We start from the raw sequence: 72,089 nt of genomic DNA, 5'->3' as shown, positions 1-72,089 counted from the left end.
TGCATAAATTATACTTTGATGGACTATTAATTAGGACATCATCTTTTCTATAATAACATGTGCTACATGTTACAAAGAAGGACAGGTAAATTATCAACCAAAACCAAAAAGAATCTTAATATTTTACAATCCTATGGAAGCTTTGATCTCTTTTTCGACTATAAATGTTTTATTGAAAAATAATGTGGCTTTTGAAAATGTAGTAAATCAGCATTCTTTCAAAAAGAGTTTTGATGCTTGCTAACTAATACAGAGGACAACCTTCCCTTTCTCTGTGAAATAATCTTAACACCGAACATAGTATAGCTGTTCAATTAATGATTACCAAATGAATGTGTGGATTTGTATAGATATTCTGAAAAACAGAGATCACTAATCAGCTGAATTAGCCAAATTCAACTGGCTGATACATTACATGTGACAAACAATAGTTTCAAAACTGGAGTTAAAAAGAAATTCAGAATCAAGTGTTTGTTTTTTTTTTATTGTAACACTGTAATACATAGCAATATGAGGCCCCTTTCCCCACATGGCACCAAATAGCTGGAGCTGAGGCTAAAGAGACTGGGGGCATGTACTGTTTTTCACAGTCCCCAAAGCTTCCCTTGGTGTGATATTGTCTGCTTTACATATACATGTTAGTTCCCTGGCAGTAGACTTTGTGACTGAGTTAAGTTTTAACGTGTTATTATCTTTGAATAAAAAATATGTCCCTTATCATCAGCAGCCTCCCCAACACTAAAGTGCCTGATAAATGTTGAATCATCTTTCAAAACGTAGCTCAGCTAACACTTTCATCTGAAGACGTCCCTCATACCACTTCCCAAGTATAAATGCCCTGTACTTTGTCCCTTTACATCTTTTTTTACTGTTATAACTTTAGGTTCACTTGGATTGTCTATGAAGTTATGGGCTTTCCAAGACCATACTGTTATCTTCATCTCTGTAATCTCAGTAACTACTATAATACCGGAAGGGTTCTAAGATGTTCCAACTGTTTAGTCAGTGGTTAAATGGCTAACACCTCATAGGTTGGCCTTAAATCCCAAGGCCACTGTCCTGTGGTGCATGACTACTTCACTTCCTCTTGTATTTCAAGTTTCATCTTAGACGTTATTAGTTCCTACAGATTCAATAACCTAACCTTATGAAGAGTGGCAAGGAACCCCTGTTATGTGTTTCATTGCATCCTCTACTTTTCTTACAATATTTTTATCATTATTTTTGCCTAATTCTTTGTTTTCCTCCCCAATGATAGCATTGATTTCCAAATGGAAAAAGGCCATGAAATATTTATCTCTACATCCCTATTGACTAGCACAGTACTTAACACAGGGTAGAGACTCAGCAAATGTTAGTAGAATTTAGTTTAATTAGATTAACATTTGGAGTTAATTTATTTGACTAAATCATGGCTATAACATAATCAAGTCAGATGACTGCTCTTGTTGGTCACAAGAGCTGGATGGATGTTAGAAAACTCCAACAGAAGAGATTAACGAACAGGTATAATTAAATTCAAACAGATGGTCGGTTATAATGCCAAGTCCATTCTTATTCTGATTCCTTTGATAATTGTTATGGTTAGCCTTGACATGGATGTAGTTTGATAGGCAAAATAATCATCATTCACTACGTTCATTTTTATGAAAGCCAAGAAATCAATGAATGTTATGGTTCACCTAGTTTACATGGGTAGTTTTATTTGGCTTGAATAAGTCATTTCACTGGAGGATTTTAAAAGTATTAATTTTCCTAAGTCCTGAATCATTTTTTAAGAAGATGCATGTTTTATTGTAGAAATATAATTTACTTTGTTTTCACCTGGCAACCATCTGACATAGAAAGATTTGGCCTCACATGGTCTTGTCTGTAGGAAGCAGGTACAGTTTTGTGCCTATTGTTGAAATTTCTCCATTGTCTTTCAAGCGATTACAAGTACTATGTACTTTTATTTTTTATAAAGGTAATTTTTATTTTTTTAACAACTTTATTGGAGTATAATTGCTTTACAATGGTGTGTTAGTTTCTGCTGTATAACAAAGTGAATCAGCTATATGTATACATATATCCCCATATCTACTCCCTCTTGTGTCTCCCTCCCACCCTCCCTATCCCACCCCTCTAGGTGAACACAAAGCGCCGAGCTGATCTCCATGTGCTATGCGGCTGCTTTCCAATAGCTATCTATTTTACATTTGGTAGTGTATGTATGTCCATGCCACTCTGTCACTTCATCTCAGCTTCCCCTTCCCCAGCCCTGTGGGCTGAAGGCCATTCTATATGTCTGTGTCTTTATTCCTTCCCTGCCCCTAGATTCTTCAGAACCATTCTTTTTTTTTTTTTACATTCCGTATATATGTGTTAGCATACGGTATTTGTTTTTCTCTTTCTGACTTACTTCATTCTGTATGACAGTGCCTAGGTCCATCCACCTCACTACAAATAACTCAAACTCGTTTCTTTTTATGACTGAGTAATATTCCATTGTATATATGTGCCACATCTTCTTTATCCATTCATCTGTCGATGGACACTTAGGTTGCTTCCATGTCCTGGCTATTGTAAATAGAGCTGCAATGAACATTGTGGTACATGACTCTTTTTAAGTTATGGTTTTCTAAGGGTATATGCCCAGTAGTGAGATTGCTGGGTTGTATGGTAGTTCTATTTTTAGTTTTTTAAGGAACCTCCATATTGTTCTCCATGTGGCTGTATCAATTTACATTCCCACCAACAGTGCAAGAGGGTTCCCTTTTCTCCACACCCTCTCCAGCGTTTATTGTTTGTAGATTTTTTGATGATGACCACTGTGACTTGTGTGACGTGATACCTCACTGTAGTTTTGATTTTCATTTCTCTAATGATTAGTGATGTTGAGCATCCTTTCATGTGCTTGTTGGCAATCTGTATATCTTCTTTGGAGAAATGACTATTTAGATCTTCTGCCCATTTTTGGACTGGGATGTTTGTTTCTTCAATATTGAGCTGCATGAACTACTTGTATATTTTGGAGATTAATCCTTTGTCTGTTGCTTCATTTCCAAATATTTTCTCCCATTCTGAGGGTTTACTTTTCGTCTTGTTTATGGTTTCCTTTGCTGTGCAAATGCTTTTAAGTTTCATTAGGTCCCATTTTTAATTTTTGTTTTTATTTCCATTTCTCTAGGAGGTGGGTCAAAAAGGATCTTGCTGTGATTTATGTCATAGAGTGTTCTCCCTATATTTTCCTCTAAGAGTTTTATAGTGTCTGGCCTTACATTTAGGTCTTTAATCCATTTTGAGTGTATTTTTGTGTATGGTGTTAGAAAGTGTTCTAATTTCATTCTTTTACATGTAGCTGTCCAGTTTTCCCAGCACCACATATTGAAGTGGCTGTCTTCTCTCCATTGTATATTCTTGCATCCTTTATCAAAGATAAGGTTACCATATGTGTGTGGGTTTATCTCTGGGCTTTCTATCCTGTTCCATGGATTTATATTTCTGTTTTTGTGCCAGTACCATACTGTCTTGATTGCTGTAGCTTTGTAAGTATAGCCTAAAGCCAGGCCTGATTCCTCCAGCTCCGTTTTTCTTTCTCAAGATTGCTTTGGCTATTCGGGGTCTTTTGTGTTTCCATATAAATTGTGAAATTTTTTGTTCTAGTGCTGCAAAAAATGCCGTTGGTAGTTTGATAGGGATTGTATTGAATCTGTAGATTGCCTTGGGTAGTATAGTCATTTTCACAATGTTGATTCTTCCAATCCAAGAACACGGTATATCTCTCCATCTGTTTGTATAATCTTTAATTTCTTTCATCAGTGTCTTATAGTTTTCTGCATACAGATATTTTGTCTCCTTAGGTAGGTCTATTCCTAGGTATTTTATTCTTTTGTTGCAATGGTAAATGGGAGTGTTTCCTTAATTTCTCTTTCAGATTTTTCATCATTAATGTTAGGAATGCAAGAGATTTCTGTGCATTAATTGTGTATCCTGCTACTTTACCAAATTCATTGATTTGCTCTAGTAGTTTTCTGGTAGCATCTTTAGGATTCTCTATGTATAGTATCATGTCATCTGCAAACAGTGGCAGTTTTACTTTTTCTTTTCCGATTTGGATTCCTTTTATTTCTTTTTCTTCTCTGATTGCTGTGGCTAAAACTCCCAAAACTATGTTGAATAGTAGTGGTGAGAGTGGGCACCATTGTCTTGTTCCTGATCTTAGTGGAAATGGTTTCAGTTTTTCACCATTGAGAATGATGCTGGCTGTGGGTTTGTCATATATGGCCTTTATTATGTTGAGGTAAGTTCCCTCTATGCCTACTTTCTGGAGAGTGTTTATCATAAATGGGAGTTGAATTTTGTTGAAAGATTTTTCTGCATCTATTGAGATGATCATATGGGTTTTCTCCTTCAACTTTTAATATGGTTTTTCACACTGATTGATTTGTGTATACTGAAGAATCCTTGCATTCCTGGGATAAACCCCACTTGATCATGGTGTATGATCTTTTTAATGTGCTGTTGGATTCTGTTTGCTAGTATTTTGTTGAAGATTTTACATCTATGTTCATCAGTGATATTGGCCTGTAGTTTTCTTTTTTTGTGACATCTTTTTCTGGTTTTGGTATCAGGGTGATGGTGGCTGTGAAGAATGAGTTTGGGAGTGTTCCTCCCTCTGCTATATTTTGGAAGAGTTTGAGAAGGATAGCTGTTAGCTCTTCTCTAAATGTGTGATAGAATTCGCCTGTGAAGCCATCTGGTACTGGGCTTTTGTTTGATGGAAGATTTTTAATCACAGTCTCAATTTCAGTGCTTGTGATTGGTCTGTTTATATTTTCTGTTTCTTCCTGGTTCAGTGTGGGAAGGTTGTGCTTTTCTAAGAATTTGTCCATTTCTTCCAGGTTGTCCATTTTCTTGGCATAGAGTTGCTTGTAGTAATCTCTCATGATCCTTTGTATTTCTGCCGTGTCAGTTGTTACTTCTCCTTTTTCATTTCTAATTCTATTGATTTGAGTCTTCCCCCTTTTTTCTTGATGAGTCAGGCTAATTGTTTATCACTTTTGTTTATCTTCTCAAAGAACCAGCTTTTAGTTTTATTGATCTTTGCTCTTTTTTCTTTGTTTCTATTTAATTTATTTCTGATCTGATCTTTATGATTTCTTTCCTTCTGCTAACTTTTGGGTTTTTTTGTTCTTCTTTCTCTAACTGGTTTAGGTGTAAGGTACGTGGTTTATTTGAGATGTTTCTTGTTTCATGAGGTAGGATTGTATTGCTATAAACTTCCCTCTTAGAACTGCTTTTGCTGCATCCCATAGGTTTTGGGTCGTCGTGTTTTCATTGTCATTTGTTTCTAGGTATTTTTGATTTTCTCTTTGATTTCTTCAGTGATCTCTTGGTTTTTTAGTAGTGTGTTGTTTAGCAACCATGTGTTTTTATTTCTTACAGATTTTTTCCTGTAATTGATATCTAGTCTGATAGCGTTGTGGTCGGAAAAGATATTTGATACGATTTCAATTTTCTTAAATTTACCAAGGCTTGATCTGTGACCCAAGATGTGATCTATCCTGGACAATGTTCCATGAGCATTTGAGAAGAAAGTGTATTCTGTTGTTTTTTGATGGAATGTCCTAGAAATATCAATTAAGTCCATCTTGTTTAATGTATCATTTAATGCTTGTGTTTCCTTATTTATTTGCATTTTGGATGATCTGTCCATTGGTGAAAGTGGGGTGTTAAAGTTCCCTACTATGATTGTGTTACTGTCGATTTCCCCTTTTATGGCTGTTAGCCGTTGCCTTATGTATTGAGGTGCTCCTATGTTGGTAACATAAATGTTTGCAATTGCTATATCTTCTTCTTGGCTTGATCCCTTGATCATTATGTGGTGTCCTTCTTTGTCTCTTGTAATAGTCTTTATTTTAAAGTCTGTCTTATCTGATATGAGAATTGCTACTCCAGCTTTCTTTTATTTCCATTTGCATGGAATATCTTTCTCCGTCCCCTCACTTTCAGTCTGCATGTGTCCCTAGGTCTGAAGTGGGTCTCTTGCAGACAGCAAATATATGGGTCTTGTTTATGTATCCATTCAGCCGGTCTATGTCTTTTGGTTGGAGCATTTCATCCATTTACATTTAAGGTAATTATCAATATGTATGTTCCTATTACCATTTTCTTAATTGTTTTGGGTTTGTTATTGTATGTGTTTTCCTTCTCTTGTGTTTCCTGCCTAGAGAAGTTCCTTTAGCATTTGCTGTAAAGCTGGTTTGGTGATGCTGAATTCTCTTAGCTTTTGCTTGTCTGTAAAGGTTTTAATTTCTCTGTCGAATCTGAATGAGATCCTTGCTGGTAGAGTAATCTTGGTTGTAAGGTTTTTCTGTTTCATCACTTTAAGTATGTCCTGCCACACCCTTCTGGCTTGCAGAGTTTCTGCTGAAAGATCAGCTGTTAACCTTATGGGGATTCTGTTGTATGTTATTTGTTGTTTTTCCCTTGTTGCTTTTAATATTTTTTCTTTGTATTTAATTTTTGATAGTTTGATTAATATGTGTCTTGGTGTGTTTCTCCTTGGATTTATCCTGTATGGGACTCTCTGTGCTTCCTGGACTTGATTATTTCCTTTTCCATATTAGGGAAGTTTTCAACTATAATCTCTTCAAATATTTTCTCAGTCCCTTTCTTTTTCTCTTCATCTTCTGGGACCCCTATAATTTGAATGTTGGTGTGTTTAATGTTGTCCTAGAGGTCTCTGAGACTGTCCTCAATTCTTTTCATCCTTCTTTCTTTATTCTGCTTGTAGTAGTTATTTCCACTATTTTATCTTCCAGGTCACTTATCCGTTCTTTTGCCTCAGTTTCCTGTTATTGAGTCCTTCTAGAGGATTTTTAATTTCATTTATTGTGTTGCCCATCATTGTTTGTTTGCTCTTTAATTCTTCTAGATCCTTGTTAAACTTTTCTTGTATTTTCTCCATTGTATTCCCAAGATTTGGGATCACCTTTACTATCATTACTCTGAATTCTTTTTCAGGTAGACTGCCTATTTCCTCTTCATTTGTTTGGCCTTGTGGGTTTTTCCCTTGCTCCTTCATCTGCTGTGTATTTCTCTGTCTTCTCATTTTCCTTAACTTACTGTGTTTAGGGTCTCCTTTTCACAGGCTGCAGGTTCGTAATTCCTGTTGTTTTGCTGTCTGCCCCCAGTGGCTAAGTTTGGTTTAGTGGGTTGTGTAGGCTTCATGGTGGAGGGGACTGGTGCCTGTGTTCTGGTGAATAAGGCTGAATCTTGTCTTTCTGTTGGCAGGATCGCGTCTGGTAGTGTGTTTTGGGGTGACTGTGAACTTATTTTGATTTTAGGCAGCCTCTCAGCTAATGGGTGAGGTTGTATTCCTGTCTTGCTAGTTTTTTTGGCATAGGGTGTCCAGCACTGTAGCTTGCTGGTCGTTGAGTGGAGCTGGGTTTTAGTGTTGAGATGGAGATCTCTGGGAGAGCTTTCACCATTTGTTATTACATGTTGCTGGGAGTTCTCTGGTGGACCAATGTCCTGAACTCGGCTCTTCCACCTCAGAGGCTCAGGCCTGACACTTGGCTGGAGCACCAAGACCCTGTCAGCCTCATGGATCAGAACAAAAGGGAGAAAAAACAGAAAGAAAATAAATAAATAAAATAAAATAAAGTTATTAAAATAAAAAAATTGTTAAAAATAGAAAAGTAATAAAAAGAAAAGAAACAAAGAATGAAGGATGAGAGCAACCAAACCAAAAACCAAATCCACCAATGATAACAAGTGCTTAAAACTATTTAAAAAAAAAACCAAAAAACAAAAATGAACAGAGAGAACCCTAGGACAAATGGTAAAAGCAAAGCTATACAGACAAAATCAAACAAGGAAGCATACATGTACATACTCACAAAAAGAGAAAAAGGAAAAAAAATATATATATATATAAAAATTTTAAAAAGGAAGAGAGCAACCAAATCAATAAACAAATCTACCAATGATTATAAACTCTAAATTCTAAACTCAGATAAACATAAAACCAGAAACAAATTAGACACAGAAAGCAAACCCCAAGTCTACAGTTCCTCCCAAAGTCCACCACCTCAGATTTGGGATGATTCGTTGTCTATTCAGGTATTCCACAGATGCAGGGTACCTCAAGTTGATTGTGGAGATTTAATCTGCTGCTTCTGAGGCTGCTGGGAGAATTTTCCCTTTCTCTTCTTTGTTCGCACAGCTCCCGGGGTTCAGCTTTGGATTTGGCCCCGCCTCTGCGTGTAGGTTGCCTGAGGGCGTCTGTTCCCCACCCAGACAGGACAGGGTTAAAGGAGCAGCTGATTCGCGGGCTCTGACTCACTCAGGCCAGGGGGAGGGAGGAGTACGGATGTGGGGCGAGCCTGCGGTGGCAGAGGCCGGCGTGACGTTGCACCAGCCTGAGGCACGCCGTGCGTTCTCCGGGGAAGTTGTCCCTGGATCACGGGACCCTGGCAGTGGCGGGCTGCACAGGCTCCCGGGAGGGGAGGTGTGGAGAGTGACCTGTGCTTGCACACAGGCTTCTTGGTGGCGGCAGCAGCAGCCTTAGCGTTTCATGCCCATCTCTGGGGTCCGCGCTGATAGCCACGGCTGGCGCCCATCTCTGGAGCATGTTTAAGCGGCGCTCTGAATCCCCCCTCCTTGTGCACCCTGAAACAATGGTCTCTTGCCTCTTTGGCAGCTCCAGACCTTCTCCCGGACTCCCGCCTGGCCAGCTGTGGTGCTCTAGCCCCCTTCAGGCTGTGTTCACGCCGCCAACCCCAGTCCTCTCCCTGCGATCCGACCGAAGCCTGAGCCTCAGCTCCCAGCCCCCGCCCACCCCGGCGGGGGAGCAGACAAGCCTCTCGGGCTGGTGAGTGCTGGTTGGCACCGATCCTCTGTGCAGGAATCTCTCTGCTTTTCCCTCTGCACCCCTGTTGCTGCACTCTCTTCGGTGGCTCCAATGTTTCCCTGCTGCCCACACCCCGGTCTCTGCCCACGAAGGGGCTTCCTAGTGTGTGGAAACTTTTCCTACGTCACAGCTCCCTCTCAGAGGTGCAGGTCCCGTCCCTATTCTTTTTTCTCTGTTTTTCCTTTTTTCTTTTGCCCTATCCAAGTATGTGGGAGTTTCTTGCCTTTTAGGAAGGCTGAGGTCTTCTGCCAGCGTTCAGTAGGTGTTCTGTAGGAGCTGTTCCACATGTAGATGTATTTTTGATGTATTTGTGGGGAGGAAGGTGATCTCCATGTCTTAGTCTTCCACCATCTTGAAGGTCCCTCTCAGTGTTTTGTACTTTAACTTTGTGCTTATAGAAACATTAAGGAATGTAATAGCTCTGCGGGAGCTTTTAAAAGTATAATGGTCAGACTCTTCCTCTAAAACAATTAAACCAGTCTCCCAGGAGTAGATCAGAAAACAAATCGACTGTGTTAACAATAGAGATGAACAAACTACTATTGTTTCAGTATGTTGACTCTTTTCTATTTATGCTTTATAAATTTTGAGTTGAGGTGCTACTGGCAGCACCAGATACCAGGTGTTTAACAATTCCCCTTTTTGAAAGTGATTCATTTAAAATCATAGTTTAGGATCATACTATTGATGCATCTTCAAAAATCTTCTGAGTAGCCTAGATTCTTATTAGCACTTGGCACTTTTAGGTGCTCCTACTTGAAAATATTTTAAAACAAGGCAATGGTAGGTCATATTGATAACATGAAAAGAAAGTCAAGCATTCCATTTTTTACTGAATAATGTTAGCTTTATTATTATAATAGAATACAGTATGACATAAAATTAAGAGCTTTTGCTAAACTCTGTAAAGCAATACATGCATCTGCCATAAACAACCTCGATTCATGTTAGGTTTTATTGCCACTTCACTGCACTAAGGTGCAATAAACATTCAGTGTCATCTTTAAAAAATTTTTCCTGGGAGTTTACAGGAACTGTCCTCTATAAGAGTGTATCTTTATTTTCAAGGAAGACTTAACTAGTATTACATGGTTTAGCAAAGCACGGTAGAAAAGCTACATAGAATCATTTGTCTTTGATAAGTTGTGCAATCAATTTATACAATAGAATACTGTCCACATATACTAACAAACTAAGAAATGATAGAAATGCAGTCATTGCATAGCAGAAAGCAGACTAATAAGAAATATTCACATCTAATGAGCAAAATACAGACCAAATGTTAGCTATGAGGAGTCTGGAAGATAAAATGCTCTTAATAAACACATTAGATTAACGCCCCAAAATAACAAGATTAACAGCAACACAGAAGTTAGAGCCATATTTTACTTTATTTCTATACATGATATCTACACATGATACCAAAGGATGAAATATCCTTGGTTTAGCCTTTATTGGGCTAGCTCATTGAATTTAGGCAGGACCGTATCAAACAATAAAGCACATTTAAAAAGAAAACCAGAGTTTGTTTAGGAAAACACAAACTGTATTTTCCTGCATCATTGGATAGCAGCTTTTTGAGACAAACATTGCTCAAAACTTGGGTATGGATCCCAACTGTCTTATTTGGTAATTATGATGACAGGTTTATGTCATAGTATTCTAAATGTGGTTAGACCATAACCTGTGGATTCTGGACACTAATTTTAAATATCTCTGAAATTCTGTCAGACAAAAGGAGGCTTCAAAAATACCTTCTGCATAAATATTTATTTCTAAAACATCTGGGAAGTAATGAAACAGACTAGAATTTTCATAGGGAGTATTAATGGACCTCTTGTCATTAAAGCCCTTACGTAGTATGCCTACAAATATATTGCTACAGTATAAATGAAATGTAATATTACTCAATAAAAGCTATTTCCTGTACATTCTTTCATTTATTTTTATATTTAATGCTACATATGGTACAACACTTATTGAAATAGTTGGTATCAGCAAAGATAGCAATAACATACAGTTGATTTTCTAGCTCCCACTAATGCTTTTCCATTTTCTTTCTATATTACAAGAGCCTAAAATAGGGAAATGTGGGATGACTTGAACAGATAGCAACTGATTTACTGCTGTACACTGGACAACAGTTTGAATTACAAGCTTTCTCTCCATAAGTAGATTTTATACCCATATATTGGAACTTCCATCTGATTCCTTCAGGCTGTTCTGGTCTTAAATGCAGGCTCTAAAAGGATTTCCATAGCATTTAGCAACATTCTAACAGCTAAGAGCGGTGAGTCCTACACAATATTTTAAGAACACAACCTTTAAAAAAGTAAAAAAATGTACAATCTCATGCCGTATATTTACATATATAATTTATATATTCTATATTTGTTTACTAGTCATAAATTTCAATCTAAAGCTTTTAATATACTGTTATATAAAATACATTCAACAATTCTAGAGCTTGCAAAATATTTTTGCCCCTCTAAAAACATCTTCAGAATGAAAATCCAGTGATTATTGGATGCATGTGCTATCTGGATATAGACAGGATGGAAAATAAATCTTTTAAAATTGTTCTATTTAAATTTATTATTTCTTTTTTTAGTTTTATTGAGTGTGTATCTGTTAAAATGACTCCTCATTGAGTCTAGTGGTAAAAGCTCAGATGATAGTAAAGCAGCCTATTTAAAGCATTTGTCTCCATTGGATTAAATGTGCTCTACAGTGAGTAACTGCACATTTGCCAATGCAATTTCCATAAATTTTAAAATAGCATTTAACAACAAAATAATGCATTAGGCATTTCTTAAAAGGAGAAAGAATGGGGATCTTTAGCTTTGGAAACAGAATGTTAAAGCTATACATCGGTTTAAAAAACAAAACAGAAATGTAAGAAGCACATTGTAGTTTGTGCAATAAAGACATAGATTTTTTAAAATGCTTCTTCATTAAACATTTATAATTTATTCTTTTAAACACCTTCACATAAAAATATTTTTGACATATACAGTATCTTTTTTTCTAGAATATTTGGAAATATATATCTACAAATGACCCAGAGTTATAGAGTTAAGTTTGATTTTTCTTCTGTTTTCCTCATGTCTTTGGACCTACTTCCCCCACCTTTCCTCTCTCTTCCCTTCTGTCTCCTTCTGTCATGATTTTTCTCTCTTGCTCCCTCTTTCAGAATCCTGTCTCTCAGCTGTATGCTCTGCTCTGGACTGCCAGACAGGGGTCTGTTGTTCTTATATGAATTATGGAAATAAGGAAATCTTCAAATTCTTTAAGACAGAGGCAATAAAGCAGATGGGAATTACTGCGTTGAGAACAGAAAGCAATTCCCAGTGCAGAGGACTGAACAACAGAATGTGAATGACAGGACCTATTGATGTGGGGTAGGGGCTTTTAGCTGAGGCTCTCTGTTTAAATATGTAGCCCAATAGACCAAGTTAAAGATTCCGAATAACAGCGGGAAGGCTATTCTTGACAGTCGGTCAATTTTGCTGACACTGTTAAAGGTTTTCTTCGGTTCTGGTGGTTTTGTTTCCGTCTTGACTTCTTTTGGTTCTATGGTTGCACTTTTAGCAATGGTGGCTAAGCCGGGGTCACCCCTGGCCAAATTAGGTGTGTAGCTGGTTGCTGTCGGAGCATAAGTGTTATTTTTCTTAATGAGAGGATCCTTCATTTTCTTTGGCTGTAGAAGGAAAGAGTAAAAGTATTTTGTTTAGGAAGCACTGTGGGAAGCACGTTTATAAGTTGCTGAGCAAAGTGACCTTTACTTTAGAACTCAAACATGTGCTTTATTTAAAATCTAAGGAATGTAATTTACGACTGTATTTTGAGGAAAAATGAAAAACGCAGATACAAACATCTAGTTATAAGATTGACAAGTGACCTTGCAGGACATTTGTTCCTGTCCAAAATGTCCATAAGACAGTTGGTCCGTAAGACATTTGGTTTACGCCAAGTCCTTGAAATGTGCTCCTATCCAAAATGTCCATGAGCATATCGGGTCCATGCCAAATGGTTTTGGACAGGATCAAATAACAAAGTCCTTTGGTGTGGACCAAACGTCTTATGGATGTTTTGGGCAGGACCAAGTATGACCACGTATCAAGGACTTTTTGGCATGAGCCCAGGTCAGACTAATAGAAATACCATCAGGTTTTTCCCAGCCCAAAATGCTTGGTGGTTGTTTTAGGTCACTAAGTTTTGGGATAGTTTGTTTTGCAGTGAAAAATTGCTGAGCTAATTATTATTTGCTCCTTCTCCCCATGTTTCCAATGGGGAAATGACAAAGCAGGGGTAGTCAGGATATCCTGAATTCAATTCTTGCTCAGAGTTAGCTGCTTATCAACGTTTTCTGTGCAGTAGTTGACAAGTGCAGTATTTCTTAGAGTTTCTGTCATACAGACATTTCTCAGCAATAAAGTGTATCATTGTTTAGAGCTATGTGCTCTGATACAGTTGCCATTAGTAACTTGTGACTATTGAGCACTTGTAATGTGGCTAGTCTAATTTGAGATGTTCTGGAAGTATAAAGTACACATAGGATTTTGAAGGCTTAGTATGAAAAATTTAAAAAAAGTGCAATATTTCTCCTAAATAATGTTTAGAATTATTTACATTTAAAGAGGATATTTTTGATATATTGGCTAAAGTACATTATTAAACTTAATTTCACTGGTTTGTACTTTTTAAATAAGGCTGCCAGAAATATGTTAATTATATATATGGCTCACATTTGTGGCTCACTTATATTCCTGCTGGATAGCACTAGTCTAGAAGAGTGAGCCTTGTTTTTTTGTGCACACTAAATCACCAGTTAAAATTTTTTTAAGTGTAAATGTCTTGGGCACAATCTTGCATTTTGAATCAGAACTCCTAGGGAAGTGAAGCCTGATTATTGACATTGTGAAAAAACTACACAGAGAATGTTCCTGAGCAGCTAAACTTGACCAACCAGCCTCGATATACTCTGGACAATCTGTATTTTTAATATCAAATCAGAATAAAATATTACTTCTAGAAGAGCTGATACTTCTCACTCACAAGGTGCAATTTTAACAGGTTAATTTCTTTATTATCCAACTCCATGACCTATCTGCTACCTTTTCTCCTCTCCAAATCCTTAAGCATATATTCACTGGGACTTAAAAAAAAAAAAGCCCAGATTTTTTTTTCTCCTAGTATTACACCATTAAAAGTAAGGTCACTTAGTCCAAGTATACACCCATTTCATAGTGAAGGCAGATTTGTTTAAGCTTTAGGAGGATTGACAGAAATTTCTGTAATTATTTGTATAAAAATAAAATGAGTAAAATTGATTCTCTCTGAATGTGGTCCAAATGACTACAAGTCAAAAATTTATATGAATTATTTCAACACAAACAGCCAGACTGAACTTGTATTGAGTCCACTGCTTAGAAAATAGCAGATCTAATATTAAAGGATACATTGAAAAGCATATATGTCCTTTAGATAAAATGTATATGCACTCTGATGTTTAAGAGAGGCAATGGGTTCTAATCTAAACAAAATTTGTTGAGTGACAGACACCTTATTAGATAAACTGAAATGAATAATCTGCCACAGGAACAATTCTTGGAGAAGAGTTTGTATTATTGGTAGATTTCGTCTCTCCCACTGCCAATTTATCATAATACCCTAATACTAAGTTTTCTCAACTTAAGTGTTTTCTTTCTTTCTTTCTTTTTGCAGCATCATGTTGAAAAGGATATTTAGAAATATCTGGTTGGTTTCTCAGGAAATAATATAGTTTTTTTCATTTCTGAAAATATTGAGCTCCCCCATATTCATCAAGAAGTTGGTATTTCTTTCAGCAATTAAACATATGAGGATGAATCTTAAGAAGGCTACTATATGCTTGCTTGAAAACATGATGCCCTATGGGGATTTTCTTTTTTTTTTGTTGAAGTTATACCATGTCAGAGATTGAAATTTTACCTCTCCTGAAAACACTCACCTGGTCACAGGAGAAATATGTTATTTATTCTCTCTGAATGTCAAAATGAGACCTGGATCACACTGTGATCAATCTCCTTATTATAAGCTAATCAAACTGGCAAAGCCCTGGGGAAGATTTTTACAGAGACATAGATAAATTATAAAAAATATTCTCTTTCTCATTAGGATGACAGATATAGGCATTATGTATATGCATCTATCTATCTATATATATACATAAAAAATATATATATAGAGAGAGAGATGTAGATATGACCATACCTATATCTATATATGTACACTGAATAACACGGACTGTAGATTGATAGAGATTGAAATATTTTATTTGAGACACAGCACTTGAAAGACTAACATACGGTCAGAAAGAGAGAAATACAAACTCAACTATGAGCTCACCAATGCCTCAACCCAAATTCTATGCTTTCAGATCAAGTTCAATTCATCTAACAAGTCATTGACAGCTGATACTGATGAGCCACAATCAGAAAGACATTGGCCTCTTGCAGCATGGAAAGAAAGGATTAAGATAGAAAAGCAACTTTTCCCAGTGCTTGCATTTCATTTTTCAGTTGCATGTCACCGATGTTTGCATATAATTAATTCTGAAGAACTTTATAATAGAGTATGCCAGTGATTCTAAGATGTGCATTTTTTAAATGTCCACATCTATGACTTTGGGCTATGTCTTACAATTGGTAGTGTCTTATGATCACTCATCTTCAGTTTTGGTGCTCTTTCCTTTGGGACTGCCCTTCTGTTCTAGGACAAATGGAGGCCATCAATGGCTAAGGTAAGTATTAGACAAAACGCTCTCTCCACTCTCTCACCCCTTTCTCCAACTGGTAAATGCAGTCCCTTTTGTCTTGTCTCCTCTTTACTGAACCTGAGCCAAGGCTCTTGATTTGAAAATTCAGAGATTTTTTTATACTGGGCAAGGATGTTTCAAGGCAAGGTGAATTTTGAGGACTGGTTCTGGCCCATTTTGGTTGTGATAGTGCATGTGATACAGAACCTTCTATGCTGTTGCTTGCGTACAAGATCATTGAGGTGTTCAACTGATTCACCTGTGGCTGAAAGGTAAAGCTCAAAGAGCTTTTGCTTGGCAGCATATTTTCTTTCTTATGTATACGTATATTAGTGGTACATCGTATAATCAGCAACACTTTAGATTCTATTAAATGTGGTAGATGTTTCCAACACAAAGGATCCTCTTTTCTAGTATATTTGTGGAGCTATGGGAAAAACATCATTAAATGGATTTCTTTACTACACACCCTCTCAGACTCTTTAATATACTGTGACTTGGTGACAGTATGCAGAATTATTCAAGTGTATTTGACCACAGAACTGTATATTTAGGGACTGACTCAAGACACTAGAATTCTATATTTGCTGTAGAGTGATTCCTCCTAGATTACTTCTAGATGACTTAGAATCTCTTTGTCTCTGACTTTGCCCTTCTTTCCACCATCCCAAGGCTCCCTTGCATTTTGACATATTTTTCCTTCAAACCCCAGAAGTAGAAATATCCTCCCCAGCTGTGCTTTATTTATTTACTTATTTATTTATTTACTTATTTATTTATTTACTTATTTGCTGCACCCTGCAGCATGCAGGACCTTAGTTCCCTGACCAGGGATGGAACCCTCACCACCTGAATTGGAAGGAAGAGTCTTAACCACCGGACCATGGGGGAAGTCCCTCCCAACTATGCTTTAAAATCCACTCTAAAGTAGGTTCTAATTGAGAAGAACAGTGATATTCTTGACTTGATAATTTTCTATAGTGAAGAATTTTTCTGTGAATTCTGTGTGTTACGTTTCTTAAAGCAAACCTCTATTTTGGAAAAAGAAAATGTGTTTCCTACCCTTTAGTGAAAATTAGAGATAATACATTTTGCAAGCTCAATTCAATTGAGCCATTAAAGTAATAACATTTATGACCAAAGTTATTAGGCTTGGAAAACAACCAGAAGACTATAATTTTCAAGTTACAAAAATTATAATGGCATAATTGCTCCTAATGTCAGGTTTGTTAAAACTGTTCTCACATCAATGGGGACCATAGGAAAGCATATTTGAGGAGAGATGTTTACCTTTGTGTTTCTCCTTTATCTCATTTCTTCTACTCTGAACATCTATCCACTGAAACAACCTTTCCTTAGCAATAACAAAATTCTCACAGCACTTAATCATTTGTGACATAAGAAACAAAGAATCCTCTTTACCCTCTCTCTGCATTCTTCATCCATTCCCCCAAGTCCAAACATCCCATCCTATATGTTTAAAAAGACATAATAGTGCTATATCACAGGAAATATTAAAGCATTTACCTTTTCTGGAACCACACTTTTGCCATCCCATGCATAACCTCTTTTGGTGAAATAGTTTACTGTGGCAAACTCAATTAGAGCTGAGAATACAAAGGCGTAGCACACTGCAATAAACCAATCCATAGCAGTTGCATAAGCCACCTTAGGGAGAGAATTTCTGGCACTGATACTCAAAGTTGTCATGGTGAGCACAGTTGTTACTCCTGTAAAGAAAGAAAGTGAATTTGTAGGTTCATACTACAAACTTTCATCGCTGAGGTCAGCCTACTTATGTAAAGGGAAACACAGACAGAGTGTGTTTTCAAGTTCATCCCATTTTGGTTTGGGGTGGATGAGTTTTAATTTAACCCCAGTGTAGTTTGCAGTTCATGGTATGGCAGTATTGATGGAGAGATTTTGGAGGGATAAACTCCTCTGCTGTTGAGAAGCTGTTAGTAAGATAGTGAACTCCTGTAAATAGGCGTCTTGAACATGGTGTCCTGGGTAGGAAAGGAAATAATATTCCTTCACTGTCCCCAACTCTAGGAAAAGGAAAGCAGGTATCTTCACTGTTCTTGATCCATAAGTAATCTCAGGATCCTCAGCTCTGTTTAATATTCTACCTGTGTACTTTGAATATACAATCCAAGAAACCAATAACTTTTTGATAATTCATCATTGATAGATAATTAAATTATTTTAGGATAATATCTTGTTACATTATTAACTCTTTGGCCTTTATACTATATTTTCCTGATTCTTCAAATAGCTGCTCTTTTGAAGATGTTCCTGAAATAAGTTGCGTGTAACTTGCTTGAGGTCACATAGCTCAGAAGTAGCAAAACCAAATTTGAACACATTCATCTGATTCAAATGTCCACAGTCTTACTCTCTCTGCCCTATCTTCCCTATTCTGTGAATCTATCCCTACTGATTAAAATCACCTATATTCAAAGCAATTTTCAAGTCAGTTGCTTTTAGTTTACTTAGATTATTATATGAGTTGGTATGTGAATGATGACATCCATTAATGTTCATTTAACAAATTAATATTATCAACCTACTATATGTAATGCACTAAACTAGTTAGAATACTGTAAGTTCCCTTTTAAGCCATTTGAAAATGTATGAAAAAAAATCACAGTAACCCAGTGGGGGTGGCTTAGGTTGCATGGTGTTGAAAAAATCTTAACCTCTTCCAGTAACTAGTTCCTCACTACTTCTTAGCTCTATAGCCTTGAGTAAGCAAGTTAACTTCTAGGGCCCTCAGTCTCCATAACTGTAAAAGTGATGATTTAAACTTCATTCTCTTGATTGTCTACATCATTGTTGAAATTCTAAGAGAGGAAAAGTTCTGCACATTTACAAGATTATTTGAGGATTAAATATAATAATATGTGAAAGCATTTTAAAGATAAGTAAATTATTGCCACAGAAGATATTGTCATCCCATGTGTCTAAAACTCATACCTATGATTCCCCCTTTTGATTAATTTTAGAGAATCAGCAGGGTTACACAGCTGGTAGGTGGCTAATTTGTCTAAGCTGTTTTAAACCATCCAATATTCCCTAGTTGCCGCGATTATCAAGATAGATGATCTTTGTAAGTCTATTAGAAAGTGATAGGACTAAGAAGAAACACTGAGATTTTTATTAACATATTTTTGATACATGGTCACAGTTGTAGAAAATAGACTTACCATGAACATTGGAGGTGTTGCAGAAAGTTCTGGGGCATTAACCATATTATGTAACCAACAAATGGTTTAAGGAATATTGGCGGGACAATAGCCCCCAAATTTACACATCAATATTAACTTGAGCAAAGAGCAAGGTAATTAAATGTCAGTATTTGGAGAACAGAGCAACCCAGTTTCAAATCCCAGCTCTGTAACTGCTGAGTGATGTTGGGAAAATTGCCTCACAGCTCTGAGCTTCTGGATTTTTTGTAATTATTTCCTTATAAATTAATTTTAATAAGTCTAACTCAGAGGGCTATTGTGAGTATTAAATAAAATAATGTAATAAAGTGTTTAGCACTTAGCCTGATACTTACTAAGGGCAAAGTTAATAACATTTTTTTATTTTTTGGCTGTGTTGGGTCTTCGCTGCTGCGCGCAGGCTTTCTCTAGTTGCGGTGAGTGGGGGCTACTCTTTGTTACAGTGCATGGGCTTCTCATTGAGGTGGCTTCTCTTGTTGTGGAGCATGGGCTCTAGAGTGTGGGCTCAGTAGTTGTGGCTCGTGGGCTCTAGAGTACAGGCTCAGTAGTTGTGGCGCACTGGCTTAGTTGCTCCGTGGCATGTGGGATCTTCCCGGACCAGGGCTCGGACATGTGTTCCCTGCATTGGCAGGCGGATTCTTAACCGCTGTGCCACAAGGGAAGCCCCAAAGTTAATAACTTATTATTGACAGCTTCAGTCCTTTTGGATAAATCCCCACTAAAGTGAATTCCATTTTTTATTTGAATTTTGGTTTATGTGGGCAACCAACTGTTAAAAGTAATTGGGGAATGAGTGTTCTTAAAAAAAATGTATCCATAAATTAAAAACAGTTAAGAATAACATAAAGAGAGGTGTGTGTGTGTGTGTGTGTGTGTGTGTGTTGTCTTACAATTCCTGCTATAGGGAAAGGGAAAAAACCAAAAATATGTTGAGTATCTATTAAGTTTCAAGTATTGAGCCCGACAATTTCCAAATTTTATTTTATTTTTCTCACCTAATCTTTTAAATGGCACTATTTTATTTTAATTGTACTCGCATTTTATAGGCAACTGACACTTAGAAGACTGAAGATTGAACCTAAAACTTGGGTCTATCTGGCAGCAAAATTACATGACCACAGCCTCCAAATGAGAAAGAGCATGGAAGGTCAAGAAGATGATGTTTTAAGACATGAAATGGCTCCAGCTTTGTTGCATTTTGGATGCCATTTAATAAACTGTTATAAGGTACAACTTTTGCTTTATTTTTTCCCTTTGGTATTTTTTCTTTAAATACCCATGACCCTCTCAGGCATTCCCCACAGCTCAGAGGAATGTGCTGAGCGCACACTAGAAGGAATAGAGACGTGTACTAATAAATAAATGTTAGAAGGCTGAAGGTCTCAGAAAATTGTATTTGTGATTTTATTGAACTTAAAACATTAGAAATATATAACTTGATACACAGAAACACTTGCCATGGTTGAGTTTACAGGTATGCAGTTATGTTTACCAAAAGGGCATGAGTCGGCTGAGATAGCAGACTTTTGAAAATGTTAAGAACAAGGTTTTTGACTTATAAAACATTCCAAAGTGCTTTAGGGGATTTCCAAACAGGAAGGGTAGGATTTGTTGGGGACCGAGGCGGGGGAAGTGAGCATTTTAAAAAATCATTTTCACGGGGCTTCCCTGGTGGCGCAGTGGTTGAGAATCTGCCTGCCAATGCAGGGGACACGGGTTCGAGCCCTGGTCTGGGAAGATCTCACATGCCACGGAGCAACTAGGCCCGTGAGCCACAATTACTGAGCCTGCGTGTCTGGAGCCTGTGCTCCACAAGAGAGGCCGCGACAGTGAGAGGCCCGCGCACCGCGATGAAGAGTGGCCCCCACTTGCCACAACTAGAGAAAGCCCTCGCACAGAAACGAAGACCCAACACAGCCATAAATAAATAAATAAATAATAAATAAAAATTTAAAAAAAAATAATAATAAATAAAGTTGATTCTTTAAAAAAAAATCATTTTCACTATAGTGCTGGGCTCATTCTACAAAAATAAACATAAAACATAAAGTCCATGTCTTTTGTTCTCATTTAAAAAAAATTCAAGTGAATAAAGGGCTCAAACTACATACAAATATAGAAGTGAGCATCTGACAAGAGTTCAATCTTCAGTTCTAATAAGTGGCGTAAACACTAGTTAATATTTACAAATTGTGTTAAGGGAAAAAAAGAGTTTTAAATGAACTACTCTTTTGCTCTGCAGGTGGAATCATTCTGGGTCTTGATTTAGCTGTGTTCTTAGGCTAATGTCACAGCAAAGATTTCGTGGTTTCCAACCCAGAAGCACCTTGCTAAGTTCAAAAGAAAAGATGTTTTTCTGGGCCCTTGTAACAGAGTCTTGCTTTTTTTCCTGAGATGACTGATGCCACAGGGCATATTGTGCATATTCTCTGCACAAGAATAATCCTCAGTTTAGATTGTAAGCACCTGAAGTCTTCTGTTTTGTAGTAAAGGGTTTTAAACATAGCATGTGCCTAGTTGATATTTTTGGAATGAACCTTGACAATTGTACCTTTCACCAATTAAATATGTGGTTATAATTTCCAGATGAATTATGTTGCCCACGACAACCCCATTCCATGCCTTGTCATTGCAGCAGGCAGTACATGGGTAGTTGTACCTCATCATCATTAAGCGCACAGGCTCTAGAGCTAAGAGGCTGGGTCTTACTCCAGACTTCTTCACCTCATAGCTTCTGAACTTGGGCAAGTTACTTTATATCTCGCTCCTTAGCTTTCTTGTCTACACCACAGGGATAATATTACAGAGGATTCTTTTAGTGTTAAATAAGATAATATAGGGTTGTTTCATAGAACAAAGCCTGATATAAAAGCATTCAGTAAGTATTCTGCATGATTTTATTGTTATTCAAATTTTAAGCTCCAGAATTTAACATTCATGAAAAGAATGGTTTATGTTAGGGTAACAGCTACATTCCATGCATAGAACATAGTAGGACCTCATAGTAGATTTCAAAGAAAAAGTCAGTGATTGAATGAGTGAATGAATGAATCAATAAGTTTTTGGTGATGAAATCTTGTTTTCATCAGTCTGAAAAGTACACTTAAGACAGTGTACTATGATACAGGCAGGAAATGCCTCTTTATATGAAATACAAACTTCTAAAATTATAAATTAGGGAGTGAGTTTTCCTATTAGTAAAAAGTTATTACCCTTTAAACATTTTTCCATTAGACTGACTTAAAGCATCTAAGGCATTTAAAATATTTTCATAGAAAAAAATATTTGTAACTCTTCAGAAGTGCACACATTGGGTAAAATGAGATATTCCTGTACTGGTATCATGGTCATCAATGAGTTCTTTCTACATAAGGACCACTTGCTTTCATATATGTAAGGAAGTAGTTCTGCTGATACTATATTTTCTCAGATTCTCAAAAAATACACTGACACATGATTCTAAATGTATGATTTAAGTATTAATGTTTTAGAATCATTAGATTCTAAATGATTCTAAATGTATGATTTAAGTATTAATGTTTTAGAATCATTAGATTCTAAATGATTCTAAATGTATGATTTAAGTATTAATGTTTCTATGTGTGCATTTTAATCTATCACATGCATTTTATGCCTGCTTCATTCCATTTTTCTCCTAAAATAGCAAATCAAGTGTTCATTAATCCCATCGATTAACATGCACTAAAACAGCTTGCTATTTTAAAAAAAGAATTTTTTTACAATCATGTCATAACGAGAATGGTAATTCCTTGAACATTCCTACCTATTGTACTAACTTCAGATTTTAATGTATTATTATTTTTTTCATTCTATCTGCAATGTCACAGATATGATACAACTTGCCCGCCAGACCCTTGCATGGGCGTCTTGATTGGCACTTACCAAAGACAGTCCTTGCTGGTACAGACTCTCTGTTGAGCCAGAACGAGACTTGGGAGAGAATAACCGTCATTATGCATGGCAGGTATGTTTGAATAACAAAATAGCCAATCTTTCTCTTCAGGTGGAAATGAGTGGTCATAACAACATATTCTCCTGGAGGGTGAAACAGACAGTAAGGTGAGCAATTTGACCTTGAAAAGAAATTATCTCTGAGTTTTTGCATCAGCAGCAAGAACCTGGAGGTTAGACATAGCCTTTCTCCACGTGACATCTGGAAAGCTTTTATCCAGGGAAGAAAAGAGACATTTAAAAAACACACCATAACACATTACTGTATATAAAATAGATAACTAATAAGAACCTGCTGTACAGCACAGGGAACTCTACTCAATACTCTGTAATGGCCTGTATGGGAAAAGAATCTAAAAAAAAAAATAAAGAGTGGATATATGTATATGTATAACTGATTCACTTTGCTGTACACCTGAAACTAACACAACATTGTAAATCAACTATACGCCAATAAAAGTTTTTAAAAAAACCAAACACCAAAGTGGCACTGAGGATGAGATTGATGTGCCAGAGATCTCATCGATTTTCTTATGTCCTAATCCCGGTACCTGGTACATTTAAGAGACAAATCTGAGCATATATTTACAGATTGGCTTTAATAACCCTGAAGGCAATGTGCGAGATCCTGATGATGTACACCCGTGGATTAGAAGACACCAGATCCCCAGTTTGTCCTCTGCAGAAAAGAGTCAGGCTGTCTAATGGAGGAGCTTTGGTGTCCAAGTCAGGGGAGTGGAATTACAGCTCCTGCACTTTCTTTCGGTAGCTCTCTGACCTTGGATTTGGCTTACCCTGATTATCAAAATGAGAAGAGTGTGATAGAACTCTCAAAATTTGTTTTGAGGAGCACCTTCATCACAATCACCTGGGAAGGTTTCGAAACATGCAGCTCTTCAGGTCCCACCTGTACACACAAACCATTCTTTAAGGTGAGGGCAGAAAAATCCTATTTGTCACTAGCTTTTGAGCTTGTTCCAATTCCTAGACCAGTCTGGGAAATAATGGAGTAGCTAGGAACTCTCCATGGTCTTTATATATGTCAAAGTCTGATTTGATTAGAGGCCCAAAGAAATAAACACACAACCCAAATTGTAGGAGGTGTTTTTTGTTTTTAGTTGATGTTATTTCTTAATTGCAAGCCTTAGAAGTTTTTAGCTTTACTCACTCTGAATACGTACTTAGTTATCTGTGTGTGGGTAGGAGAAAAATAGGTGTATTCTTACTAAGAAAATATTGCTTTCTGTGGTATTCACATTTCTCTATCTTCCTCCTTCCCTTCAACTCCAAACTTTTCTCTCTTCAACCTGTGATTTATGTCTCAGCTCATGGCCATCCAGCTTCAGCCCCTATAATGTGGTTAAAAGTGCTCATGATCTCTTAATATCCATAACTGAACATCTCAGTCTTAAAGGAGATCTCAATCTTCAAGCCCACTGACCACCTTCTTTGTAGCACTAAAAATTAAGCAGTGCTGACTGCCCCTACCATCTCGATAGCACTCTCTAAACTCACATTCTCCTTTTAGCTCTCATTTTCAGTTTCTTTTGCTAACTCACTGGATATTTCAGTCAGAGAGTTATGAGTTCTTCCTGTCTCTTGGGCACTAATATTCATCTTTCTGCAAAGCAAATGTAGAGGTTCCTGGTATAGTTCTGTCTTTAGCTGTCATCTCTATTTTTTTTTTTCTTGACTCTAATAAGGGATTTTCCTTCTCACCCCTGCTCTTAATGTCATTTTTATCCAGATGGCTGCGGGAATCTACATCTCTAAGTGACATTGCTCTCAAAAACCACTGTATTTCCAAATATCTACTAGACATTTCATAGCTACTGATTTTTCATTGATATCACCAACTAAATGTGTTCAAAAGTGATATTACTTAAACTTTTCCATAAAAAATAATGACTAGCATATAGCAGGGCTTCTTTTCCACTTAGCGTCCATTTCTAAATTCATGGCACTCTCATCTGTCTATTCACTCAGGCTATTGATAAAAACCTGGAATTAATCCTTGGATGTTAAGTAGGACTTCCAGAAGAGAGAGAAAGGAATCAGTGATCATCACAATTTTAATTTCACCTGTGCAGTATCTTTCAGTTTATCTCTTATCTCATGGTCATTGCTCTTATCTCCTTTGCAGATTTACAGTGTAAATCTACCATAATCTATGAACTGTCTTGTTTGTCTCCAGTCAGGTCCTAAACTACAATTTTCCCTAAATTTGAGGTCAGAGTGATTGTTTTAAAGCATACGTACATACCTTAAAACACCTTAATGGATTCCCATTATCCACATCAGGGTTTCTCAACCTCAGTACTACTGACATTTCAGAACAGAGAATTGTTTATTGTGGGAGCTGTCTTGTGTAATGTAGGATATTTAGCCACATACCTTGCCTCTTGCCCACTAGATGCCACTAGTAGCCACTCTCCTTTCCCACAATGTGATGATAATCAACAATGTCTCCAGTGTTACATACTAACAAGCAAACTCCCTAACCAGTATTCAACACTCTCCACATCCTAGCTCGGATACGCGTTTCAGTATCACATCTCATGTCTCACCACACATTTTCATATCTCAGTAATCTGATCAACAAAATTCCCTACTTGACCTCTTCTATAGCCGAATATGTTGTTCATATATGGGTTGGGCTCAGTCCGTAGTAGAAGAGGAAGAAATGTACTGTATGGGGAGACTTTATTAGCTTTAGAAGCAAATGAATTTGGGTTCAAAACCCAGATATGCTATTTTCTTGCTGTGTAGCCTTAAACGCTCTTAAACTCTCTGATCCTCAGTTTCCTCATTATAAAATAGTGATAAGTGTATTGTTTGGAGAATAAAGAATAAGGGCTCTAGTTAAGATCATTCTACATAAGAGTTTTAAGATAAATTTTAGTTCCTTTCTCCATTTTTTCCTCTCGTTTCTCCAGTCAGAGTTGGTAGAATTATTGGTAGAAGAAATGACCCCTATACTCTCTATAGTAGGAAATCCTCGATATATTCATTTATGTTTTCATGATAACACCTGCCATTTACTGATCAATATTAAGTAACTTCAAATTTATTTACAGCTTCTGTTTACACTTATAAATATATTGTATACTTTTAATTTTAGTTATTTATGTACTTATACCCCTCCACCAAACTGAAAGCTAATTAAGAAGAGAGATAGTTCTTTGAGTATAGCATGGCTTTACATATCCTAAATATTCAGCACCTGCCTATGGTAAAAAGGGATGAATGAGGCTTAAGAATACTCATTGCAATTAACGTCCACTAGCATCTCTTTTTTGAAAGGTAAATAAAATGTTATCTAATTTTTTTCTATTTTCTGTAGATAAATTGGATAATGTCTCCAAGGTCATCTGAAATACACAAGTGATTCAAATTTGAGAAAAATGCAAAAAAACACATTTTTTCCTGGGACTCTGCTAAAATGTAGCCTTGGGTAGACATAGTCAGGTTACATCTCACCTCCCAGGAGTACACATTATTATTCCTAACCATTCATTCAATTGTAGCCTGCAAAATGTCATCAGCTCAAAGAAAAAATTCCATCTCTCATATAATGCCAGAAAGGTGAGTGTCTATATGTATTCCATTATCATCTTTTGTTGTTCACAATGTGACATTTTAGGAAGATTCTGCAAAGATTATTTTTTTGGAGAAGCTATCATGTGACATTATATTTGTTTTATAAACCACTTCCTCACTAACAAATTAGAAAAAGTAGAGGAAAACTTCAAATCTTTTGACGTCACCTTCCTGAATTAAACAAAATCTAAGAAGTTTTGGTACAAAATGTTGATGGAAGAAATTTTCATATGTTGAGGTATGGGGAAGTCATTCTGGCTTATACATGATTTGGTTGATACTTATTGCTAACCAGAACAGCCTGTCTTGTGGCCTATCAAGCATGCATTGTATGTCTACTTTAACCATTAAAGAAAAGAATGCATTTAAAAATCTAAATGGAATAACTGAGGTTCAGGCATCCAAAATGGATCTGGGTGGCCATTGTGGATGTGGTTTCAGATATATTCCTATATCACTGAGAATTTCAATTTTCTGAACTCTACCAGACTCAAGGACACCTCTAGCCGTTCTCAAAATAATATCTGCTAGCAGCTGCCGGCTGCAACCTTATGGTCTCAAGTTCTCCCCGTGTAACTATGCATCCATTTCGGACCCCAACCAACCCTTGCTTAATAAACATCCTTACTTCTTGCCAGCTACATCTATAATTTCTGACAAACAACTTATGTAATTTTGCAGTTTTTGCCTTTATAAGCCTCCCCCATTTTTGTAGTCTGGCAGAGCACAATTTGAGCACTTCTTGAATCTGTGTCTCCCAGGCTATAGTCCACAGTTTGGCTCAAATAAAACTTTTATGTATTCTTATTATATATTATTTATTGATTATTTCCATCAATAACATTTAAATAAGGAAAGCAAAAGGTGGCAAAATCAGAATCACATTTTAATCGTTTAAAAATGAAAGAAAAACACAACAAAGAAGTCATGTAAATTGGATTGAAAGAGTATCTCTAGACATCAAGTGCTTATGCACTAAGCATGTCAAATTATTTCCCTCTGATTTAACAGTCTAGAAGAATTGTAATTCAAATATCCTTGCACATCATGTAACCCTGAGGGAAGCTTGTAAATTAGATGTGACAATATTTCTTATACATCACAATACAAAATTAAAGAGAGAGAAGAAAAGAAGTAGGAATATAATTTTGTAAAGCAGCATTGAGGGTTTCTTTAGATCTGGCTTCCATCCTTTACTTTCTTAAATGTTGGTTACTTAGAGTAAATTCCTTGCTTAACTTTATCTGACTTCAGTTTTCTCATTTATTCAGTAAAAAGGATAGTGTGCTACTTAACTGTTTCCTGGGATGCTGTGAGGATAGTACGAAATAACAGATATGAAAGTTCTTCTAAAAAAGTCTGAGTCACATACAGATTTACAGTGTAAAAGTAGAAAGGATAGAAATGTATTCTCTAGCTCCATTCATTTCTTTAACAAAATTGTAGTGGATACTGATTCCATGTAAAGCTATCACTTTCCTTTCAAGTATTCTAAACTTTGTGTTTTCTAAGATGCTACCTTTTTCAAAGGAATGAGGAATAAAAAATGTCATTGAGGGAGGGGCTGGTATTTTAATATCTGCTTCAGAGAATACTGAAATAGAAATAAGGAAACAATGGTTATAGTTCTAGGCCACTTAACCCCTCTGGACCTATCTCCTCATCTGAAATATGATTAGGTTGACCAGATGACTATGTAAATCTCCCTCTCCACCTTCCACCCTACAAACCTGTTTTCACATCTTATGGTTATATTATTTCTCTGGAGATCATGTATTAGGCTGCAAAAATAGAAGTCCTGAGGCTCCTTTGGTGAATGTCGATCACCACTGTTGCTCCCTGGTCAGTGAAAACAGTTGCTTTCCTCATTCATTTCAACCCTGCAGAGTCATCCTTAACTCATCCAGAGAAGACTGTTTCTAGGAAAGAGGATCTTATAATTTTCCCTGGTCATCCATTCTAAGAATAAACAATAGTCATTCACAAAGAGACATTCTTATTAGACAAAACTCACCTACGTTTCCTTTGATCACACCTGTCTATTGACTTGGGTAAATATGACGACTTTCCAGTCATCATTGTTGTGTTTTAAAAAAGCATTTTATATTACATTCTTCTTATTTTATAGCCATGATATAATTCTTATACCTAATGCCAAATTTAACAACTTTGCATCTCTGTATAAGTCACATTGTCATGGCCCTTAATTGCAATTATAATTTTTGTGTGGGCTTTCCTTAAAGAATTCCTTAGGAAGCATAATGTGGTATATTAGAATGAGTCAGGGGGCCATGGCTGCGGTCTAGTTTCAAACCGCCCTCCCTCATACTTCAAGAAGAAATGACTTCTTCTTAGGTGTCATCATGTAGCTTTCTTGTACTAACTTCATCATTATTATTAATAGTAATATCTAATATTTATTATATAATTTTTACATGTCAGATACTCTGGTAAGCAGTTTACATGCATTTTTCTCATTTCAATTTCACAGTAACTCATGAAGTAGATCCTCTGATCATCTCCAAGTAGTACAAGAGAAAGGATGAATAGATAAAGGTCACACAGTTAATAAGTGGTAAAACCAGCATTCAAAACCTCACAGTATATCTCCAGGATCCACCCCTTAAGCTTTGTGCTATACCACATTGTTGCATTTTCACATGTCTATCTTGCCTATTACTAGTGTGTCATATGGTTGAGAGCACACACTCTATAGCTAGACTTCCCAAGTTCAAATCCCAGCTCTGCCACTGCCTAGCTGTGTGACCTTGGAAAAATTATTAAACCTCTCTAGGCCTCAATTACGTCCCACCTGTAAAATGGAGATAATGATAATACCTACAACCTCGGACTGTTGTAAGGATTAGAACAACGCAATGCATATTAGCTACTTATATCACTCAACCATGAGCTTCTTGAGTTCAGGAACTATGGGTCCTTCATCTCTCTTCTCCAGGCCCAATCACAGTGTCAAACAGAGTAAATGAGCAAATGGTTGAAGGAATAAGTGAATAAATGAATGGATAACAGAGAGTTGCATCGGATGTGAAAGCTGACTAGACTCATCCTTCTGTGTCCTTGTAACAAGTTTGCTCTGCCAGGTGAATAAGTCCACTTCAAACTAAGTCTCCAACTCATTTTTCCCCCCAAACTGATGGCAGATTCCAATGAAGGGACTGTCCCTCTAATATGTTTGCACTGAGAAAAATCCAGGTATTGGATTGAGCCTCGTATCTTCCCTCCTATGGCACTGAAGTGATCTAGAGGTATTTGACCTGAAAGAGGTCACTGGTAGTGTGTGTGAGTGAGTATCCACACATGTGCTGGTTACATGCAAGTGAGGAAACACCTTCTAACCTTCTAGAAGGTGATCTGAATTGCTTCTCTCCCACAGAGAATTTTAAGGTAGGAGAAGATGCTTTTTATCTAATCATTCTCAATGTGTGTGTACTTTTCTGCCACCATTCCTAGTCTTCTGGCAGAAACAGGGAGATAATAGCACTCAATGTCATTTATCTTAATGTTTTCAAGGCTCTATAGGAGATGTGAAATATGGGATTGAAGACCTTACAAAAGATCTTTGTTTCTTCTCATAGAAATATATCAAGGTGGATTTTTGATGAGCTAAAGGAGACCCAGAGGAAGGGTAGTTCAGGGTTTTAGTGTGGAGGGGAAAACATACATCAAACTGAGCTCCCACATTTGAGAATTTGCTCTTTATTCTCCTCCCCCCTCCCCCCATATCCATTATTGGAATGACAAGGAAAAGATCTTATTTTGTACAGATAAACTTGCAGCTCTAACATGAAATGATGACTTTTAATAAACCCAACTTATGAGGTCCAGCCAGCTTGGTGGTGGTGGGTTGGACCACTCTTTCTCACCTATTGCCCTTTTGGGACTGTATATCTTTTCTGAGTAACAAGAATGTAGGTAGGCTGATTTAGGAAACCAAAAGTGAAAAAGGTCTCCAAGTTCATCAAACTAAGCCACTCATTTTGCAGACATGGGAACTAGAATATAAAGAGGGATACAGTGACACACCAAGGTCACTAGCATTAGAATAGAATGGAAGCACTCCTTCCTCCCAGCAACCATCGTATATATTTGTCCTATTGCATGCATGCTATTGCACTTGAAATACTATTTCCCTGACATCCTCCAACCTCCATTCTAATGATAGTAGGGAGAGAATTTCTTGAGGGAAAGTTCTTTGTCTATTATTCTGAATGTCCTGGGCCTAGAATAGTGATTGCTTGGATCCCAATAAGTACAGATTGACAAAATGAAAGTCAACCCCTGCAGCAATCCTTCCTTGATTACCCAGGCTGGATTCATTTATTTTTTATTCATTAATTCAAAATATTTATTTAGTGCCTCCTGTTTCATCTACTGTAGTAAATCATAGGGATACGGAAGACAGACACGTACTTGCCCTCCCAAAAATGTTAATCACAACACTTACCACCCATTTTGATAACTATAGTTTGTGTTTGTCTTCCTTTAGACTTCAGATTTCATGAGAGCAAGATACGTGTCTTGTCTATCATTGACTGTAGTGCCTACCACAATATCCAGTTTATGATAGCATTCAAGTTTTAAAAAGTAAGCACTGCTCATTTTAGTATCTTTTCCAACATAACTTGGTGAAGAAGAAAAATTTTCGGTATTTTCCACGCTCTGGGATGTTTTCAGGACAATAACAACAGCTACTGCACACCATTTTGAGCATCTGCTGTATAACACTCTGCTTTGTGTTTTATACTATCTCATCTTTAATGCAAAATTACAGACTCGCCATTCTTAGAAGAGAACAGAGTTTCTAATTGGATAAGTGACCTTCCCAAAGTCACCAGGCTTCTAAGTGGCAGGACGAGGACTTGAGCCCACATCTTTCTCACTGCAAAGCCTAAGACATTCCCACTACGCCATGTGCATTTCTAAGGTAGGCAAAGCTGAGAGAAAATCTTCTCCATTTTTCAAAACAAGAAACATAAATATTTCAACTTCTATAGTAGCCATGGATGCTATAAAGTAAGCAAAAGACAGATCCTGTTAAGCAGCGATTATCCAATAATCAGAGTAAGATATATTGACCTATTACTTGAATTTAGAATGGTCAGATTATAATGATCGTGGTACTAATATAAAGTCTGAAATGTAAGGAAGGAATTTTCCTGAGAAAAAGAGCAGTTCTGCCTTTACATATCACTTAATTGTCTTTTTTTTAGGAATTACAAATCAAAGTGAATGAACTAATTTCAAATTTTAAATACAGTCATAAAATTGTTGATCCTTGCTAAGCTTTCAGTAATTGAACATAATTAAAAATATTGGGATTAAGGGAGTACATTTTCCTAATTGTTAGAATCCAAATTTTATTTATAATTATCTGACCCTATGATCACATATCCCTTAGTCACAAAAGGGATACCTGCATAACTTAACTCATCTTATTTCTTGAAACAACTTCAAAAGTTTAAAATTTTAGATCCAGCTGCTTGATAGTATCTGATCTAATTCTGAGTATTTCATTGGTAAAACAGTTACAGTACCAAGAAGGATGGTGGTCCATCTACTTTTAATTCCAGTATGGAGTGATCAGTGTAGATTTTAGCTGTGGAAGATCCCTGGCTAGAGTTACAAATGGATTTGTGGGGAAAAAAAGGCTTTTTGGTATCCTATGTGTAATGATTGCCGCTAGAAATTTACCAAGATTTATTGAATCATGACAATAAATGGGGCCTAGATGATATTAATAGCTAACATTTATTAAGAGTTTTCTATGTGCCAGGAAGTGTGATGATTACTCTTCATGGATTTAGTTCATTCCTTCCAACAACGCTGTGAGGTGACCACAATTAACTGGCAAGCTGGAGGAATAAGGATTTAACCCATATATTCTTCTCCAGAAGTTCACATGTCTAAATACAATGCTACCCTGATCACATGGAACTACTTCTTCATTTTGTAAACAAACAAACAACAACAACAACAAAACCCCCCAGAGACCAAAAGGCATTAAATGTCAAATTCAAGGTCATGGGTCTATAGAGTTTACACTAGCTCCCAGTCCAACTGTTTCCCAGTTTAGTGCAATTTTCACTCTCTCTACTTGTGTCATTGAAGGACTAAACTGAATTTGCACATTCTTACAAAAACTTCTTCTGGTCCTTCTCCCCTATCTAAAGTAACTAAATGGCACTTACCTGTGCTAGACTGAACAATCCCAGAGTCTACTGTTTGTCCAAGAAGATCGTACTGGTTTAGGCGTGACCCATCTTCTGCTACAACCACTGAGCGTGCCGGCTCTCTGGTCCACTCATAAACAACTTCCGCTCTCGTGTAAGCATCTAAAAGGAAAGAATGGAAGATGGTCCATGTGTTTTGCCACTTTGCTTCTCCTCGTTAGTTGGTGTGTTCTATCAGTTTCATATTTTCTAACACATGGTTCCAGAGGTCAGCCTAGGAAAGGAGAGCCCATATCCCTTAGTTTAGGAAAACTGAGACACATTTTCCTGATTCATTCAGTTACCTGTTCACTCATAACAAATGGTATTTAAGCATCTACAAAGGACTAAGTACTTTGCTGAGGATACAGCAGTGAACATAAGAAACACCTGATCTTGTGGAACATGCATTGCAGTAGTGGGGACAAAAGCAGAGAAGCTAATGAATACATAATTCAAGTAGTGTTAAATGCAGTAAAGCCATATACAACAGATATGAGAATAGAGAATGAAGGGGATGGGGCCTATTCTAGGTAAGGGACTCAAAGAGGTTCACTGAGGAAATGATATTTATACAAATACATGACAGAAATGTGAGAGGGAGCCATGTAAGTCTTGGGGAAGAGTACGCTGGATAGATGAGCTAACAAGTTTCTTCCTCCAGGGCAGGTAAAAGCTTGACATATTTAACGAAGAACAAGAAGACCAATGTGGCCAGAATGAAGAGTTGAAATGAGGTTAGAGGCAGTAGCCTGGGTCCAGATTATATCAGGCCAGGGGAAGGTCATGATAAATGTGATAACACTGGAAATTTTACTAAGCATCCTTTTTTTTTTTAACATCTTTATTGGAATATAATTGCTTTACAATGGTGTGTTAGTTTCTGCTTTATAACAAAGTGAATCAGCTATACATATACATATATCCCCATATCTCCTCCCTCTTGCGTTTCCCTCCCACCCTCCCTATCCCACCGCTGTAGGTGGACGAGCTGATCTCCCTGTGCTATGTGGCTGCTTCCCACTAGCTCTCGATTTTACATTTGGTACTGTATATATGTCCATGCCACTCTCTCGCTTCGTCCCAGCTTACCCTTCCCCCTCCCCATGTCCTCAAGTCCATTCTCTACATCTGCGTCTTTATTCCTGTCCTGCCCCTAGGTTCTTCAGAACCATTTTTTTTTTTTTTGATTCCATATATATGTGTTAGCATACGGTATTTGTTGGTTTCTCTTTCTGACTTCACTCTGTATGACAGACTCTAGGTCCATCCACCTCACTACAAATAACTCAATTTCATTTCTTTTTATGACTGAGTAATATTCCATTGTATATATGTGCCACATCTTCTTTATCCATTCATCTGTCGATGGATACTTAGGTTGCTTTGATGTCCTGGCTACTGTAAATAGTGTTGCAAAGAACACTGTGGTACATGACTCTTTTTGAATTATGGTTTTCTCAGGGTATATGCCCAGGAGTGGGATTGCTGGGTCATATGGTAGTTCTATTTTTAGTTTTTTAAGGAACTTCCATACTGTTCTCCATAGTGGCTGTATCAATTTACATTCCCACCAACAGTGCAAGAGGGTTCCCTTTTCTCCACACCCTCTCCAGCATTTATTGTTTGTAGATTTTTAGTTGATGGCCATTCTGACTGTTGTGAGGTGATACCTCCATTTTTAAAGAAAGTGTGATTTTACTTTCTTTTTAATTAATTATCCTTCTCATAGATATTTGCTATCATGATGATGAGGAAGAGGAGGAGGAGGAGTACCATATAGCTCTTTCCACTTCTCAATCATTCTTATTTGTCATGTAACACTTTAACCTAGTCATCCTCCTATAGGAGAGGTTAGGTCATAATCCTGATCTTTAATTCAGGAAGGTTAGAAGAGGAGATGTACAGAGTGAGAGAGACAGAGAAGGAGAAAGAGAAGGAATTCCATAGCTTTTCTGATCTCTAGTCACAGAACACCCACGTCATTTAGGTTGTAATGATGGTACCTATTCTCCTCTGTTTAGATGTAGAGAGAGAAACATGGAAGGGATGTCGCATTAGCAAAAACAGTTTCCAGGGCTTCTGAGTGGGAGATATGATAGCAAAAGTTAGCCCTATGGTGAAAGCTTTACCCCTTGGCCAACTTCTCCATTAGGGACAGTAGGCTCCGTACCTGGGGCCTACAATGCTTTTAGGAGGCACAGACATGTTTCACTTTCTTTTAAAATCAGAAGGAAAAATGAATATAATCCAACTTTTTATTAACATCATCATAAAATATAAAAATTTAAAAGAGGAAATAAAAATTAAAATACATTTTTAATATATATGTTTGGAGGAACGGCCCTCAAAGGCAAACATGCCTGTGGCTCAGAAGTCATAATGAGTCCGTGCTCAACACAACCCTCACCCCATGGTAACCTGGCTTGGGTGCTTTGTCCAAATCTGTATTTGTCCAAGCTACAATACTATGAGATGTAAAATAATGGTGGCCTTTTCACACAAACATCAGGCTGCCTAAAACCAGATGTGAGCCCGTGCCCCTCATTCTCTGAACCACATTCTCTTTAGAGTGACCACTTGTTTCTGGGTGATTGATGCAGAAAAATGTAGCTAGTATTCCCCAGATTTTATGTGGGTATCCTGTCTGCTCCAGCATCATTCCTGAACCAACTTACAGTCAGATAGCTTTTTCAACAAATTTTTTCAGAAGTTTGAGAGAATATACTAGGAATTAATTTAGTGGTTATGGCTTCTTTCAGAAACATGTAAGAGTGACAGTGGATAATTTTAGAGTTTATCGTCATTGCCTTTTTTATTTTATTAATTGTGGTGGTCCTCAATGAAATTTTTTTAACTGCAGTAATCTTTTATTAATTTATTTTCAGCTTTATTGAGGTATAATTAACAAAACTGTAAGATATTTAAAGTGTACAACGTGAGGATTTATTATACATATACATTGTGAAAGGATTTCTCCCATTGACTTAACACAACTCATTGACTTAAAAAAAAACAAACAAAAAAAATTAAGCATTTCAGAATTGTATATAGTGGCATGACTGCATTTGTTAGGAGGGTCTAAAACTTTATTTATTAAAAAAGAAAATCCCTTTGGAGAGGCCAGAGCACACATTTGAAAAGAACCATATCACTTAAAATTTGTAGGTACCTATATTCAGTAAAATGTTTTTCTGGTCATGATAAACCCTTGTTTGTCAAGTGGAAGGGTCTTACCAAAGAGGACATACTGGGTTTATGGTGACCTGGAATCACTGAATGTTAATGTGGAAGAACTTTTAGAGTCACATAGTTTATTTCATTTTACAAGTGGCAAGCTGGGGCACAGGTACATTAAATGACTTGTTTAAGGGTGCATAGTTACTTAGTGGGAAAACCAAGATAAGAACATAGAATGCCATTCATTCTATTCCACTGCTGTTAGTAAGAATTTTCTAGGCAAAGACTCTCTAATATATGCTCAAAAGCCAAGCAAAGATAACTGGTGGTCATGTAACTATTGATGAAACCAATTCTAGATCTTGTGTCATTTCATAACAAATTAGAATTCTTGCCACTTTATCACACTGTCATTAGCAACAGTGCCTGGACCCTATCTTTTATACCTTGTCATTTGTTGCCAATGGGCTGCTAATTTACTTGTAGAGGGAAAAGAAAAATGTGTTACCATCGATTTCTCATTTAATATAATTCAGTGTCTCATTTCTTGCAATTTCTTAGAAACTCCATTGTGTATGAAATCTACTATAAATATGCTATTGTTGTGAAGGTAGAGATTACTCATTGTTTACATCTCTATTTATCCCTTTTTCCTTGTTTATAAGACACTGCTTGATAATCAGTCAGGAAATGATCATTTATTAAATCCTGACTACATCTAGCACTTGCCTAGATCTTATCGTCAGAATATAATCTGAATCTCTTCTTCTAGAATCAAAGCCTTATTTTGTAAATTCCTCAGAAAGCAGTTAAAAGATGTCAGCTGCCTTATGCATACTGTGTTTGAGTTATCTGGCCTTATACAGAGGGTGTTATCCCTAACAAGCAGAAAGTATAACACAGCACTGACAATCAGAATCTAATGGCGAGTGGTAGGGAAAACATCTGCTTTTCCAGGTTTGGTTCTTATCAACATATGGATGAAGTTGCTTCCGTACCTCATAAACATTTATTACACAGTGCTTTACTAAATTATTGCAAAATCATCATGCTTATGTTTTCCTTATTCTCTCTGATACTTTGGCAAGGTGTTTGCTTTAAAAGTTGGGTCAAAGCATTTTTATCTCACTTTTGCCTCAGTTTCTTTATCTCTGAAATACACTAGTTAGGCCACGTTTGAGAAATGACTGTACAATAAATGGACCACTGCTGCGTCTTCCCATGCCACTGGCAGGCAACAGTAATTCGCCATGGTGTTCCCTTCCACTGAGCATGTGCCTTCTGAGCCTGTCCTTCAATATTAAGTCTTTGATGTTGAGGTTTCATTCCCCACAGTCCTTAAACCCTCTTTTCTGAGGCCATCATTTCTGAGGCTTAAACACTGAAGGGGCATTTAAAACCTGATTATTATCATCTTTATCCATTCAATAAATATTTATTGAGTGCCTACATTGTATTAGGCTCTGTGCTAGGAAATGTAGAACAAAATAGATTCTGCTGTCATGGAGTTTACAGTCTCCAGACAATAACAATGTTAACAAAACTAATAATTATTTCTGTGATAAATAGTATAAAATAAATGTGTATTGTGATCAAGAAGACTGATGGGAGCACCTACAATTTTGATAAGGGCTTCAAGGAAGGCCCTCGGAACCGATATTTATGCTGAGATGTAGGGGATAAATAAAACCAGCCACGGGGAATTCCCTGGCGGTCCAGTGGTTAGGACTCGGCACTTTCAGTGCCGAGGGCCAGGGTTCGATCCCTGGTTGGGTAACTAAGATCCCACAAGCTGCGAGGCATGGCCAAAAAAATAAATAAATAAAAATCCTATATTTAAAAAATAAAACCAGCTCTGCTAAGAACCAAGGGGAGAGTAACCCAGGCAGAGAAAAGAGCATGTGCAAAGGCTCTGAGGTGGAAAACAGCTTACATGTTTTTCTTTAAATTTCAGTTTTCTTATATGAGACATTATTTGTTTTCTCCTCACTGTCCATTTTCTTCAGGATGACAATGTGCCTAGTTAAAAATATTTTTCCCCAGCCTCCTTTGCAGTTAGCATTGGTCATGTGACACAGCTTTAATTAATAAGATGTGAGAAGATACCTGTTAGGATTTTAGGGAAAGATTTTACTTTTTTGACACAGGCACTACTCTTTTCTTCTTTTCCCACTATTCCTCTTCATCTTGAAAGCAGAGGCAATGGCTGGAGTTGCAACAAACATTCTGTCATCAGGAAGAACTTCTAAGGACATCTTAAGATAGCATCCTTGTTAAGATGCTGAACTAACCAGCAATTAACCGTCACTTACCTTCATATATCTTATATAAAAATATAAACTCCTCTTTTTTAAGCTATACTCACTGCTTAAAAGTGAGTGAGCTAACTAATATACTAAACATAAAATTAATTGTCTAAAACAAGATATTTTTGAAGCCAAAAGGAGGCACTTTTAGTTATACCAAGATTTTAGGCATGAATCAGTACTGTTTCAGGCAAACTATGATGTATGATATCCCTAACTATAAGATTATTTTGTGGATTAGATGAGCTGATGCATATACAAATATTTAGTACACTGCCTGGCATACAAGTAACACATAATACATAATATTATTGTTAAAAATGGAACTGGTAATCAGAAAAAAAATAATAGTTCATGGTATAGAACATACATTAAATTGGGGAAAAAAAATGGAGAGGAGGGAGTTATCATCAAAGGCCTGTTTAGCTGACATTTTTAAAAGTAGTTTACCCTTGGGTTTCAGTATAGAATGAGATTTATAAATAGAGAAAGTTGTCTTTCCATGACTAGCGCTGCTAGGGACCCGAAGGCCCTTTGCTATTTTCTTTGCTTGCTGTCTTCCTACACTACCACTATTTTTCTTCTGTGAATCATACCTTCACCAAAATAGTTGCTCAGATTGCGTGTCTAGTGAGAACAGAAAGCTGGTTAGGTTAGTCCAGAGGTTGACTCAGTCCTTATACGTAACTCCCCTGCAGGAAACCAGGAATACATTATTCCTTCTCACTTTATGCATGCACAGTAATCAAAAGCAGAAAAGTAGAGGAAGACAAGAGAACCTAACTCTGCTGACCACTGTTCTCTGGGCTCCTCTAACGTGTGTGCCTGCATATTTTCAAGTAGCAGAAACCCTGGAAGTTATCATAAAGGTGATTTCTAAGATAGCTTCAAAAGCATTAATATATACATGAACTTCATGAGATACTCAAATATATCTAGAACTGTTTTAAGACAATAATTACAGTAAATTCTTTTCTAGCATCATCTTTGGGTGTAGGCTTCATTATTAAGAAAACCTAATTATTGTCCTTTGCCACCTACCAATATTTCCATTTGATCAACAAGTCAAATTATTCTTAAGAACAAACAAATGTCAGTAATGATATAAAATAAACACAGTGATCTCCATTTATTGGAAAGAAGATATTATCTATGAGGTATAAGCATTCATACTCCATTTGGTTTTTTATGAATACTACTTGAACAAAATTAGAATTTTTCCACTAAATAGTTAAATCCATTCTTTCTAGTTAAACAGATAGGGAATAACCCCTTCCTAAAAAAAATATTAAAAAGTGAAGTAAAAGATTATTACTTATAGAAAGCACTTGCAGTAAATCACTGTTTAAACTTTCTTGATGTTCTTTATCTGTCTCTTGAACATTCATAACTAACTGGAGGTTTCTTGCTTAAAGACATGCCTCTCATAAAAATAAAAATAAAATAAATTTACTCACAGCTCCCAAATTTTAGTGGGCAGGCATGGGCATCCATAGGGAAATCCTCCAAATGCATTGGACATTCAGCTCTCACCGTCAGCCTTATCGATTAAGGGAAATATGGGATACAGACAAAAGTCCTATAGATTAGATACTTTCTGATAAATACAAGTGGGATGTTATTAACTATAGCAAATATATTAAGAAAGCAGGAGAGACAAACACAAATGGCAATGCTATACCGAGCTGTTAATAATCAAACGATCTAAAAAGAATTATTGGACTTCCCTGGTGGTGCAGTGGTTAAGAATCCACCTGCCAATGCAGGGGATATGGGTTCGAGCCCTGGTCCGGGAAGATTCCACATGCCGCGGAGCAACTAAGCCCGTGCACCACAACTACTGAGCCTGCGCTCTAGAGCCCACGAGCCACACCTACGGAGCCCATGAGCCACAACTACTGAAGCCCGCGCACCTAGAGCCCATGCTCTGCAACAAAGACAAGCCACCACAATGAGAAGCCTCAGCACCACAACGAAGAGTAGACCCCGCTCACCGCGACAAGAGAAAGCCCGTGCGCAGCAACGAAGACCCAATGCAGCCAAAAATAAATAAATAAATTTTTAAAAATAAAATAAAAAATAAAAAGAATTATTTACAACAATGACTGGATTCTATCCATTTTTTGGTCTGTTTTGAGAAAATAGGTGACACCTGATTTCGTATGATGGGCAAGCATTGCCCAAGTTTTCCAAAATAGGCATCATCAACTAATCCACCTACCAGAGCAAATCCTTTGAGAATAAAATGGGATGTAAGCAAATAAATACTTGCAATAATACTAATTCACCCTTGGTTGAGAAGACATGGATAACAAGGAAGAGAGGCAAATTTCTCCATTCCTAAGTGCATCTCTCCCCACCTCCTTCCCTAATATAGCACCAAATGCATAAGACAGCAAAGGAATAGGTGAGGGAGGAACTGTCCTCAGGTTCTGTGAAGCTGACATTCGCTTAAAGTCTCCTTTATAAGTGATTTCACTATATTCCAACCATTTAGTTTTACCTACAAATCTACTGCCTAATTGAAGCCAGGGCTCTGCTGAGCTTCTTTTTAGTCCCTATGTTATGGGAATGGGAATGTGAATTCTATTTATGTTTTAAAAAGGGTAGTCAAGAAAGGAATTCACTGAAATATATTTGATCTCATTTGGTGGAACTATGGAGAATTTACACCCAAATTCCTCACATAATTTTCAGAAAATATATTTACCCATACTAGTAAGTAACTCTAATGTGGCAAGATGGCTTTATAACAAAATCATGAAGTGATTACAATATTAATTAAAGTAAATATGAAATGTGTAAATTAATGATTAAACTCATATACTTAAGTCAAACTATTCAGGGAAGTGGTAACACATTAGCAAAGGTGATGAGAAATGTAGGAGAAGGGGGATATAGGTTAGTTACTGATGAAGAATATTACATATATCAGGAACTATTAACTGATAAACTTTTCAGTATACACAAATCCCTCCTTAGATAATTACCAGCTGGCAGGGAAGGATACTAGATTTAGGCTCAAAAACAAGTGTAGGTTATTTTACAAGGGGAGAATATTTCACATTTCAAATATAAATAAATCCTGCTTAGATGATCTGGAACGTTCTCAACACATCTGTCCACTGATCCTCTGCTTTCTCTCTTTCCTGGATTTTTCATTCTTTCAGTCCTATTACACTTTTACTAGTTGAGTCCAACATCTATCTAAAGTGGCCCTTAAAGCAGTTTTTCTTTCATTTGGGTATAAAAAGCTAGGAATTCTGGCAGCTTTCTCCAAAGTCAAAATATCACTCTACTCCCACTCGAAACACAATCCACCAAGTCTGGGGGTTGCCTTCATTACCTTTTCATAACAAAGGAATAATTGGATGGTCTAAATTACCAAATGCTGGCCAGATCTACAAAAACAACATCCCAACAAGTCATCTGGATATGAAAAAACTGCTCTTCAGAATGAGTCCTACATAATTTTTTTTAATATTTATTTTATTTATTTATTTTATATTTTGGCCGTGTCAGGTCTTAGTTGTGGTACACAGGACCTTCGTTGCGGCACGTGGGATCTTTCGCTGCGGTCCGTGGGCTTCTCTCGTTGCGGCGTGCGGGCTCTGTAGTTTGCGACACACAGGCTCTCTAGCTGAGGTGCGTGAGCTCAGTAGTTGTGGCGCACGGGTTTAGTTGCCCCGCAGCATGTGGGATGTTAGTTCTCCGACCAGGGATCGAACCCATGTCCGCTGCATTGGAAGGCGGATTCTCTACCACTGGACCACCAGGGAAGTCCCAAGTCGTGGATAATTCTTAATTTCTCATAAATTAGGAATATTTTTAAACAACTTTTTTTCTAAAAATATTCAAACCTTTATTCAATTCATGTTTCTTTCATTCATCCATAAATGAATGATTGGTATCCAGATTCTGGGCTTACAGTAATCTCAAAATGGGGGAAATGTTTATGGAGCAAAAATATATATGTAGTCTTCAACTTAAGCAAAATTAAGAATATTTATATTCTCAGTCTAATTAACATCATTGTGAATTAATATACTTCCTCAAAATGTATACTTCCACATGAATATATGTTTAAAAATTTTGAACTTTTTCTATGTTCTGGTTTTTTTCTGCTTTTTACATAGAAACATTTTCAGATATATACCATGAGATAGCTTCTAGAAATTTAATCTAGACCTTACTGGAATGCAGGAATCCACGAGGTTAATAGTAGGGAGAAGTTCTTCTATTGAATTAGAACATATTGGAGATATATATATATATATATATATATATATATATATATATATATATATATATATATATATATATATATTTATATTGCATTACTTATACATTGTAAACATTTTTTTTCATTTTGTCTAATCATTTTACTTAACACTTTAATACTTGCATAATATTTCAGCCAGTTTAGTTTTCATAGTAGAGTAATTATTAAAGTTGAAAAACAGGGAAAACAGGAAACCAGATGCTCTACAATGGCCCATCAGCTTGATGATTGCCTACACATGGAAGAGAAGGTCTAGAAAAATTCACGAATGGAAGCACAGTCATCCTTACCTCATGGTGTACAACAAGGTCCCATCCTCCGTGATCCGTAGGAGCTTGTTGGGCATGGTCATGTTGTGTGCCACTGATTTCTTTCCATTGTGGAAAAAGGTATCCGGAGTCCAGATTTTACTTGCCATTAGGTTATTTAACCGGAGTACCGTCATGGGTCCTTTAAATTTTAACCTTTCATCCTTCCAGCTTTGACGGAAGAATACATCTATTGTATATTCCTAGGTAATTTTGGAAAATGGCAAAGAGTTCACGGTGCTGTATTTTGCAATGCAAATGGCTTACACAGACGATGCATAATTTTTGCAACTTTAGAAGCAAAATTTGACCTAGATGATGTTCCTAGAAGTAAACTTGTGGGGGCCTGTACATAATGGTATCAGGTGAATCGTTGGTTGACATAATCACTTTAAACATATCTAAATGCCTGAATTACTTTTTGGTGAGAAAACTTCTGCTGAGTATCTCCTCAGACATGTGAAAGGAAACTAGCACCCTATTCCCACCACCACCTCCACCACATCAGTACTCGAAGAGATAAAATATATTGCAAGTGAAAACAAAACTCATGTTACAGATTATTACATACAGGAAAATGTTTAAGTTAGGCAATTGTAGTTATAAAAATAAAGCATTTGTGGGGGCCCGCTCACGGTCTCTGAAAACCCCACACCCAGTCCCAAGACATCCATGGTGCTAATGTGGATGTGATAATCCCATCTTCTTTTTGGCTAAGTGAACATTTTTTTCCACAAATAATGTATATAGATTTTCAATTCTACACAGTGAAGAAGATTATGAAAATAAGAAATTGTTTCACTGGTAATTTGCATACTTTCCAAGAAAAAAAGAAAAGAATGCAGAATACGCGGGTGTGTGTGAGTGTGTGTTTGTGAGTATATACATATATATGTGTGTATGAGACACAGGAGAAATGTGTGAAGCTCATCATCATTCACAGCCAGGGAATCTATTTATTTGAATAAGCACAGCATTCCTCATGGCAAGACCCAGAGACAGACATCTGCTAATCTGAAAACAAGCAATGTGATTTACCAGCTCCTAAAATTGAAAGGGGTAATAATATCCATCTTCCTTGCAGGACTTGCTACACTGACACCAAAATTGGAAGTCAGTGGTTTGAAATAAAGATTACCACATTCTCCATTAATCTTAGAATGCTCCAAACTGGAAGGAAGACTAACTTGAAAACATCATGCTCCGTTTTCTTAATCCCCTGAACCCTGATGCATCAGAAAGCTGTTTTTTAAAATCTTTTATACACATCGTCTTTAGCACATGCACAATAGTGTCTGTGTTCAGGCTTTTTGTGCATGAATTTTACTACCTGTCTCTTTCCCAGGGTTAATGCAAGTTTGGGTAAAGACTGAATGAAGATTTTCAAAGCACACATTTGACATTGATGAGCCCTTACTGATCAGGTAACTAAGAATTATTATTGGTTAGTCTGTAATGTACCAGGCGTAGTGGTAAATGCAATTGAGATAGAAACAAAAAAGTGTAACAGGACACCAGTCTATCTTTGCAGGCAAGAGAAGTTACTTTGTTTGTTTTTTCTGTCTGGAAGTGTCAGATGAGAGGCACTGGGATACCTGGCACAGGAATTTACTTAGAAACATTTATTATGCATCTGTTAAATTCGGCAGAGGGAGAAACTGTTTGGACTTGGAAGCTATAGGAAAAACTTGTGGAGGAGTAAAATGGGTTTAGAATAGTATTTTCCATGAGGAGAGAAATGAGGGGAGTGCCTGTGGATTATATCAGGAAAAGATCCAGAGTAGCAGTGCTTGCTAGGGAAGCAGAGCGGATGGGTTTACTCTGGGCTGTGCATGTTCTCTTCTCTGGACAATAGAGAAGCTTCTGAGATAGGGCTATGATAATGATGCTATTTCTGTTACTCAGGAATCAGCGCTCTATAGTTTATCCAACTGAACAACTTTAGCCTGGTCAGCAGTGGAGGCAACAGTCTCTCGTAAACCAAGGTTCCAAGGATGTCTAAACTGACCATATTCCCATGAATCTGAAACATTTGTTCCCTTGTTGCTTGCTCCAAGGAGATTTTTGAATATAAAATAAATGTTACATATAAAATAAACTTAAAATATATTTATCATCAAGTGTTTGACAAGATATATCCCAAAGGCAAAGATTCCAAAAACTTATGTCAAAACTTGCCAAGGTCCTAAGGTTTACAAGTTTATCATATTTACAGCTAGCTTTATTTACCTGTGACAATGGTGGACAATGAAATCCCCAAATTCATTTAAGATGCTCTCTTTTCGAATACTGTCCTAGTTACACAAGCATGCATGTGCACACACACACATACACAAGTACAAGGGGCAAAATTAACTAGATTAGCTTCCATTTCCATGATTTCCTCTGTTAGAAGTGGAAATGAAAACTGATATAATGCAGTTGATCATGATCATCTCTTGCCTAAAAAAGAGTGTATTTGGTCTCCCATATTCTGAGAATGGCCCCTGCAATATTGCCATGGTAGCAGCATGAAGCTCCCAGCAGCTACTTGTATAGTGTGACCTCTCCCCATGGTCGAAATTCATTAGACCAAGATGGGCCAGAGCCCCTTCTTTAGGAAGCTGGAACAAGAAGGAGAGGGTAGAGCCAGAGCATAATGGTTACAAATGTAAATTCTAAGTTTGCTAACTAGAACTGAATCGTCCCTCTGCCAGATGAATGGCCTTAGGTCATTTTCTTATTTTCTCTAATGCCCTAGTTGCTAATTTATAAAGTGGGGATCATGGAAATACTTATTTCACTTCCCTGTTGTGAGAAATGTCAACACAAGTGAACAGCTTACAAGATGTCTAGAGCAGTGGTCTCCAACCTTTTTGGTACCCAGGGACTGGTTTCGTGGAAGACAATTTTTCCACGGACCATGGTGGGTGAGGGGCAGGGGGATAGTTTAGGTGGTAACGCAAGCGATGGTTCAGGCGGGAATGGGAGCTATGGGGAGCGGCAGATGAAGCTTCACTCGCTTGCCCGCTGCTCACCTCCTGCTGTGCGGCCCTGTTCCTAACAGGCCACGGACTGGTATCGGTCCGCAGCCCGGGGGTTGGGGACCCCTAGTCTAGAACACAGAAGTTCTCAGTAAACATTAAAAGTTATTGTCTCCCTTTTTTTTTTTTTTTAATCAACACAAATTTATATTAGATTTCTAGGTAGCTGGGGATGGAAAAAGTGCTATTTCTTTGGAAGGGTGGTAGGACAGAAAACCTGAAGAAAGTGAGAAAGTGGTCATAACTAAGCAAAACAAAAAAAGAAGGCAAAACAGAAGACTCCACGGAAAAGTGCCTGAACAAATAAGATGCTCTGGTGAACACTTTGTTCAGGGTTCAGTGTTCTAGCCCACACCACTTGAGTGAAAATTCTCTCCAAGTTACCCTGTTCAATAGAGTGGGACCCTAGAGAATATGAGCCTTTTTCTGAAGACTGGGACAAAACATCCGTTATATTCCTAAACAAATATTGTACTGAAGCGTTCCCGCTTGCACCATTTATTACCGTCTGTGTGTGCTTTGATTTAACACATTTTAAGCACTATGGAAAACAGGGCTGTATGACTGTGCTGCCTGGATATTTCTGTCAGAACCTAGTGCCCTGGGAATGTGAGGTTTGATTGCCAATTAGTGGTTTTTAAAATAAAGTTAAGGAGTTGTCCTAATTTTGTTTTCTATTCCAGATAAAGTCAAATGCCTTGGGAGCTGTGGAGTCTCTAAGGACGGACAAGGCGAGTTCAAGTTGCTACCTAGCTGGGTCACTTTTCTCCTCTGGAAAATGTGGGTAATAATAACACTAAGCTAAAATGTTGGCAGGAGGATTAGAAGAAATATGATCAATAAAACCCTTAGCACAGTGCCTAACATATTGTAAGCATTCAATAGTTTTGAATGTTGTTATGGTTATTATTATTAATTAGATATTTTATTAGCGCTCAGTTTAAAAACTACATTTCATGTCTTGAAAAATAGCTTTGTCATTCTGCCTTTTAATTTTGATAGCCTCTAAATCATACTGCTCTTTCTTACAGATAATTCCCCAGTAATGTAGTTTAAATGATTAATCGTCTCAAAGTGGTAAGGTACAGTTTCTGCTTGTCACTTAGGAAACCAGCTGCAGACCTATGGCTAATTTGATCCCTTGATAGAACAATTCAAATATTGTCTTGTTCAAGAGTTTTAGGCAAAACAGTATCACTGGTTTAGACTCCGTTCCCTTCTTCCTGCCTGATATTTGATCAAAGGCCGTAAATAAAAAGTAATTCATGATAATCTTAGGGTTAATGGTGTATCCAAAATCCTAGAGTGCATCTTTTGTCTAAGACAAAAGACATCATTGGTTCCTAAGATCATACTTAATCTGAACCAATAACTCAAAGGTATGCCAAATATTTTTAAGAGAAAACTTTTTGATTGCATGTGGCTTTATTTGGGCACTGTCCCTAACAACTTCTATCAAGCATCTACTGTTTGTGAGACATCGTGCCAGGTGCCAGAGATAGAGAGAGAAAAGTTATATATTATTATTATTAGGAGTAATATCATTATCAGTATGTGCTCTTTGTAATGCTTCATCCCCTCTCTTAGTGCTTCTATCTATGAGAAGAGAGCTTCACCAGTGTAAAACTTCCAAAAGTTCTTCTTTATCTCACACTCTTCTATTTGGGGAGGGGAGAGAGGAGGAATAATTTAATTCGACAGGAGAATTTGGAAGGAGAAGTCAGTCTTGCCTATCTCAGCCTCTTCCTCTTGTCTTCTGCATTTTGGATGCTGGCTGTCCATTAGACTCACAAATGCAGCTGTGTTCCTCTATGCTAGAAGTTTTACATGGACAGTCTACACCCGCGCAGAGGGAAGCCAACACTGCCTGCTGATGGGGTGGGTTAATCTGACTGATGTTTACTCTCTGGAAACTCACTTGTCTGCAGATAGAAGCCACCTTTTGCAATACCATCATTATTAGTAATAAAGATGATATTCTCATTTTCCATATCCCTTACACTGCGGCCTTATTTCTCAAAAGGTTCAGGATTCAGGTAAGAAAGAGGGTGTTATTTACTGAGTTTCAGAAGACCTTAATTTTTAAAAGATAATATAGACTCCTAAGCCTTTCACCAAATAAGTAGAAATTCAACACTTACTGTAAAACAGCAATGCACTGTTACTGTGAGTGATGCAAAACAAGAGTGCCTTTATGTTTTTTGGCATCACTTTAGGAAAGTAAGATATTTATGTAAGATAAATAACTTTACAAAGCAGTGTGCAAAAGCTAAATTGTACTTTACAGTCAATAAATGTGATTATAATGCAGAAAGGAAAAGTTAACTTGTTATTGGATTAATTAAAAAAAAAGTTTTCATCAAACATTTGGGTCCTGATTAGGGCTTTTGTGGAAATACAGAATTTAGATGGGTGGAGAATAGAGGAAATTTCCACAGAGAGTGCATGGCATGATAAAGGGTTCAGAGGCAAAATAATAATAGCTACTATTTATTGAGCACCATCAATAGACCATTATTTACATATCTCATTTAAAATTCCTAACAGTCTTACAAGGATAGGTAATTGTAATAATATACCCACTTTAGAGACTTTGAGCCTTACAACCTTAACTGATTTGCCCAAGGTCATGCTGCTGTTAGTGATGAATTTGAATTCAGCCAGCCTGAATCCTAGAGCCAATCCTGCTAACCCCCAGTGTTATGCCTCACAGAAAGTAGTACTAACGTAAATGACTAAATAGTAAATATTGGGAACAAGTGAGGTCTAGTGGTAAATCGTGTATGGATTGTATGGGATTACAGGAAGAGGAGTTTAAATTTGACCTTAAACTTGACTAGGATCTATTAAATGTTCTTGATTAGAAAAGTAGCATGAGAGAATAGGGTGGTGGAAAGACTGAGTTCCAATATGGGAGAATCACAATAGGTCCTCAGACCGCAATCAATTTAGCGAAAATAATTGTATCACACAATATTTCAATAAAGTGGTCTACAGACTGACCACACTGACAAAATGAATTGCCAGAGGAATAAATCCACAATTATGGCTAACTTTTATATTTCTATTTCTTACATAGTAGGAATGGCTGACATTTGTTGAGTGCTCATGATATGCCAATGATTTTTAAGTGCTTTTCATGTATTAATTTGTTTAATACTTGTGATAACCCCATGAAGTATTATTATGATTACTCCCATTTTACATCTGAAGAAACTGAGGCAGAGACATATTAAGCAACTTCCCCAAGGATACACTCTTATAAATGGAGGAGCTGGGATTATAAACCCAGGCATTCTGGTTCAGAGATCTGTCTTCTTACCTAGCACTCTGCTGTCTCTCGTATGCTCCACTGACTCTAATTTATACAGTTGGTGCATTTCATAACCTCTCTTATCCTAAGCCAGCATTTCCCAATGTATGACTCACAGAATGTCAACAAGTATCACTTGAAGGAAAGGGTTTTGGACAAATATGATTGGAACACACTAGATTAAATGCCGTTAAACAGTTTACCTTACCTCAGGACTGGTCAGAGCTTTAACCCTGCCAAGCTGGGTGCCCTGAGAATTTCCACACTTTGGGAAATGCTGGTCTAAACTGATATTTTCTGTAACTTGTATTCTGAATCATCTGAGCTACTATGAAATCAGAAGACTTTAATGTTAAGGTGGTATCAACAAAAAGGCATTTCAAAAATAGTATTTAATTAGTATATCTTCAAAATATCCATAACGATGTATCTTCATGGCCTCTTTATGATTTTCTGCTTATACAGGAGCTTGGCTGTTCTGAGTTCAGAAATATTATACAATATCTGCAGAGCTCTACGGATTTACCAGCTCCCATCAGACAGAAGAGAAATTCATGTTAGTTCATTTGGGTTGGGAAAAGAGAGAACAGGTATGTATTCATTTTATTCTCACTCTTGGTAATAATTTAACGATTGCCTTTTGCAGTGAAGCTGAACCTTTCCCACAGGTGTTATTTCATTCTCTGTCTAATTCTGGTCAAGTATTCATTCAGCTTTTAAACACATTTCTCCTTTTTAACCAAAAATAATTCAGCAATTGCAGTGTTTATGGCTGTTTTATAATAGCTCTGGCTAGCCAGAAACCTAGCATCCTTCAATCAGTATGTCCTCCTAACTAAAATATAAGGTAATTCACAGTACTTGTCTCGCAGAACATAAACCAAGGCAAAGGAATAATTTCAGGGATGGAACAAAAGAAGACTGCAGTGGTTGATAACCATAAATAGGCCTGGTCTGGAAAGTAAATGGGTATTTTCTATTACATAAATATTATATGTATTACATGTTACATATTATGCACACAGAGAGACACAAAGATATAGCCAAGGCATCGCGAGCTGCTTCCTAAATACCTAATCTATATTTTTTCTTTCAAAAGTTAAATTTAGAAAATACCCCAGAAAAACCAAAAATGCAGTCACTTACCATATCATGGTCTGAAACGGGTCCGAAACTGGTGACGAAGATGTCAGTCTTCACTTCAGTTACACGCTCTGATGAAGCAGGAAATTGGGACAGTGAATGTCTATCAACAGCCCTTATTAGATCTCACCACCACAAACTCACACCCAAATGGGAAATTTATAGGCTTTGATTAGCTATTTCTAAAATTAGTCCACTGTGTAGTCCTGATAATTTACTGCTTACACATGAAATTTCACAGTGAATATCTTTCAATGGAAAAACGGAGCCTAAATATGCCACTTTGGGAGACAGATTTTATGGAGAGGTCAGATGATGCTTAATGAATTCTTTAAGAATGGACACACTTTCCTGAATGATACCAAGCCATTTCATATTATAATAAAAATATGTTAGCGTATAGATATGGTTTGAGCTTAAATAGTCTTATACAGCTCTCCAGATGCTCCAGGTACTTCGGCTACTCTTGGGAAATATATAGTGTACTGTAGTGAGCTTTATTAACTGTTTAAGGACTCAAGGGTATGTTTTATAAATGATTGCTTTCTGGCACTAAATCATAACTTAATTATCCAAATTACTCCCTGGGAAAAAAAATCTGACAACCTATATAAGTTTCTTCAGTTTTGAGGATGAGAAGAACATATTACGGTACAGCAAAAGTTCATTTAATAGATTCCATTTCAAGCTCAATGTGATTTTATGTTATTGGTCTCTGAGGCATATATTTCAACCAATAAAACATATGTATTATAGTTTGGTGACAACTCAACACAGATATTTTCAAGGAAATACAGTCACTCACCAAAAAAAAAAAAAGAAAAAAATTTTGCCTGTATAAAAGGAAACACTTTGTTAAGAGGTGAAAATGAAAAAAGATGACTCCGTAATTTTCAACTTTAGCTCTGAGATATAACAATCCAGTATTTTAAGCAATTCATTTCATTTATCAGGACATTTGTATCTTTGGTATAGGACATTAAAAAGGTGATCCAATACATGCAATAAGAATTCTTTTGAAAATCAAAAATTTTATCCCTTAGCATTTCGCTTGTAAACAGTTAATACTTTCAGTATAAATTTGGCTCAACAAATGATATAATAATTTTGAGGTGGAGGTAGTCGCCTCAATAACCAATCTAATATTTTTAGGCCATTTCCCCCCCAACAATTTGACTGGCTCCAAAATGCTTAAATGAGCCCCCTGACATAATAGTTATGTGGGGTTTACTGTTTAACGCTTCAAAATAGAGGAGGTAGTTTGAGACAAAGAGAATAGAGATGTGTTTTTAGAACTCATTTCCAACCTCAGCTTTAACATCCAACATCCCGCAGCAACTGCGTCGCTTAAGAAGAGCAGCTGTCAGCAATAAGTCTCAGCTGTAATAACCTCTTGCCTCTCATACCAATCCCCCTTCTCACCCCTTCCAGCAGTCACTTCCCCAGTGTATACATCTCTCTACTGCACACTCTCTTTCCATATATATATTTTTTTACTAGACTGATTCTTTTCTTAGTTTAAATATCTGTTATTTCTTAAGACTCCATCAAGAGCTCACACTTTATTAGAATGTCAGGAATGACTTTCAATTAAAAACCATAATGAAAAGAAAATATATGCTATCTAGTCACAAAAGCTAGAATCTATCTTATTAATTGAGCTCACTTTCATCTTTCTCTTTCAAGATTTCCCCTTCTAGATCAAGCAAAAAACCTCATTTTGTTCCCAAGTTTGAGTTTTGGTTCTCTCCAGATTATAAACTATAAGATTTATGGTGAATATCTTACAGATTTAAGTGACACTTATGGAATTAAAATTATGTCCTTTCATTTTTATTTTTACAGCAGAGATCTGTCATTAAATGCATAATCATTTGGGAAGTATACACGAATCTCAGTTTGCACACTTGCAAGTGCTTGGTGGTACGGGATGGTTCTCTTGGACTCCTTTATCACTATTATCCATTTCGGGGGTGTGAGGAGGCTATAATTTCTGCACTTTAAGGTAACTCCCCAAGGTAGCTAGCTTTACAAAACTTGGCTTACCAGATGTTTTAGGGGCAACCAATCTTTTCTTTTTTTTTTTTTAATGCTGGAGAGGGTGTGAAGAAAAGGGAACCCTCCTACACTGTTGGTGGGAATGTAAATTGGTACAACCACTATGGAGAACAGTATGGAGGTTCCTTAAAAAACTAAAAATAGAGCTACCATATGATCCAGCAGAGAAATCCATAATTCAAAAATATACATGCACCCCAATGTTCATAGCAGCACTATTTACAATAGCCAGGACATGGAAGCAACTTAAGTGTCCATCAATAGAGGAGTGGATAAAGAAGATGTGGTACATATATACAATGGAATATTACTCAGCCATGAAAAGAATGAAATAATGCCATTTGCAGCAACATGGATGGACCTACAGATTGTCATACTGAGTGAAGTAAGTTAGACAGAAAAAGACAAATACCATATATCACTTATATGTGGAATCTAAAAAATAGGGTACAAACAAACTTATTTACAAAACAGAAACAGAGTTACAGATGTAGAAAACAAACTTATGGTTACCAGGGGGTAAGGTGGGGGAGGGAAAAATTGGGAGATTGTGATTGACACATACACACCACAAATCTGTTTTATCTAGCATGATAAAATGCTCTGAAGAAGTGAGCTATCCACTTGCCAAATATATGGACTATTTCCCTCTGCTGATTTTAGATTGTTAGCAGATGATTCCATCTTTAACTTGTGGGGGTAAGATAATCAGAAGAGGAGAACACTCACTTTCTATATTTTCCCTTCTAATATGTTTCCCTTGTCACACATCCAAACAGTTTTCTTTGATTTGTCATCAGCTGTTAGTAAGTATGCAGTGGAGCAAGAAGTTTCCATTACTGTAAAACTCTGCTTATTATGTATGCCTCCGAAAGATTTGTCTTGGACGTTAGCATGCTAATGTCTCTAAGAAACCATGTTTTAAATAAACGTGGTCAACATCATCTACCCCTGTGTTTCCCAAACTTACTTGGGAATGCTACTCTAAAACATTACAAAAGCTTTAGGGTAAGCATGAGGCCCATATAACATATTATGTTGTTTATAAAAAATTTTGAAAGTTCATAATATAAGTCTAGAAACTTCAGAAAAATATTTTTTAAAATTTAAATTCCCTGGAATACCACCTTCCACATAAATCCACTGTTAATATCTTGATGTATTCCCTTACATATTTTTTTCTATTCAAATATACACTTAATGATTATCCTCAAACTACATTCTCACTCAGTTGAGTACAGTCTCAGAGACAAGGAATAGGATCCTTTGACCAAAGTGTGTCTTTCACTCCAGCTCACCAGGGAGTCCGTGAGTGGCATGTGAAGTCGTTCTGCTTTAAGATAGAAAGTTTATAATCTGGAGTGCAAAGGTTCAAGATAGAGGGTTGTTGTGAATCAACTTCAGCCAAACTGTAAATAGAGGCGTGGTTAACTTGCTTTTTTGACAAAGAAATGGTGGTTTGAAATCAAGTGCTCTTCAGGTGTACCAGGCTTAAATGGAAGATGAGCTCATACCTGTGTGCTTTGGCTGAGAGCTAGGGCAATTGCTGAGGAACCTTATTTTTTCCCAATTCTAGAAAAACTTTGTCATCCCCCCCCCACAACATGAAATCCCTGTTGTAGGGGGATATATATATATATATATATAATATACATATATAATTTATTATTTAAGGAACATTGAAACAGAATTTAAATCACGTGCTCTAATACTAGACTTTATTGACTTAGCATTAGACTCTGAAGTGTTATTAGAAATACCTATAAAGTACTCAAGGCCTTTCTACGGGTCACATGAGGAAAAGTCAAAATATTTTTATGCTTCGATATATTCTATTTAAGAGCATACAGCATGAGTCAGGAACTTCTGATGAAGTTCAGCTAGGAAGATTATACACCTAGCCAAAGTTAAACATGAATGAACCTCTCATGTAATGAGGAAATTGTATGCAAGTGGAAATCAATTAAAATAACTCAGTTGGAAGAAATGTTCAGAGAGTAGATTAATCAGCAAATAATTTTTTTCAATCAAATATTTTCATCACAATAATCCTTCTCTGTCCAATGTAAAAAAATGAACAGATTCTTTCAAATTAGTATAACTGAATACACATGTTCAAGTTTTCAAAGGATAAAGATAGAATGGAATTATATAAAATGAGATTATGATGGTGATGGTTGTTATTGCAGTGACTAAGAATATCTTAAGATAGTACATCAATGTAAATGAAGTTTATGATGATAAATTAATTAAAATAAGTCTTTAAACAAGCACACTCTTCAAAGATATGTTTTACATACAACATATGTATATAATTTATATAACATATATGAGCACACACACATATATGTACACAAACACACATATATGTATACATATATATACACACTATATTATATCCCTCTATAACAGCTAGACAGCAGTAAATCTGTTTTTACTGGGGATTTCCTACAATGTTGATATCCTGCTGATAAGTATTGAAGTAACAGATGTTTTGAAGTGATAATTCAAAAAGATGATTAGTGCTTGAGGCAGAAATGAGAAAAGCAGTGCAGTATAGTGAGTAATAAGCACATTGGATTAAGAGTCAAAACACTTGGATTTTAACTCTGATTTTCCTAGAGAACAAGCTGTGTGACTTTAGGTACAATCCTTTAATGTCCCTGAGACTGTTTCATCACTTCTTCAATGAAGAAATAATACCTGCAAAGCCAACTCCATTGCATTAGAGTGAGGGTCAAATAAGATTGTAATGCCAAAAACACTTTGAGATGTATTTACTGGGTACATTAATTTAGTCAACAAATGTTTACTGAGCATTTTCTATGTGCCAGGAAGGCACTGTTCTAGGTAATAGTAATATCGATACATTGGTGAGCAAAAGTACAATTGCTCCTTTTCTTCTGTAGCATATCTCACAATCTTAGGTAAAACATATTTTAGGTAAATAGGTTAGAAACATAGATAGATAGGTAGGTAGATAGATAGGAAGAATTACATACGTAGTTGTGTACGAACACATATGCACAAACTATACTAGATAATGTCAGATCATTATAAATGTTCTGAAAGAGTGTCTTTGAAGAGATGCCATTTGAACTGCAACCTAAAAGGTGAGAAAAATTCAAGGATGAACAGAGACAGGGAAGGACATTTCAGGGAGAGGAAAGAATAAGGCAAAGATCTGAGGTGAGAATAGATGCGCTTGACTTAAGAAACAGAAAGTCCAGTACATCTGGAGCTTGGTGATGCTGATGATCACGGTACAAGATGACACTCTAGAGGAAAGAGGGGCCACACCTAAAGAGCTTCTTATAGAAGCAGCTGACCTTTGTTCTAATGCAATAAGAAGTCTTTGGGTAATGAAGTGAAGGAATGTTACTTGCAGTTTAAGAGGACAGCTGATGTGTGAAGAGTGGATTTTAAGAGTGACTGTAATTTTAAAAATAATGGAAGAGGGAATCAATAGTGAAGAATGGTAGGTGGTGTTTTCGTAGGAATCCCTATTACAACAATTTATTTAATATGGCATTGGCCCTATTTTCACTGGAAATGCTGTCTATTGAGGAACTTAGAATAATATTCACTGGGCCCAGTTCCGTGTACTCATAACTTATGAAGGAGGTTTATTGCCTCCTTCAAGCTACTTTGCTTCTGTTAATTCACAGAGGCAGTCACTATATGGAGAATGAATTGGCTAACATTAGTCATCATAATAAAGTATTTCTTAAAACCCTGCTTTGAAATGGTCCTGTTTGGAAATTGAAAATATCCTGAGCTCCCTACATAACCATCAGTTTATACTCCTGGATGGGACAATGTTTCAGCTCCCTGCCAGTCTGCCTGGAGCAACATTTTCTGCTCCTTGTCCTTCATTTCCATTCCCTTAATTCTTTAGAATAGTTGGCAATTTTCCCCTCCCTGATAACGTAGAGCAACTTAATGTTGGTGATATTCAGCTACTAAACCTGGATATGGGGTAGAAAATCACATTTCGAGGTGTCTAACCAATTCCTGGTCCTTTGTGTTTTCAGATTCCAAGAACTCAGAGGATACAAGAATCTCCCAGGGAAAAAAAGGTGAAGTTTATTACAGGAGACATTTATTTCATCTCGATTGAGAATTTGCCTCCTTCCCTCCTTATATCATGGCATTTTCTATTGGGAGAGAGCAAAGCTGTAGAGAAGAATGTGATTGCTGTGTTGGAGGAATAGGTTTCTTTTGGTCTGTAGAAGTCTTGATCAAAATTGCCTAACCTGCAGTAGCTTTGAGGTATCCTACTTTCTGTTCCTATTATCGAATTTTAATTATATGAGAATAATAATATAATATCATTATATATTATATATATATTATGGAGGGATATGGCATCCACTTAGGACTTGGTTTTAAGTTTTTCAAAATGGCAGAGTCCATGATTATTAACAATGAGATTCTTACCTCAGAAACACTACAAACACTCTTTTTCAAATATGAGATTCTTACCTCAGAAACACTACAAACACTATTTTTCAAATAAAAACTCAAGTTCAGGCTGCAAAAAAAAATCATATACAGAAAAAATATATATGTATATTTTTTAATATTTCACATTGGTTCTAGAATCAAGATAGGAAATGGAAACTATATAAAAAGTCCAAAAGTAACTGCACAAAATATAAACTGCAGCTGTTTACTAATAATTTGGCCTTTATAACTTCAGCAAAATCTCAGTGGCTACATTTTATCTTAGGAAATGCTTGGCAAGATGATTTATATACAATAGGAAAAGATGGAAGCAGAAAGTTTCTAAATATGCTAGAACATTCCTCTGGGCATCTCAGTTGGATTCATTAGATGAGCTGGCTTCATGAGCTGACTGGATTTCTCAGCCAGTAAAGGTTAAAAGGTGTTCTCTGTTCATTTTAACAATTCCTCTTGGGTTTTTGGTAACTGCTTTTTCTCTAAAATTCAACTGAATTATAGAATGTCTAGATATAGTATTTCAGTGGAAATAGATTGCATTATGCCAAAGTCTGAGCATCTGCTCCACACCTTGCATTAAAAGCACCAGATACACCTATAGAAAATTCAAAAAGAAGAGTTCCAGAGTAGAATTTCAAAAGCTGATACGAAAAGCCATTATCTGGTAAAGAAAATGTAACAACGACAATAAAAAAATATTGGATAAATCTAACCTTTTAAAATTTGGGTGGGGGTATTGTCAGGAATTTAGAATCTTTTTATTTTACTGAAGGCGAACACATTGTGACACAGATATCTTGCCCTGTAAATTTTAGAAATTCTGGCTTTTTAATATAAATACAAAATGTGTGTTTTAAGTTAGGTGAACATGAATAAAATGGTTGCCTCTGATCTCAACATCACACAGGATACAAAAACATAATAAAAGATCACATGAATATCAGATATCATCTTGAGATAGAACAAAGTCTAGTCACCTAAAGTTTAGAGTTGCACAAAATTTCACAAGTTAATCTGATTTTTTTTCTCCAGAACACTCTTAGTTTCCCACCTTTACTTATTTTGACGTAAAGAAACATAACCCAGTATCCCAAGCTAATTCCCCAAGGAGCCCGTACCGCCTTGCCAGTAGCACTCATATCCAACCTAGTCTCCTTGCCTTGTTGGAGATGCTTATATCTTAAAGCTAAGATTTCTGGCAATAATTGGGCTAAATGAAGTCTAAAAGGTCTCATACAGGCATAAAAAATCAAAAATTGGGAAAATTAAGAAGATAAGGAGTAAGTCTGCTTTGAAGCACAGATTGTTTGTTAAATAGTATGTCTTGCTAAAATACCTTGAGAGAAAAATCCCAGCTACATTCCAGTCACAAATACTCACCTAACTGATAGCTTCAATTAAGTAAAATCTAAAACAAACAAAAAAATTCCCCCCAATTCTATAACAGTTCTAGGAGAAAGAAGAAAATCTTAACTAAATGTGTTAAGCATCTAGTAGGAATAAAGCCCATTCTCTACCTACATTCCTACCTACCTGTTTACTTATTTACTTCTCCCCCCATCCATCTGGGTTTGTCACATGATGAGTACACACGTGCACTCTTTCAAAAGAAAGAGAGATGTAGCCTGTATATATGATGTGGCAGAACGGAAGGGAAAGATGTCACTGGAAGGGCATTACTTCTTAAAAATCTGAAATCTTTCTTCAGAATGTAGTTTTGGATCTATGTTTCTGGATTTTTCTTACTCCCTCTCCCAGAGTGCAGGGAAAGCCAAAATGATGGTGGCTGAAATTTTACCCAGATAGGTGCAATTCAGGAGGAGCATCATTTAATTTTTTAGGAAGTTGGAGAAAATTCAGGCTTCTGTCGTTTATTAGATTCAGTCAATAAGGAGAAACCTTGAGGAAATGGATTTTCTCAGAAGGTGGTTGGTTTGGTCTTGATTTAAAACGAAAAGAGGAATCTTGATTAACCAAGGAACACCCGAGCCTACCCATCCTCCTACCACAGCTGCCTTTTCCATTTTCTCTAAGTTGCTCTCCTTCGCCTTCTCCAGCCCTCTCACTTTTCTCTGTTCTTTCTCCTTATTTTCAATACCCTCTTTTGCTCTCCGTTCTTCTGTAACCTTTTCTTTCTTCTCTTGCCACTTTTTTTTTTTTTTTTTTCTGGATTTTACCTCCTCCCCTCCCTCAACCATTTTATTCTTCTCTAGTGACCATGCTTTAGGCAAGAGCTTTTCAAATTCTTCAGGCCCTGGTTGCAAGGAAGAACCAGCCCTCCACATCTTGCCCTCAAAGAAAGAGATATTAAATGAGAATGAATCCAACAATCACTGACAGTTTCGATTTGTATTTTCTGAGTACTGACTATTTCAATTCAAGTCTATTTAAAGGTTTCTTCATTAATTTTATACTTAAAATATGAACTTGCCAACATATTTTTCTGTTTACATCCCTGAATAGAGTATATTATTAGAATTCCACACAGTCTATCCTTTTTAGTTCTTTTATCTCATTTAAAAAGATAAGTGTCTTCCAGGATATCTCTCTTTATGTTGCCCTTTTCTTTCTACTTTCTCAGGATTGCTCTTGACCCTGAAAAGATAGCCTTTTTAAATAGTGTTACAATATCTGCAACTGATTCCTATCATCTGGATGAACCATGTTATATATCTGTTTTCTTAGTTATTGGATCCAGGGTGTACATCTCCAAAGAATAATGTTACACTTTTGGATGCTGTGTGTGTTTCTGAAAAACAGGTCATGATGAATCTGCATGTACAAGAGTTTCTTACATTAGTCTCAAGTCTTAGCTTATCACATTTCTATATTTTCTCAAGACATTCAGAACAAAATATCCCTGCCTTCTGCACAATGTTGTTATTTTTATAAAACCAGACTTTTATCACAATAAAGAAGAGAGTGGGCTCCTATCTCTTGCGAGAGAAGATTATCCCGGCTGTGATCATGAACCTTCTAAGAGGAAATTTTTACCGCCTTATAAGCTAATGATAATCTTTCACGTATTGCCTCTACATAGTTTTTACATCTGAAAGCAAATGGATCATGTAAAAAAATCCATTTTTATAATGGAGAGCTACTAGAATGCATGTCATACTTAGCTTACCAGAAATCTATGATAAAGAAATAAAATTAAATAATTTTGCAGAAATATATATATTAGATAATTTCAATTTATAGCATCTAAAAATCATGGTGTTAACATTTTTCTCTATTCTGTAGCTGATTATGTTTTATAAAACATCTAAAATCTGTGCTTAATATTTAAGATGTTTTCTGAAGACAGATAAACATTCTCAAAATGTATTTAAACGTGTTAATGATTCTGGAGATATATGTAGTAAACACATGCTATATGTGTAATAAGCACATGCCATTATATCCCTTAAGACTGAAAAAGCATGCCAAAAAAATGACAAACATTTAGTTAGTATTAAAGTTTTTTCATAAATCTCAAATCCATCAGATTTAATTGCAGTATGCTCCAGGATGATACATAAAATAGAAATAGAGGAAACTATTTGGGCTACTTTTTAATTTGTTTTCATGTCTATCATAATCTCAAAATCACTGTTTCCAGAAATCATAAATATCAGAAAAATCATCTTTAGCAAAAATTAAAGCATATCCATTCTCTTTGATTTTCCTGAGCCCTTGGATTCTCTATTGCTGTAGCATATTATATCCATTTCAATTAAAAAGAATATATCCTGTCTATATTTAGCCAACTACTATTTCTGTTCTTTAAATATCTATTTTTGTTATTTTGAGGGATTAAGTAGGTAATAAAGTAGATTCCACCAAAACTGCAGCCTGAATTAATGTAGTTGTTTCTGTTAATAAATCCATCATTATCTTGAGTCTAGAAAATTAGCTTTTCGACCCATTCTTAGTCTATATTATACATCCTCAAGGTCTGTGGCTCTCCAAGACGTAGGTATGCATATGAGGAGTAGGTGAAATGCTTCCTGCTTACACAATATTTGATTAAAGAGTTAATATATACATTTATTAAAGAGTTACTACACATAATTAAATGTAAATGAGCAGTCATGGGCTTGTTGTTTGTACTCCAAATAACAATACGACCAAACAGCTGATTATTAAAGAAGGGGTGTGTGTGTGTGTGTGTGTGTGTGTGTGTGTGTGTGTGTGTAAAATTGTTTAACAAACTGAAAACTATGCACAGAACTTAGAGAGGGTACTCACATTCACAAGGTAAAGTATTAAATGGGATTTCCTAAACTAGAATGAAGATAAGATTTTCTAGATGTGTTATACAATTCTGCTGATTTTCTAAGGATTGATATCATGGAGAAGGAAGAAGAATAAGTAAAGAAATCAGATGCATGCCCATTAGTACTTTAAAAGTCTTCTTTTTAAAAGTTATTACCACTGTCCTGAAATTCTTCTTTTTGTATGTTCCTCCCCTACCTGCAGTCTCTGTAATTTACTTCAAATTTTATGAACCAAGAACAATTTTCCTGAAACCACTCCAGAGGTTTAGATATACACAGACCTTATATTAATACATCACATACACATTTATGCACTCCATTTTGTGACCAATGCATTTTGTTCCTTAATATTTTTTCAAAGAACTTAGTAAAAGGAAACCAAGTGGAATACAAACCTGGAGGAATTTGTATAGTGTGTCCTAGAACGAATGCTTGAGATTGATAGGAAAGGACACCTGGTAAGACCTTTGACATATATCTGAGTCATGTCTTCGATAAGGGAGTTTCCCTTAAACCTCTGAGACACTAATGACATTTGGCAGCCTCAAAACAGACCTATGATCCATATCTGTGTCATTACACTGCCCAGAGTATTAACAGGAAGACTCTAAATCCATGTTACCATTCTGTTTTAAAATCAAAAATTGAATTCTTAACCTTCTTATTCTTTGCATAACTTTGCTGTCTAGATGAAGAAGAGATAAATTTCTTAATATTGTTATTTCATTGTAATTTAAATATTGCTATTAAATAGTTTCAACAAATGCTCTGGAGAAAGTGCAGCATAAGTTATAGTTGGGAGTCATAGATTCTATCCTTGGTTTCCTATGTGACTTTGAACAATAATTTATTTCCTTGCTTCACTTGTTTTACTCTGAGATCAATATTTTGTTTTGGCTTCATTAGTCTTTGTTTAACTAAATAAGATAGGTTGATTATCTTACTCAAGGATTATTTAAACAAGTGTGTAATGCCTTGCACTATTTACTCTTATTGTTATAAATACTGTATTATTAAGTGCTAACTTCTCCCTGAGTAGAAATTCATTAGTAAAACCAATGAACTGACATACAAAAAAAAAAAAAAATACATTTTAACTATAGAAAATTAGGGTTTAATTTTAAATTCACAATCAAAAAAAAAAAACACACACTATCATCTATCTCATTCACCTTTTATCCTAGAGGTGGGGGTAATCTAACACAAAATAGTGGATCAATATGTAATATTCCAAAATAAATGTTTAGAGCAATAGATTCAGAGATATTCTACTTGAATTCAATGCAAACATAGCTATGCCTAATGAAACAGAGATGCAGTATTTGGGCTGGAAGAGATAATATTACCCCCCTTTTTCCCTCGTAAAATCAAATCATACATGGAAAAGATTGATTGTCAAGTAAATGTAACATTTATTTCATGACATTATGAGAAGTTTGAATCTGGCTTCTACTACGTATGGGTATGTGCATGGGATGACCGTGGAAAATTGGATTAATGTTGAGCAATATACTAAAAATAGGATGTCATTACACTACATGCTTCCATTCTTATTACTTTAACATGTAGAGGGAAGCAATACTTTAACAGTAAATGTTTAATATTGTTCTGTAAAATAAAAACACAATAATGCTACCCACCTCCCAATCCTGGTCTCAGGCGATTGTCATAACCATCTAGGAGTCGGTCCAAAATCCTAGTGAAGACAGTGGTGTTGTCTTTAAGTTCATCTTGTAATGAGGGTTGTCCATAGCTGAAAAAAAAAGTAAAGGGAGGCAATATCTAAATTATACATTTCTACTAAAACCTTTTTCCAAATAAAACCTTCCACAATTTTCCAACTTCCTTTCTATTGAATCTTAATTTGAAAATTTCTTCTGGTAAAGTAAAAAAAAAGTCATAGTTTAATTCTTACCATTTTCTCATATTTGTTCTCATAGATGATATGCTCTTTATTCTAATATTTCTAACTATGGAAGGAAAATTACAGGAAATGAGTTGTCTCTTTACATTTATAATTCTCAGCGTGTATACAATGTTGTAATGAATGTTTTCTCTGGGCAAGCAAGAACATTAATGCACTTTAGTAAAAAACCTAAATCTGGGAAACTTCTTCCCAAATTAAAAAAAAAATGTATTTCTGAGCTACCAAAATACTTAATAGCTTTGTTTTCATTTAATTTAACACGTAGCATAATCCTAAGATTTCACCTACCAACAACCGTCCCTTTATCCACTTCATATATATCTATGTTTTGTGTTTTTGATGTTCTTTCTGGTATTTAGATGAGAAAAATAGTTAAAACTTGTTTCTGAGGATAATTACATGTTCACATCAGTGTGTAATTTCCATTCTTCTTAAGGTTTATGAACCAATTTTTAGAATTTGTCCATTCAAACCTCTAATTAATTGAATTTTGTCATTTCTGGTCTTAGAAGTAAAAGATACCTTGGAAAAGATATGGTCCAGTATTCTTAATTTATGGTTTTACTAAACTAATGTAGGATTAGCGTTTTAAGAAAACACAGCCATTTGTAGAGTTTGAACTAGAATCCAGCTTTCTTTAACTTTTAGTCTAAAACTTTATTTTCATTCTTCTGTATCAGAGTAATTGTTCCTATTTAAGTCTTTCTATGTGAAAGTCTAGTTTTTATCCCTTACCAATCATTACTAGTCTTTGAATTTTGACCACATAATGACTGCAGTTCACATATTACGTATTTATTACATCAATCACATTATTATCTATGCTCCTTAAATCATATTTATGTAATGATTAGAATGACAGCTCCAAAATCCTTTGAGAGAAGAGTCTTCTATCTTAGGAGGGATCACACTTACTGATATATTTTAATGATAGCTCTGACCTTGTGCAAAAAAAAAAAAGAATATAGAGTGTAAACTAAAAGACTGACACAAAAGTGTCACTTTCATACTTTCAATTTAATATGCTTTTGGCATCTCTCTTGTGTGTTTATATTACTGATCAATCTAAGAAAGATAATAGCATTTGAAACCAGGGTTCACTGATTTGACAGAAGCAAGAAATATAATCAAAGTATCAATTCAAAAACAAACACTATTGTTTGGGTAATAATGTTATACTGGCAAAATGCAAAACTTTTCTGATAAAATTTTAATTTAATAGCTATTATAACTAAAAGTTATTCATGATATGAAATATATGAAATGTACCTCTATGAAACAGTTCTCCATTCTCCTAAATTCAACATTAATACTGTGCAGATTGAGGGTTTACTCTCCTTTGGCAGAATTAAAGATCTTACTAGTTTTTGAAATCAAATTTTCAACGAGCACTGTGTCTTCCGGGATGTCTTGCTAGCAGATGATAGCAGCAAAGCAAAAATAGTTTTCTGAATACAATTATTTATAAAAACACCTTGTCACAAAACCTACTGCCATGCATGCATCTTTCAAGGATACTGGAAGGTCATCTTGATAAAGGTGGAAAAGAAATGCTAACACACTTTGAGTTGTGAAGAGAGCCTGACCAAGTAGTCTAGGGAAGAATCACTAAAATAAGAAGGGAGAAAAAGATGAGGTGGGGTGACATGACAGAGCAAACTAGATTGTTAATATGATTCCCAAAATATGGGGTGATCTACTACCTTTACCTGCATTCTCTTTGTTTTCATAGCTTATGTCAAATTCAGGAAATGCCTTTTTCCCCCCTGGTTTTATTTATAGATGTTGTACTCACCAATTGTTTGCGTTGGAATACAAATGCCAAAAGAGACTTTTCCCTCCCTCCCAGAGAACCAGTTCTGCTCTGCCAATTGGAATGATAATCTTTCTTTTATGTGCTTTTCTTAATCAGGTTATGCTTCATCTTTAATTCTAATTTACTATGTAATTGTCAGACAATGACCCTAGGATAAAGATCAAGATTATTTATTTGCTATTAAACACTCATGCCAATGTAATGTTTCCTAAACTGAATATATAATTTGTAGAGAAATGTCAGTTACAGTACGTGATTTTGATTCCATATGAACCACTATATAATAAAACATTGTGCACTAACTCCATCTACAGGTCATTACAATAGCAACACTTCATATAATTTTTCAAGAGCGGTGAAGAACATTTAACTCCTCAGATTAAGAGTATCTGTCAGTAATGCATTTTCTGTTCATCTGGCGGTCATTATTTACCAATACACATATGCTTTAAAAGGTCATACACAATAACAAACAATAAAAATAGACAACTTCTCAATTTAAAAAATCCTCCTTAGTCCTTATCTTTCCAGACTATTCCATCTCTCTGCCTTAACTCATAAGGGTTCACTTTTCATTACATTATGGAGAATCTTAGATTTTTGTAATATGTCTAAGACTTTCTTTGGGGCCACAGGAGTGGACTACACAAAAAAATATAAAAGCAGATAAAGGAGAATCTGAAATATTTGGTTATTTATATCTTTGCTAGTATAATATGTCTATACATTTGATGGGATCATTAGCAAATATTTTGAATATGGTTAATCATATTATTACATTTTTTCTCATAACTTGTCTCCACAGTAGTTAAACTTAAATAGAGAAGTCCAGTTTTATCTAACGTTCTTAAATATGTGTCTAGTATATTCTACTTCTATTGGTTATATAAATAACAGTTTCAAAACATAATGCACATGCATTTATAAAAACTTATGACTTTCAAATTACAAATATTATTCTAACCTTTCCACTTCTACATAGTTAGAAGTTACTCTATGATCTTTGCAACTGGTTAGAACTTTTCTTGTTGGAAAATCAACTCACATAGTATGCTGACATTAATTGGGGTAACTTTTTCTGTAAATTAGGAAACCACATGTTTTGTTCAGTTACAACTGAGCAGTGAAAAGTTCAATTTAAGAATTAAATGTTGAATTAATATGTTCCTTAACAAAAGCGTGTTAAGTGTATTCTAACCAACATGCAAATAAGTTGATTATTTTTTCATATTGTTCTTCTTTATGAGCTGGAATTTTATTGCAGTTAAGTTTTTTGAATTCCCTTAGTCATGAATTCATCCAAGGACAATTTTCTTCCCCCTGAAAGAATAAATGAAAAGTTACAGAAATTCTCATGCAGATTTAAAATAAAGGTCCCCACCTTCTTCCAGTCAATGTGCTCAGAAGGAGGGTCCAGCCCCAAATGTAGTCAGAGAGACCCGGACTTTTCTTCATTGCGGGCTTGTGCAGCTGAAAAGTAGAACAAGTAGAGATCAATGTCTCTTGCAAGAAACATCAGGTTATAACCACTAGGGCTGACTGAGGCAGTTCAGATAAACGCTTTGAAGTCAGGAAATGACCTCACTGGGATATGACACCTCACTGGAAGCAATGGAAACCTGGACCATCCATTCTCCACTTTCACTTCCATTTCTCCATTCAGAAATATCAGTGTCTAAATTTCTCCTGTAAAAGAATACAAGTTGAAATTCTCTCAGGTGACAATATTGCTCAACATAAGAACTGTGAGTTGTTCTTTCTCTAGGTTTTATATTTACAATATAGTTTGAATTACTCTCTTCTTGTTATCATCTGAAAAATTTGACCTTTCTGATTTGAGTTCCCACAACTGAACTGTGCACTGAAAATTTTCAGCTGGTGTCTACAACAGGGAGAGCATGTTTGGAGGCTGTGATGGGGTAGGTTAATATGCTTTGATGACTGAATTCATCTTTGGATTCTGGATGCACCTTGATTTCAGAAGCAACTGCTATTTATCTTTTTTTAAAAAAAATAAAATCATAGGAAACACTCAGTTGAATGCCGAAATCATGCTTGTAATTCTCTGCCTGTGATTGCCTTGTTAAATATGCTCGCTAATGCTTCTGTGAGGCTAAAGGACACACTTTATAGTCAAGCCATGTGCTGATCTCTCACATACAAACCACACTCACATAAATGCACACAAGCATGCCCACACATGTCTTTTAGGCCCTCTCAGTTCTGCCAGGTTGCTGCTAGAAAATGTTTTATCTCAAACAGATGGAAGCTGGAGTGCTTTGCTTTGCATGAAAAAGGGAATCTTTTTTCCCTCTTAGGTAAAGTGCAATCAATCACCCTCTGTTGAATTTAGACTTGGTAGTGGGATGTTGGAGGAATGGAGGAGCATGGAAAGCGTAGAGAATTTTTAAAATTATAATCTATTTGTGTAATTACTTCTTAAAAATCAGAGCACTACCTGGTGAAAGAGCAGACATGGTAACACTATTTGAATGTGCTATAACTGATTCCAGTCATAATATGAGAAATGTTCAAGGTAAAATTTGTTAGCACTTCCCTGAATCTGTACTCCTTAGTTGGGTCAGTGATTAATGGATTGCAAGTCTTTTAAAGCATATTTTTCATTAGGCACTCTATAGTTTAATGTGGTATGCCTTTAAATACATCTACACAAATGCTTTCCGCACTCTCCAGGATCATTTATATCAGTAAAAACCATTCCAAACAGGCATGTAAGCAATGAAACATAAAGTGTTTAGAGTGAAATGGTCTAGACCTAGAGGTAAGAACTGTGAGCTTCATAGTTTTTCCCTAATTTAGTGACTGCTTTTGACATAGATGAGTTGAATACGACAAGAAATATTGGGTAAATATCCTTACGTTAAAATATTGCACCTAAATTGCATAATTATAATTCACCCTTTTATTAACCTTCAACATCCGTTATGAAGGAAAGACAACTTCTCGTACCCTTTTAATATTTGTTGGTCTTTATAAAAAAGGGTAATTCCCAAAGGGGTAAATGAAACAAAACAAAACCCCAAAGCAAGATACCACAGCTTTTTGTCCTCCTCTGACATTTTAAAAAGAGAAAAACAAGCCTATCATGGCACTTGAGTTGTTGAGTAAGAAAGTTTCTTGCAAATGCAAACCTAATAGTTTAAAAGAAACGCTAAGCTGTCTCCTTACCCCTTTCCACCTTCAACCTCGCCCCATCAAACACACACTCCGAACACCCATATCTATGCCACCCACAGCAAATGATAACTTGAGTTTTTCGTGTTCGGAATGAGAGAGACCCCTACACCAGACGGCATTACAGCAGCGTCCACTGGAAAGGAGAAAAGAAGCATTTTTGCAGCCAGAAAGAGAGAGTGCCTTCCCCACGATGGAACATTGAGATAGGTTTTCTATCCCAGCGTCTTAACTTTAGACGATGCACCCAACGCCCCTCCCCACCTCACCCCAGCTCCCTCTTGCAAAAAAACAAAAAAAACAAAAAAAGACCAAAACAACATGTCACCATCCACCCCGCGGAATACATTCAAATCTGCCTAAGAAAGAGGGAAAGAAGAGAGACGGAGAAAATAATAATAATAATAATAATAATAATAATAATAACGCTCCTAGATCGCTGCGGTTTTCACCCTGAAAGAAAAACATTTGTTCTTTCTACCTGCTGTGGGATCAGGCTCTTGTCCTGTTCCCTCCTTCTCTTTTTTTCTATTGCATTCCTGTCCCTCCAGCAAGGAAAAGGCACGTTCAAAGCTTGTGTGTGGCGGTCCGATGCCGCACTTACCTCGGGCCCCCTCTGGGCAGAGGATCGCTCAAGACCCGAGAAAAGTCTGCGAGAGAAAATCGTGGAGAGCTGGGAGCCAGCGCGAGTCCGCGAGTCCCGGCGCGCCGGCAGCGCAGGGGCGTCCTCGCTCTGCCGCTCGCTCACTCGCTCTGAGCGGTCAGAGCCATCATGGACTCTGCGTGCTCCTTTGCTGAAGATTTCACACCCAAATTTGCTTCCCAGTATCCAATCTGCAGCTATACAACAAAAGATTTTTCTTTACCAAGACAGTAGTAATACGTCCCAGGGCAAACCGGATGTGAAATAGGCGGTGACTTCATGCCAGAGAGATTTTATTTTAGAAAGGAAGGTGGTACCAGCCTCTGGATCTGGAGACCAATCCGCCCATTTTTTATAGGCAGCACAATTTAACTTGCACCGCTCTGGCCCTAATCCCCTTCTCTCTAGCTGCAGACTCAAATCCTTCTACAATCTGCTGCAAGCGTTCCTTTTTGGGGGGGGGGGCAGTAGACATGGGGGAGGGAAGAGTAGAAAAGGGTTAGAGACACAGGGACGATACTCAGAATCTTTTCACGCTTTCAGTTGATGAACCCTCTATTTTAAGGCGTGCCTATTAAAAATACAACTGATGAGTGTAACTATTCCACCTTTGATCAAATATTTAACCACTGCACGCATATGAACGGGCGCAAGCTATGAAACAGGGAGATGCAGGGTTCCACATGTGGAAAGCGCACTCTCCAGTCGCCTGTCTCCCTCACACGCACTCCCACACACGTCTGAGTCCCTGCGTCTTGCAGAGTCACGAATGATGAGGGCTGGTAGGGAAGAGTTCTGGCCGGTGGGGAGTTGGCCACCGGGTTGAGAGAGTCTTCGGCACTTTCACAGGTTGTGAGCGCTCTCCACCGGCCCTCAGTCTGCAGTTTAGAGGACAGCAAGAACGCGCTCCGGAACCGGGTTTTTCATCTTTGGAGGCAACTGTTTGTTTGTTTATGTCATGATGCAGAAAACACGGCCTCCTTTAAATATGACTTGTGCTGGGTTCCTAGGACGAGGAGGGTTTAACTTTAAATAAATCGCCCAGATCATTTCTAGGTTTGAGAGTCATATCTGCATTTCCGGAATCATTCCCTTGCCTATAACTCCATCATCCTCGGGATTAGGAAAATGAGAGAGGGGGACGAGAGATTAACAGAAAGCCGTTTAGAAGTCAGGTCAAAACCCGCTTCTACTTTTTTTTCCCTCTTTCCTCTTCTGTTACCCTCCCTGGTGGCTCTTCACCCACGAATAATTATACACTGAGGGAAGGAGGGTGTGTTTCAACATCAGTCTAACTAAATTTCCAAGGAATCAGGGACGACTGTAGTTCTCTCCTCAGATTTTGTGAATGGGTGTTTGTAGCAGAGAGGAGATGGGTACTGTGTTCCTGGGAGCGCTTACTGAAATGACCTGAGGCTCTGGGAATTGTCCCTTTAGCACTTTCCCCTGGACTAGGTAGCAGGTGCTGAAAAGAAAAGATGGGGTGCCTCTGTGCAGTGCTTCTGGTGAATAAGGGCTGAACTTTGGTGAGCTCCCTAGTCATTTTCCGTGGATTTCTACCAGAGGAGACATTTCAGATAGGGTCAGATCTTGGCTAAGGGAAGAAAAAAATCTAAATGGCCAGTCCATACCACTCATGCGTTTTTGATTCTACAAGTGTTCGTTGACTTTGTGCTGCAATGCAGTCAGCTTACATGAATAAAACTTAAGACAGGTGAATGAAATAATAAGGAATATATAATTGAAGATCACATTTAGAATTGGGCTTGTTTCTTCTGAGTTTTGAAAGGGAAGTGTCATTGGGAAATTATTTTAGAAATAAATCTTCAAGGAAGGGAGATTTGAAGATCATTTTATAATATCCTTGTTTAGTCGCCTACTCTATTCAGACACAACAAATGTAATGTATTTTTTTAAAATAAATTTATTTATTTGTTTGTTTTTATATTTGGCTGTGTTGGGTCTTTGTTGCTGCGCATGGGCTTTCTCTAGTTGAGGCGAGCGGGGGCTACTCTTCGTTGCCGTGCACGGGCTTCTCATTGTCCTGGCTTCTCTTGTTGTGGAGCAGGGCTCTAGGCACACGGGCTTCAGTAGCTGTGGTTCGTGGGCTCAGTAGTTGTGGCTCGCAAGCTCTAGAGCGCAGGCTCAGTAGTTGTGGCACCCGGGCTTAGTTGCTCCGGGGCATGTGGAATCTTTCCGGACCAGGGCTTGAACCCATGTCCCCTGCACTGGCAGGCAGATTCCCAACCACTGCACCACCAGGGAAGCCCATGTAATATATTCTTAACGATAGCCATTGAAGGAACATCAGAGCTTCCTTATGTGACATTACCCAACTTTTATTTATTTATGTGCTTATCCATTAATTGACTTATTTATTGAGCAGTTCTGAGAATAAAGCTCACATTGGTAAGGTTTTGAAACCCTGAGTTAATTAGAAAACATTATTTTCTTACCTGGCAATATAAAATGCAATTCCATAGTTTTGTTTTGATTCAACAAAGACTAATAGTCCTAAAAGTGACCTTTTAGACTTTTTTTTCCTCCTGACTAAATTCTCACAGCTCATTTGACTTCCCTTTACAAATTGAGAATGACTTTATATCCTATACCTAATGACATACAACTAAATCACTCTACTGATTGTTTTTTCGAGCACAATCGCTGAAACTTTATCATTTGAACAATAATCTCTGAAAAGAATGCCAGTCACATCTTACTTGAGGCTAAAAGTGTTATGTGACTATCCAACAGGATACAATTGCACAGCATTTCCATACATTTTAAAACAAATGAATATTTATAAATAGTTATGGGTTTATCTTAAAACTATGGTACAAATATGGAAATGGAAATTCCATATTCTGATTCTTTATTTAAGATACAATATTCACAAGGTAGTTTTTGCTAGATGATGTATATATAATTTGTTTTGGGACATGTATGTTTTTAATAAATAAATTTAATAAATAAATTGTGGGTGTTTAAAATATTGTAATTTGACTATTCCAAAAACAGCAATTGCAAATCTAAATTATGAGTATGCTTATTATTTTCCATCTAAGGTATCATTAACATATGCACATAACACTAGGGAATAAACCATAAGAAATTAATGGCAAGGAAATCACTTTTTTATATTTTCTTATTAAATTGACTCTTTTATATAATTGTTGAAATTCTTGATAAATCTCTTCAAAGTAAGTGTGCATCTGATTGAATTAAGTTTTTGAAATCACAATAACCATGACGTTTAATATTCTTAAAATATTTACTGAGTGCCAAGTAATGTGCTAACAATTTGCATAAATCATTCCATTTAATTCTCAAAACAAGTCTGTGATAGTCTTATATCCCTCTTTTACAAATCACTCAATAATTTGTGGATTAGAGAGAGCGAGAGATTTGGTCAAGGTGACACAGCAAGTGAGTGTTTATGCTAGAA

The 72,089-nt window shown here is 36.5% G+C and overlaps 1 protein-coding gene across 1 annotated transcript; it reads right to left on the bottom strand.

The window, feature by feature from the left end:
- Positions 1-12,287: 12,287 nt before the first annotated feature.
- Positions 12,288-66,261, bottom strand: GABRA1 (gamma-aminobutyric acid type A receptor subunit alpha1). Its single transcript, XM_068534585.1, has 9 exons — positions 66,188-66,261; positions 62,704-62,816; positions 50,286-50,353; positions 42,786-43,006; positions 39,671-39,753; positions 32,707-32,850; positions 22,829-22,981; positions 17,226-17,428; positions 12,288-12,599 (listed from the first exon to the last, which is right to left on the bottom strand). Exons 1-9 carry the CDS (start codon positions 66,259-66,261, stop codon positions 12,288-12,290), a joined length of 1,371 nt encoding a protein of 456 aa, XP_068390686.1.
- Between the last annotated feature and the right edge of the window lie 5,828 nt (positions 66,262-72,089).

Source organism: Eschrichtius robustus, chromosome 2 (genome assembly GCF_028021215.1).
Source record: "Eschrichtius robustus isolate mEscRob2 chromosome 2, mEscRob2.pri, whole genome shotgun sequence".
In the NCBI taxonomy this organism is placed as follows: domain Eukaryota; kingdom Metazoa; phylum Chordata; class Mammalia; order Artiodactyla; family Eschrichtiidae; genus Eschrichtius; species Eschrichtius robustus.
Note: the sequence above shows the minus strand (reverse complement) of the source record. Positions and strands in the feature narration are given on the sequence as shown.

Excerpts from the sequence above, each read along its gene's own strand:
- GABRA1 (XM_068534585.1), bottom strand. The coding sequence starts at position 66,261 with ATGAAGAAAAGTCCGGGTCTCTCTGACTACATTTGGGGCTGGACCCTC. Across the intron at positions 62,817-66,187 it reads AGCACATTGACTGGAAGAAG|CTATGGACAACCCTCATTAC; the intron begins GTGGGGACCTTT and ends TTTTTTTTTCAG. Across the intron at positions 50,354-62,703 it reads CCTGAGACCAGGATTGGGAG|AGCGTGTAACTGAAGTGAAG; the intron begins GTGGGTAGCATT and ends CTGCTTCATCAG.